The 72089-nt window shown below is 41.4% G+C and overlaps 1 protein-coding gene across 2 annotated transcripts; it reads right to left on the bottom strand.

Moving 5' to 3' along the window:
* Nucleotides 1-30783: 30783 nt before the first annotated feature.
* Nucleotides 30784-56648, bottom strand: LOC101353897 (quinone oxidoreductase-like protein 2). 2 transcript variants are annotated; one of them, XM_023728066.1, is made up of 10 exons: nucleotides 56512-56648; nucleotides 56311-56419; nucleotides 53964-54060; nucleotides 52620-52678; nucleotides 51831-51896; nucleotides 51080-51189; nucleotides 50139-50220; nucleotides 44085-44266; nucleotides 41812-41890; nucleotides 30784-31224 (listed from the first exon to the last, which is right to left on the bottom strand). In XM_023728066.1, the coding sequence occupies exons 1-10, from the start codon at nucleotides 56559-56561 to the stop codon at nucleotides 31156-31158; spliced, it is 903 nt and encodes a 300-aa protein (XP_023583834.1). In that variant the 5' UTR covers nucleotides 56562-56648; the 3' UTR covers nucleotides 30784-31155. The 2 variants fall into 2 exon arrangements, with proteins under 2 accessions (XP_023583834.1, XP_004373005.1); XM_004372948.2 differs by having other exon boundaries at nucleotides 41812-42040.
* Nucleotides 56649-72089: the final 15441 nt, after the last annotated feature.

The raw sequence follows: 72089 nt of genomic DNA on the forward strand, positions 1-72089 counted from the left end.
TAAGGCTGCCTCAGTTTGCATCTCAGCTCCACTATTTGTTGGCTGTGTGAATTTGGGCAAGTTTTTCTGTAAAATGTGGATAACAGAACCTTTTCTTCATCAATGAAATGGAGTAACAGTACCTACTCACAAAGTTATTATAAGGGTGAATGAGATTAAAAACCTATGCAGTACTTGGCATGCAGTAAATGCTCAATAAATGTTATTAACATTTTCCTGGAAATATTGTAAAATATCTAGGAGGTATTCTACACCAGCTATCAGTAAGAAATTAATTGACTCTTCATTAATGATGTGAAATCCACATCTTCTCCTTGACACTTATCCAGTGTCCTCACTGAGCCATGAGACCAGGGGAAAATGGAGAAACTGTGTCACTCAACTACACAGGAAGTAAAAGAATGAGCTAAGGTGTGAACAGCACACTTAGAAACTTCGAGAAAGTGCAGCCCACTCTCAGTGCTTCATACATTGAATATACTCATAGTCCCAGAGACAATGCACGATAAACATCCATTTTATTTTATAAGAAATTTAAAATAGTATTTTAACTTAAAACAAATACAAATATTATGGAATGAAATTCAGATTTGCATTAATTTAAAAAATGAAGTATGAGACTTCCAAAAAAATTCATACTTGCCCCCGAAAACGATAAAATACCTAGGAATAAATCTAACCAGAGATGTATAAGACTTATACAAGGAAAACTATAAAACACCACCGCAAGAAACCAAAAGAGACCTACGTAAATGGAAAAACATATCATGCTCATGGACTGGAAGACTTAACACTGTAAAAATGTCAATACTACCCAAAGCAATCTATAGATATAATGCAATCCCAACCAAAATTCAAACAACATTCTTTAACAAAATGGAAAAACTAATCTCTAACTTTATATGGGAAGGAAAGAGGCCCTGAATAACTAAAGCGTTACTGAAGAAGAACAAAGTAAGAGGTCTCACACTGCCTGATCTCAAAACTTACTATGCAGCCATGGTAATCAAAACAGCCTGGTACTGGTACAATGACAGACACATAGACCAATGGAACAGAACTGAGAACCCAGAAGTAAATTCATCCAGCAATGAACAGCTCGTCTTTGACAAAGGGCTGAAGTCCATTCAATGGGGAAGAGATCATCTCTTTAACAAAAGGTGCTGGCAAAACTAGATATTCACTTGCAGAAAAATGTAACAGGATCCATACTTCACATCATTCACAAAAAACAATTCAAAATAGATCAAAGACCTAAATGTCAAGCCTAAAACTATAAAGTTCGTGGAACATAAGCTAGGAGTCCTAATTTATGGATAAATACACTATTAAACATAACTAAAAATTCACAAACAACAGAAGATAAACTAGATAACTGGGACATCCTAAAAATTAAATACTTATGCTCATCAAATGACTTTACCAAAAGAGTAAAAAGAGAATCTATGGACTGGGAAAAAAATTTTGGCAATGACATATGTGACAAGGGTCTAATCTCTAAAATATACAGAACACTTCAATATCTCAACAACAAAAAGACAAACGACCAAAAAATGGGCAAAGAACATGAACAGACACTTCACCAAAGAGGACATTCAGGTGGCTAAGAAATACATGAAGAGATCCGTGCAATCATTAGCCATTAGAGAGATGCAAATCAAAACCACAATGAGATGCCATCTCACCCCTAGAAAAATGGCACTGATAAAAAAACAGAAAACAACAGATGCTGGTGAAGTTGTGAGAAAATTGGAACTCTTATACACTGCTGGTAGGGTTGTTAAACGGTACAACCATTATGGAAAATGGTATGGCACTTCCTCAAAAGGCTAGAAATAGAAATATCATATGATCCAGCAATCCCACTCCTAAGTACATATCCTAGAAATAAGAACAATGACACGAATAGACATATGCACATCCATGTTCATTGCAGCATTATTCACAATAGCAAAAAGATGGAAACAACCTAAGTGTCCATCAATGGATGAATGGATAAGCAAAATGTGGTACATACATACAATGGATACTAAGCAACCATGAAGAATAATGATGAGTCCGTGAAACATCTTATAACATGGATGAATCTGGAGGACATTATGCTGAGTAAAATAAGTCAATCACAAAAGGACAAACATTGCCCTTTTTTTTATAAAATATTTATAATTTTTATAAAATATCATATGATTTACAAAAAGTCAAGAACAGGTTTACACACAGAAAGCAAAGTTCTTTGACAGTTACCAGAGGTGGAAGGGGGAAGGAGGGAGAATCACTCACTAGATAGTAGACACATGTTAACTCTGGTGAAAGTAAGGCAATATACAATATGGGGGAAGTCGGCACAATGTGACCAAGGTAAATGAAGACACTTAGAGGTACGCAAGAATAAAGAACAACTACAGTAAATGCTATAATATATACAATTGTGCAACAACAGTAATAACAACCAAAAATTTATGAGTGGTTACATAGGTAGGTATGTTTCCTATATAGGTAAGGCAGGGCATACAGAAGTATATGCACACACATATACAGGGACAGTTGTGGGTATTTGTATATACGTATATTTAGGTGCTGCATATAAATTCATATAGACAATAGAGCACGTAGGGGCACAGTTATGGAAATTTCTTAGACATATCCAAATACTAGTGGGACTGAGTTACTGGGCTTCAAGGCTAAGGACCATAGTCTCAGGGAACATCTAGGTCAATTGGCATAACGCAGTTCATAAAGATAATGTTCTACATCCTAGTTAGGTGAGTAGCATCTGGGGTCTTAAAAGCTTGCAAGTAGCCATTTAAGATACAACTACTGGTCTCTTGCCCGAAGTAAAAGAGAGTGAAGGAAACCAACGACTTGAGGAAGCAATTAGTCCACAGGCCTAATGGCCCATAGGAACCACAGCCTCCTCTGGCCTGAGACCAGAAGAACTAGATAGTGTCTGACTACCACTACCAACTGCTCTGACCGGGGACACAATAGAAGGTCCTGGTTAGAATGGGAGAAAAATGTAGAACAAAACTCAAATTCATAAAAAAGACCAGACTTACTGGACTGATAGAGACTGGAGGAATCCTCGAGGTTATCACCCTAAGACACCCTTTTAACCTGGAACTGAAGCCACTCCCAGAGATCACCTTTCTGCCAAATAATAGATTGGCCTGTAAAATAAACAATAACACCCATGAGGAATATGCTCCTTAAAACAATCAACTATAAGAGACCAAACGGGCACCATTTGCCCAAAAGTAAAGATGAGAAGGCAAGGAGGGGCAGGGAAAACTGGAGCAATGGAAATGGAGAAGGTAGGGTGGAAATAAGGAGAGTGCTGACATATTGTAGGGATAGCAACTAATGTCACAGAACAATTGTGTATAAACTGTTGAATGGGAAATTAATTTGCTGTGTAAACTTTCATCTAAAACCATTAAAATGTTTAAAAAAATAACTTACCTTAGTAAAGCATGCCTCCTTTGAGCATTGTGCTCTTTAAAGAATTATCTATGTGAATAGTAAAAAGGTGGAAACAACCTAGGTGCCCATCAACAGACAAATGGATAAACAAATTATGGTACACACACACAATGGAATACTATGCAACAATAAAGAACAACGAAAAATCCACGAAACACATCACAACATGGATGAATCTGGAAGGATTATGCTGAGTGAAATCAGTCAGTCACAAAAGGACAAATATTGTATGAGACCACTATTATAAGAACTCAAGAAAAGGTTTAAACACAGAAGAAAACATTCTTTGATGGTTATGAGGGTGGGGAGTGAAGGAGAGGGGAATTCACTAAACTAGATAGTAGACAAGAATCATCTTAGGTAAAGGGAAAGACAATACACAATACAGGGGAAGTCAGCACAATTGGACTAAACCAAAAGCTAAGAAGTTTCCTAAACACAACCAAACACTTTGAGGGACAGAGTAGCTGGGACTGGGGTGCAGAACTCAAATTCACATAAAAAGACCAGACTTAATGGTCTGACTGAGACTAGAGGAACCCAGGAGACATGGCTGCCAGACTCTCTGCTAACCCAGAACTAAAACCATTCCCGAAGCCCACTCTTCAGACAAAGATTAGAATGGACCATAAAACATAGAATAATACTCGTGAAGAGTGTGCTTCTTAGTTCAAGCGGATACACGAGACCAAAAGGGCAGCTCCTGCCCAGAGGCAGGATGAGAAGGCAAGAAGGGACAGGAGCTGGTTGGATGGACACAGGAAACCTGGGGTGGAAAAGGGGAGTGTGCTGTTACATTGTAGGGATTGCAACTAGTGTCACATAACAATATGTGTATAAATTTTTGTATGAGAAATTAACTTGAGCTGTAAACTTTTACCTAAGGCACAATTTAAAAAAAAAAAGTGAGGATGGCAAAAAAAAAAGAATTATCTATGTGAGATCAAATTGACAATGGCAACTCAAAAGTTTGAATGGGACACTTAGGGGGCAATGAGTTTAGATTATGGTGGTAGAATAATTTGGAAAAGAACAGCGAGAATGGTAGCACAACTTGAAAAATACAGCCAGGGTCACTGAATTGTACATGTAGAAATAGTTGAAATAGTGTATCTTTCATTGGGTATATGTCTACCAAAATTTTTTTAAAAAAACATTGTTCTCTGGTATCTAGAATAGGCAAATTCACAAAGACAGAAAGTAGACCAGAGGTTACCAGGGGCTGGGGACTGAGAGGAATTAACACTTAATGGATGCACAGTTTCCGCTTGGGGCGAGGAAAGAGTTCTGGAAATAGTGGTGAAAGTTGTACAATATGGTGAATGTAATTAACACCACTGAATTGTATACTTAAAAATGGTTAGGATGGTGTCTTATTTATCTAGTGCTGCTATACCACAAGTGGATGGCTTTAACAAAGAGAAATTTATTTCTCACAGTTTAGGAGGGTAGAAGTCCGAATTCAGTGTGTCAGCTCCAGGGGAAGGCTTTCTCTCTCTGTTGGCTCCGGGGGGAGGTCCTTGTCATCAATCTTCCCCAGTAGAGGAGCTTCTCAGCACAAAGAACCCCAGTGCAAAGGACACGCTATGCTCCCAGTGCTTCTTTATTAATGGTATGAGGTCCCCCATATCTCTCTGCTCACCTCTCTCTTTCATATCTCAAAAGAGATTGATTTAAAACACAATCAAATCTTGTAGATTGAGTCCTGCCTCATTAACATAACTGCTGATAATCCCACCTCATTAACCTCATATAGGATTTACAACATTTAGGAAAATCACGTCAGATGACAAAATGGTGGACAATCACACAATACTGGGAATCATGGCCCAGCCAAGTTGACACACATTTTTGGGGGATACAATTCAATCCATGACAGATGGCAAATTGTATATTATACATATTTCATCACAATTTAAAAAAAAAATTCATACTTGCAATGGGACAGATACACACACACACACACACACACACACACACATTTCCTGTACCCCCAGGAGTAACTCTCTGCCATTTGCTGTAAAGTTGAACAGACACATTCTGAACAAGAGCAGACATTCAGACACACAGTCACTGAACCAGAAAGAACCTCTGGAACATGTCCATCCCTGCAGGCAAGGCAGTGACTAAGCCAGTGAAACCCAGGCCAAGGCCCTTGCTCGCATACAGCTCTTTCATTTACGAACCACAGCACGTCAAGCTCTCTCTGCTGCTAGATAAAACCAGTACCAGTTGCCACAGAGTTGATTCTGACTCATGACAACACACGTGTGTCAGAGTAGAACTGTGCTCCATAGGGTTTTCAACAGCTGATTTTTCAGAAGTAGATCGGCAGGACTTTCTTCCAAGATGCCTGTGGATGGACTTGAACTTTCAACCTTTTACTTAGCAGCCAAGTGCCTAAAACATTTTCACAACTCTGCTGCTGGATGCAAAACCAAACCCGTTGCCATAAAGCCAATTCTGACTCACAGCGATCCTATAGGACAGAGTAGAACTGCCCCATAGGGTTTCCAAGGCTGCAAATCTTTACGGAAGCAGACTGCCACATCTAACTACTGTGCTCCTTTTAAAAATCACTTATATGGCACCAAACAATCAACAATTACTTTAAAACAAAGATGAGGATTAATGGAAATGGAATAACCAGAATGGAAATAACAAGAATGTTCACGTATTGTGAAGAATGTAACCAATGTCACTGAACAACCTGTGTAGAAATAGTTGAATGAGAACCTAAACTGAAGTGTAAAACTTCACTGAAAACACAGTATTTTTTTAAATGCAAGTATTTAAAAATCCATTCCATGTGAATACAATGATTACAACCTTCAAAGTTATCAGTCAATATAAATAGGTTTGCTCAGTCTGTTACAAATACATAATCATGAAAACAAGAACTCAAAGATCAATTTCTGTATTTTCTCCTTGTCCCATCTGTCAGACAATCAAGGTTTATACCACTTTGCTAGTCTACTCCTCTGCCCACTGTTCCATGTACAGAAATAGCCCACATGGGTGCATAGCATGAAGGCATACACGTGTTTTAGTGCCATTCGCATCCCTCGTTCTCTCAGTCTGGAATAAGAGACTGCAGCTCTCCAGCAGTGTTATTCTAATGCTCAATTTAGCACACCAGGACAATTTCCATAGGAGCCACTTATGATGTCAAAAAAAACAAAGTTCAAACTTCAGTTTCTGGAGGACACTGAAGGACATGACAAGATGATGGAGAGCTTTCTTAAGCATAAATACCTGCAGCCATCACAAAGGAGATAGCCAAATTTCATTGTTTTCTGGGAGCATCCTGGAAGTGAATGTTATAGATTCTCTTCATGCTGAGTAAATACTTACTGCCCTTCCTGACACTGCTTCTCTGAGGTAGTTACTGTACAAGCTGGCTAAGAAGATTTTTTTTATACTAAGGATGCAACACTTTGTATGACCATGGCAGTATGACACTATGACACCATGTCCTAGTGCTGGTCCAGATGTCATTCGTTGAATGAACCTGACTGGGGAATCACCTCATGCCTGGGAGAATGAAATTTTTTTTTACTTTGTTCATTCAACAAATAATATTTTAGATAAATATTTATTTATTCATTGTAATAAAAAGTTTGTTCTCCTGTATGAGCTGACTCTCCAAGGCTCCTCTAATGCAGCTGCTAAACCCCAAGACTAAGAAGAAGTAATTCAAAACAGTCCCTGCTCCTATTTAATAAACAAGAAATGGGTGGGAAACTGAGTACTTCACTCATCATGTACTTATTGAGTGCCTACTGTGTGTCAAGCATCATGTTAGGTATTAAGCGCAGGCCACACTAAGTGAATGAGATGAACTTGTTGCTTATCCTCATGGAGTTTACAGTCCATTGAGGAACACAAACAAGATAACAGGTGATTCCAATGATGAGTTCTAGGCCAGGGTGACAGCAGGAAGATGAAATACACAGCAACAACGCCAGACCTAGTCAGGGAAGGCTTCCCAGAAGAAGAGATGTCTCAACTGAGATCTGAAGGATTAGAGTGTGTTTGCCTGGAAAGAGGGGAAAGAGAACAAGAGAGAATGTGTTCCTGGAAGAAGGAAGAATATGAGTAAAGGCTCTGAGTCAAGGGAAGGTGGTGCATTCACCCAGCTATAGTGGGTTTGATATTCAGTGTGGTTTGAGCCTAGAATGCAAAGAGAAGTGATGACAGTTGAGACTAAAGATGCTGTCCTACCTGCCTCATCTAGCCAAACAGAGCAAACTGTGGCCCTAGCGCTCCCCAGTACCTAGGTTGTATGCACACACTTATGACAGACATCTGCTATTTCTCCCCACCCAGCATCCTCTCTTCTGGCTTCGGGTAACATAGCATCAATTTTTCCTTAATGAACTTTCCAGCCTCCTCTCAATTTTTGTAGCATGTATGCGGCTGACCTCTCCCTTGCCCTAAGGGTAGGCACCAGATTCATACCTGGACAATAAGAGTCTCCCATCTCTCTGGCCACAGTGATTAGCTCAGGGATGAGTATGTGTCCAAGGAAGTGCAAGGAGTGTGTGCCCAGAACTGATGCTTGAACTACTGGGAAAGAAGCATGCTTCCTATTGGGTTGACTGAGATGGTAAATGTCAGCCTGAGCTGCAGGTGGCCATCTGTCCACCATTCATTCATTCAACAAACATTTATTAAATAACTATCATGTGCCAATGCTGTTGCAGACATTGAGGATGCAGAAATAAAAGACATAATTCTGTTTCTTAGGTATTGATCATGAACTGAAGAGGCAAATAAAAGTAAATTAATCACTTTAAAACATAATAAGAGTTAGGTCCAAAGTTATATAGATTATTATATACACAGGGAAGGGCAGCCAACTCAGGGAAGGTTTACTGGGAGAAAAAGCCCTCACTGAACCTTGTTGGATAATTAGGACTTAATTGTGTGAATCGGGGAAAGAAGTTGCCTCCAGATGAAGAATCAGTATCAGTATGTACAAAGACATGGAGGGGAGGATCAGCTAGATGAGTTCCGTTGAGCCACCATATTCAATCAGGCCAGAGAGTAATGCCCCGTCAGGAAATGGGAGAGAGGAGTCCAGACAGCCAAGCGAGGACTGAATCATGGAGGCCTTGGATGTATGCTGAAGACTATGAGGGGCTAATGGAAGATTCAAAGCAGGTGAGTGACATCATCAAGTCAGAATTTTAGGAAATCACACAAGTTATAAAGAATGGTTTGGAGAGTTCCAGACTGCAGACAGATTGAGTTTTAGGAAGTGGTTGCCCTAATCCTCCTTAAAAGTCAATGAAAGCTAAACCAAAGCATTGTTGTTGTTTTTACGTGCCATCAAGTCAATTCTGACTTACAGCGACCCATGTGACAGAGGAAAACTGCTCCACAGAGACGCAGTCTGCTTCTGTAAAGATTTACAGCCTTGGAAACCCTATGAGGCAGTTCTACTCTGTCCTACACGGTTGCTATGAATCAGAATTGACTTAATGGCAATGAGATTTTTGGGGGTTTTAATCTTTATGGAAGCAAATCGTCAGGTATTTTCTCCCACGGAGCCAGTGGTGATTCGAACCTCCAACCTTTCGGTTAGCAGCCAAGCACTTAACCATTACGCCACCAGGGCTCCTTAACCAAAGCGTTGGTAGAGGGAAAAGGTGAACATAGCATGGGTGTCAGATTCAAGAGACAGCAAGGAGGTAGAATAAACAAGATTTAAAGGCTAACTGGATTCACATGGCTCTGGATTGGTCGCTGTAGATGGTAATACCCCTGAGGGAGATTAAAATGCATTTTACTGACAGAAGCAGGTTCTAAGGCAAGGTCAGTTCAGGTTGGGCCACAGTAACTTGAGTCACCTACGGGATGACATAGTGAAGGTCTGTCAGACAGTGAATATGAATCAGGAGCTCCTGAGAGAAGTCTGAGGAAACAGCTTTGTGGTGAGTACTGTTCATTTGTTTATATACTGCTTCTTTACTTAAGTTTGTATATGCTTTGACTTCTGTGTTATTAGCATTCAAGTCATAATTAGAATCATGGGTATGAATGGGATTGTCAAAGAAAGGCACAGACTTCAAAATGAGATGATAATAGTTTAAAAGACAGAAAGAGAAGCCCATGAAGACTGAGAAGGCAGAGCCAGAACAGTTTCAAGGAAGCCGAGGGAGGAGAGGGTTTTAAGAAAGGGGAAGAGATAAAGAGCACAAAGTAAGAGGTCAAGTTATGTATGAACTTGAAAATGTCCACTGGGCTCCATAGAGTTAACGGAATGGTCAGGAAAGGGATACAACAGTAAGGAGGGCTCATGAGTATTTGCTAATTGGCTGGTTGGTTGGTATAAAGTGGGAGAGACTTGAACATGTTTTTAAGCTATAGGGAAAGCCAATGTAGAGGAGAAATTGAAGACACAGGTGGAATAGAGGAAATGAGTGATGGATATGGTCCCTGAGGAAGCTGATGGGGTTGGAGTTCACAGCCCGAGAAGGGATTAGCCAGGGGTCAGGAAGTAGACCTCTGCCATTGAGAAGGCAGGGAGGCAGGAAGGGATATATGAATGCCCATGCAGATAAATCTGTGAACTAGGCTAGACAAGGTCAATGAAAGAAATATACATACTAATTATATTGAAGAAATTGATTTTATCTATCAGCGTATTAAAACCCATTAATGAGACTCCCACAGTTTCCAAAGTCAAAAATGCCTGAACTGATGGTGATGAGTTTCAGGAAGCTGAGGACCACGGTGCAGTTACCAACGGCGGGTATTTTCTATTTGAAACCACAGCCTGGTTTATTTTGGACTTGGTTTAATTTCTTCAAGCTTTTGGCCTATGGGGCACACCTATTTCAAACAATGTCATTTTCCTTAGTGTCAGGCTTTCGTGTTTTTGCCCCACAAGAGGCAGCAGCACCTGGGAAGGTATTTGTTCCAATCAATAACCATCTGAAAACAGAAACTCAGATATTGTGTGGTGGTGGTGGAACCACCACCTTTAAAACATTTTTCTTGGAAGCAACCTTTCCTCTTACCAATACCATATGGTAGATGGGCCCATCTAGAAGGATCCTTCAAGTTTCTATTACAAAAGGTCACAATCTGATGTGGCCTGGTTGGTGACATGTCAGATCCATTTCACAAATAAAGTACCCCTTCCCAAACTGGATGTGGAGCAAATTCCAGGCTGTGTGCAAAGCTGTTCAGCAAGGGGAAAACTCACACTAGGTGAGGAATCAAATATGACTGAAGAGGTAATGCATTCCAACCCATTCATTTTACAGCACACAAGCTGATGCTCAAAGTGTCATGTGGTTAATTGGGATCAATGTCAGGACCTGAATCCGGGTCTCCTAACTCCCAGCCCTGTGCTCCTTCCTCCTCTTATAACCTCTGCTTTTCTGCTGGGCAGCACACTACACAGAGGCAGGGGCCTCTTCTGTCTTGTTCACTTATGTCTTCCCAGCATAGAGGTGACAATCAAAAATATCTGTTAGTCAATAAGTCGACCACACTCTGGGTGAATTGGTGTTGGTCATTTGAGAGGTTTCACACAGAGCCGAACATCAGAGTAAAAGTCTCAAGAGAAAGTAAAAAAAAAAAAAAAAAAAAAATCACCAACCCATAAACAAGTGGTCTATAGACTCTGAGAACACCAGAAATTCTGGAAATGACTTCCAGGGTGGAAACCTTGGGCACAGCAGCCCCAGAGCCACCTCTTGTTAAAGGGATCCATGCCAGGGTTTCATTTGTCATGGGGGTGGCAGGCGTCACGCCCCTTTGTCATCTCTATAACTTGAGAACAGAAGTTTCCATATTGCCTCTAAATCAGCTTTAACCAACTTGAATCCTCCCTAAAATATTTAACAGGCTCTCTCCCCTCTCCGAAACACTGTAACTACTAAGCCTCCTTTCATCTTTCCACACTGAAACCTGCCCAAAATTTCTATAAAAGTTGAAATCACATATTCTTTTGCACATTAGCCATGCATTCCATTTCACAGGGTAGCTGAACGAACACTTCAAGGAGTTGGGGTTCAAAAGTGGCATCACTCACATTGGAAGTTAGTTTTTTTTGTTTTGTTTTTTTTACAAGACCCTCTGAGGTTCTTCGCGTTGCTGAAAACCATGTGCTGGCTTAATGTCGTTCTACTCTGGTTAACACCAAATGCTTCTTAAATGAATCTGCTAGAAGGGTCTCTAGCAGAAATTCTATTCCCTCTTAGCATTCTTCAGTTTGTGTTTGGGTTAATTGGTTAGTGGCAAAAATAAGTACTTACATCTTTTGCTCCTAAATCAGGAGTTGGCAGTGGCAGTGGCACTGCTGCTGTTGCTGCTGCTGCTGCTGTATCCCATCATGACAGCCTGCTGTTACTCACAGCTGGCAGACACTGTAAACTGTTATGCCACGTCAGCTGCCCAGAACCTTTCTGCTTTAGCAACAGTTTCCCCACGGAATGATTCAGTGTATAGAACCTGAGGCTGGAAACATGATCTGACCACCATATTGAGAAGGTCTAAATAAAAAAGGCCACCAACAGAGATTACAGGAACAAACCACACATACCCCTCTGTGTGTCTAAGTGAGAATTCCAAGGAAGATCTTAATATTACATTGGCTTTATACAATCATAATAGCAGGTTAATAACTGACAGAAAAAGTATCCAGATTAGAAATTGAAAAAGTAAAACTTAAGGGCTCATAGCCAGCATTACAGATTATTTAGTTCATTTTAAAATTATGAGTTTGGAGTGGCAAAAAACTGAAAAAGTGCTCATGAACAGGGTAATGATTGAAAAAAAGTAAATACTCATGAATAAATGGCTTAATGGGACATTTATGTCATGGAATATTAGGATATCTAATAAATAAATTAGAGCTATACCAGTTGGCTTAGAGAAGTTTCAATGACACATTATTGAATGAAAAAAAGTATAATATCCCATTTTTAAAAAGAAAAAATATATATGTGTGTACATATATATAACTATTTCATTATATATGAGTATTTATGTATCTATATGAATAAAAGTATAAAAAAAGATGATATATAACTGGCTGTCAATAATACTTTTTTTATTTAAGAGAGAGGTATGCAGGGGCAATGGGTAGGGGTGGAAGTAACTTTTTTTAAAGCCTTCACAATAAGTAGCATTTATTACATGTCATTCCTATAAAATTGTGTATATGGGAGTGGTGTGTGTGTTTAAAGAGAAGCATGTATAAGTTTATAGAAATGTTAGTTATCGTAAGGTGGTGGGATTCCAAGGGACTTATTTTCTCTATATTTTTACTTATAGTTCCATTTTTTTCAAGGAAAATTTTTTATTTAAGTAATCAGAAGAAATAATAAACCTGTTTTTTAATATAAAAAACACTGACAATTGGTAGCTTGCCTGAACTCTTATGTTTCTGAGCCCCTTTGCTGAATGTTAAGTATATTTGGGCTTTTTCTTCTCTCTGTTCTAAAAACACTCAAGAATTCTAAAGATGTTCTCGAGCTTATCCGAAACAGACAAGCCATGACAAAGAGAAATGTAAAACACTCTTCCAGCCCAGACCTCCCTCGACCCTCCTCTGAGAACGATGTCAGCGGTGGGCACATCTTCATGCCTTCGGTGATGTGGAGGGGCCTCACAGCACATACACACGCACAGAGGAGTTACTGACTGTGCCTTTCGATCCTTACCGCCCTAGATAATATCTCTAGGCGTGATTCAGAAATCACTGGGGAATATGCTGATTGAAGGAAGAAAAGAGGAGTTGGAATTCACCAACCAATCCCTCCGTTTCAGCAACAGAGCCAGAAATTGGGAAATAAGCTCTTACCAATCAGTTACCAAATAACCAACAAATCTGACATAATTAGAACCCAGGAGAGGTCACTATGTATTTACTAGCCACTTTTTCTGAATTAAAAGTGAAGTCAGGTATATGAATGTACCTGGATGTTAAGTTATCTTCATTATATGGACAACAGGACAGAGCTTTTAAAACTGAGGCAATCGTAGAAAATTCAAGATGTCCAGTCACTATAAGGGCTGTGTATCAAGTAAATACATGTATGAACCAGAAGACAAACATCGTATGTATCTATTCGTTATCCAGAAGGAGTGGGGGGAGCTCTCAATTTTAAATCAATGGGGAAAAGGCCTGATTTAGGTAAAATCTCTGATTTATAGAACTGTTTTAAAAATAACTTTTAAAAAAGAAACATTGTTATTTTACTCCCAACTATGTAAATAAACCAAACAAAAAAAAAAAAACCCATTGTTGTCAAGTCGATTCCGACTCATCGCAACCCTATAGTATAGAAAAGAATTGCCCCATAGGGTTTCCAAGGCTGTAATCTTTACGGGTTAGCAGCCAAGCATCTAGGGTCTCTAATTCAACTTGTGATTTTAGACAGAAATAACTGAAGATCTAGAGAGGTTAAACAACTTGAACAGGGTCACACAGCAGAACTCAGGGCTGCTGGCTCTCAGAGATCATCCCACAACACCCAAAAAACCTGTTGCCATCCGAGTCGATTCCGACTCCTAGCGACCCTACAGGACAGAGCAGATCTGCCCCATAAGGTTTCCAAGTCCCACAACACAGTGCTAGAAATATTAAGAACAGCTCCTGGGTTCAGAACTGCTGAACCCAGTTTTTCATAACTAGAGAAGTTATTTACAGTTACCATATTCTTGCTTTGTATACAAAGAGCACCCTCTTAGACTTATGCAAAGAATAGTTAAATATGATCTGCTTTTGCCAACGTGTCAGACAATTAGTTTTACTCTCCTTAGCTTGTTGATAATCACTCAACTAGATGAAATGTTGTTGTTGTTGTCAGATGCCCTCAAGTTGACTTCAACTTATAGGGATCCCATGTGACAGAGTATACCTGCCCTTAGGGGTTCCTAGGCTGTAATCTTTGCAGCAGCAGATAGCCAGGACTTTGTCCCTCAGAGCCACTGGGTGGGTTTGAACTGCCAGCCTTTCAGTTAGCAGCCGAGCTCTTAACTGTTGCACTAGCAGGGCTCCTTAGATGAAATGAAGGATACAAACAGACATCCATAAAAGATGAATGCAAGTAAGGGCCAAATGTGAGAGGTCAGGAGAAGTAGATGAATCCAAATTAATTTCAGTATTTTTAGGGGGCCATGGGAGAGAAAAAAGCCAATGAAACAAAGGGATAGGAAGGAATATTAAAAAGATAAAGCTTGTTATCTGTGAACATTGCACATACATGTTCTAAGAACACTCTGCTGTTCAGGCTATGACTGATGGTATTATTACATGTGGCTTGTGACCCTCATCCTAAAACAACAAAGCAGTCTCATTTTCTACACATTTCTCTTACTTTAAAAGAGACACATTTGGCCTCAAAAAGTTAAACACAGAATTACCATATGACCCAGCAATCCCACTCCTAAGTATATATCCAAGAGACTTGAAAGCAGGGACTCAAACAGATACTTGTACACCAATGTTCACTGCAGCATTATTCAGAATAGCCAAAAGGTGGAAACAACTCAAGTGTCCATCAATAAACGAATGGATAAACAAAATGTGGGTATATATATAACAACGGAATATTATTCAGCCACAAAGACATATAAAGTTGATACATGCTACAACATGAATGAACCTTGGAAACACTATGCTAAGTGAAATAAGTCAGACACAAAAGGAAAATATTCTATGATCTCACTTACATGAAATCTCTAGAATAGGCAAATGCATAGAGACAAAAGTTTATTTGTGGTTACCAAGTTGAGGGGAGGGGGAATGGGGAGCTATTACTTAAAGAGGTGTGAGTTTTTGTTTGGGGTGATATAAAACTTTTGGAAGTAGATAGTGATGATGGCTGCAGAACGTGGTGAATGTAATTAGCGTCACTGAATGATAGACTTAGAAGTGGTTAAAATGGCAAGCTTTTTGTTATACTGTATATAGTTTACCACAATAAAGTGTTTTAAAAAAGACACATTTGGAAAATGTGCAAAAAGCATACATCCACGTATTCATAAATCTGCATTTTCTTTGGCTCAGTCATCTAAGATAAATTGAGGAAGTTAGTAGACTTGTGTGCATGTAACTAAACAATTAAATGAAAAGTAGAAAACGCAGTGACTGGCACACTTCCAAATACAGACTTTTTGAGTCCCATAGGCACATCCTTACCCATATCATCAGCAGACTGGAAGTATTAGCTCAGACTCTGCTGAACCAAAACCTATGGCAGAAAATAATAACTATAAATGTTTCTTCTTGAAAGAATTTTAAGCTCCACTCCTTAACCTGAATTACTTATTTATAGCAGACCAGAAATTTCATGTTAACCCACCATGTTAACCTGGGTCCAGTGATCAGGAAACATCTTGAACTCCTCAGGAGTTGCTACGTGAAAGCAGAAAGTCCATTTTTGAGTAGAGGCACTGTATCACAGTGGTTACATGCATGGGCTCTGAAGCCACACTGCCAGGCTTGGGTCCTGGTTCTGCCACTTTCTAGTCCCATGATATTGGGTAAATCACTGAATCTCTATGGGCTTCAGTTGCCTTATCTGTAAAATAGGGTTCATAGTAACTACTTCAAGGGTTGTTGTGAAGAGTAATTGTATCATTACAGATAAAGCACTTAGGAAAGTGTCACAGGCTCTGGTTTATACCACTAATCTAATAATAATAATAACTACTACTATTATTATTATTTAAAATGTGTTGAGTGCTTACAACATGCCAGGCTTTGTGCTAAGTGCTCTTCATATATAATTTTATGTAATCCACACATTTAAGTAGCTCTTGTCATCTATCCCCTTTTTAAAAAAAGAGAAAAGTGAAGCTCAGATAGGCAAATAACTTGCTCAAAGTCCCACAGCTAGCAAGCATAGAACCGGATTTTGAATCCAGGTCTAGTATGGATCAAGAGCTTTCATTTTAGTCACTGTTTATAGTGTCTCCCAAGTCAATAATTCAGAAATTCACAACATAGATTCATTTCTTTGTTTACTTATTCACGCATTCGTTCATTCACTCACTGAGAGCTTCCTCTGGGCCACACACTGTACTTGGTGTTGGGGACCTAGAGATAACTTGAACTAGGCAGACTAGAAGGAAACTGCCTTCATGGAGCCCATATAATAGTGAGGGAGACAACAAAATAAATCCATCATGTAATGTCAAATGGTGGTAAGCACTATAAAGAAAATAAGAGTTAGGACAGAGGGTGTAGGGGTGGGAATGGGAAGCTATTTTAGGTAGAGGAGTCAGGAAATACTTCTAGCAGGTGAGATGAATCCAGCAAGAGGGTGTTCCATGGCAAGATCTGTGAGAAAATTGTGTTAGTCAGAGTGAACTGTAAGTACAAATGCCCTGGGGCAGAAACAATCTTGGTCCATTGGAGGCGTGAGAACACCAGAGATACCAGGGGGAGTTTTGGAGGTTTGGAGAAGAAAGAAATTGCCTGTCAGAGAATGGGAAAGTGAATTAATTAAGGAAATGGGGCAGTGATGCCAGGAAGCATCCCTTAAGCTTTGTGTACATAAAATTAAGACCAGTAAATCAGCTGTGTATTCTTATTCAGTCACATTCTGAGATTTGGTGCTTGGAGACAGACATGAAATAGGTGAGTACAGTTTTATCAGTCCAGGGGTTTGCCATGTGAAGGCAACAGAAGGAGAGAGAGAGGCAGGGGAGTTGAGCATGGATCAGCGAGGCCAGATACTACGGGGATTACCTATGCCAGTAGTTCTCGAACCTAGCCATGTGCTAGAATGACCTGGGGAGCTCTTAAATCATACGTATGCCTGCAGCCCACTCCCAAAGATTCTGGTTCAACTGGTTGGGGTGGGAGGAGTGATGCCTGGGCCTTTTAAAGTTTCCCAAGTGAGTTTAAAGTGCAGCCAAGGTCGGGACTGACTGATTTAAGTGGATGATGCAACCGCCAGGAGTGATGACAGGAGAGCCAGCAGGGGCTCACGTCTGCACTGAGTGAGGAGGTGTGGCCACAGGTCAGGCTGGTAGGTGACTACAGTAAGAAGCTTTGGTGGGGGGTTCATGGATATTCAGAGGTCTTGTGCTTCAAAGCTTGACGTGGGGTGGGGGAGAGAAACAATGTCTAGGAATGGCCATGAGGAACAAAAAGGACACCTACCCTATCATCAGGCCGTGGTACATTTAAGGGGTATCTCCATATCCTCCAGAGAAAGTCAGATATCAGAGCAAAAGGTGAGGGGCACACTGAGAGAAGAGGTAGAGGGTATAGGGGAAGGGCTTGGGGGTGAGGAGGATGTGAGGTGAGGTCAAACAAGAAGACATGCCGAGCTGTGAAGGGACGTAGGGCTTGGGCGTCTAGTACTTAAGTAATCACAAGGTAAGTGTTATGGATTCAGTGGTGTCTCCCCAGAATATGTGCTGCAATCCTAACCTCTATACCTGTGAAATAATCCTATCTGGAAGTCATGTCTTCTTTATGTTTATCTATGGGAGCCCTGGTGGCACAGTGGTTAAGAGCTATGGCTGCTAACCAAAAGGTCGGCAGTTTGAATCCACTGGCTCCTCCTTGGAAACCCTCTGGAGCAGTTCTACTCTGTCCTATTGGGTCACTAGGAGTCAGAATTGACTTGACGGCAACGGGTTTTGTGGGGGTTTTATGTTAACGAGGCCCTATCAGTGTAGGATGTGTCCTAATCCCAATCACTTCTGAGTTATAAAGAGCAGCAGAGACACAGACATAGGAGCACGAACAGGGAAAGGCAGACACTGTCTGAAGATGACAGAGGCAGATGAGTCTATAAGCCCAGAAACTCCAAGGACTGCCAGCTACTAAAAGCTGAAATAGACAAAGAAGGACCGCCTCCTAGAGCCACACTCTGAATTCGAACTTCTAGCCTCTTAAAAGGAGCCCTGGGGGCACAACAGAAACCCCGGTGGCATAGTAGTTAAGAGCTATAGCTGCTCATCAAAAGGTCAGCAGTTCAAATCCACCAGGTGCTCCTGGGGCAGTTCTACTCTGACCTATAAGGTCTCTATGAGTTGGAATTGACTCCACGGCAAGGGGGGTGGCACAATGGTTAACCGCTAACCAAAAGGTCTGCAGTTTGAACCCACCGGAGGCTCCACAAGAGAAAAAACCTAATATTCTGCTCCCGTAAAGATTACAGCCTAGAAAACCCTATGGGGAAGTTTTACTCTGTCATATAGGGTCACTATGAGTTGGGATCAACTTGACAGCACACAACAACAGCCTTCTAAACTGTAAGAAAATAAATTTCTGTTCTTTAAAGCCACCCACTTGTGGTATTTCTGTTACAGAAGCGCTAGGTAACTAAGACAATAAAGTGTGATGGAATTAGTACCGAGATCTTCCAGGGGAAGAATGGTTAATCAATTCTAATTAAAACTTCCCTTCAGTGTTTTATTTAGACTCCTAGGCAGTTTGTGGAGGTGAGGCTGGAGGTGATGTGGCAGCCAGAAATGACGTTCTTATCCAAAGAACACACGCTCTTTGGGTCACTGTTAAATCCACTGAGGTCCTGGCATGGCCAGTAGAGGGCATCCCTGGGCTTCCTTCATGGAGCTCTGTGTCTCGGCAGGGGAAAGGTGGTCTCACCCAGCACACACAAAGCTCTGTGTTCCTTCCTCAGCCCTGCCTGAGTGAGAAAACAAAGCTGATTCGGGGAAAACCCATCCACACAGACAGATAAACAAGTCAAACAAACTTTCTGTTCATGACAGGTCAGCAGTATCTCTGAATACAAGCATAGCACACATTTGATGAGAAGCCACACATTGACAAGATAATGAAAGCCAAAAAGATTTCCTGCTACTTCACCATTACAGGCAAGCAGTGAAACTGAAGCAATAAAGACAAAGAAAATAACCTATTTGTGCTACTGAACCCAAATTCAGTTAAATGGAGTAATATACTCCATCAATCAATTCTCAAGGATTAAGTGCCTAGCATTGCAACACTGATACAAAAGAAATAAATGCACAGCACCATCCTGCAAAGAACTTTACTCAACTAATGCGGATGTGGAAAAACTACTAAAGACCAAAAAACAAAAAACAGTTGCCATCAAGTCTACCCTGACTCACGGTGACCCCATGTGTGTCAGAATACAACTGTGCTCCATAGGGTTTTCAATAGCTGATTTTTTGGAAGTAGACTGCCAGGCCTTTCTTCTGAGGCACTTCTAGGTGGACTCGAACCTCCAACCTTTGGGTTAGCAGGTGAGCACATTAACCACTTGAACCACCCAGGAATTCCCTATTAAAGATAAGATATGGTTAATTGATAAGTTGTTTGGTGTTGACAGACTCTATGATACAAAAATCTAAATATAGGAGAAATTAATGATACAAGAATTACTCAAATTAGCCTTTTGGAGTTTGCTAATTATTTCTTGGGGGCCTATTCTGCGCATTCCAGTCAGTCGGCTGGATCCTTAACCCTCAACCTTCACTCCACGAAATTATCAGCATCCCTATTTTACAGATGAAGAAACTGAGGTTCACAGACAAGAAGCAACTTGTCCATGGTCAGATAGCTTGTAAGTTTCCAAGTCAGGATTTGAACCTAAGTCCTTTGGCTTCTCCTACAATGCGCCAAAGGGTGAGTAAGGTTTGAATAAGTAAGGAAAAACAAGGAGAGCAATTTACATGTGGGAAATAGGATTAATATTTCATTATTACATTTAGATGATCAGCTCCTGAGAGCCGGCCTGTATCCCCAGATGAGAAGCTGCTGTCAATCCTCCAGCTCTTAAAATATCTGGGTCAGTGAGAAGAGGATCACATGGTCTCCTTGTGGTTATTTTTAACTTAAAAAAATAACTTTTAAAGCAAAGGAGAGGATAAAAATGAAAAAAATAAATCAGAAATTTTACAAGCTGAAGTCAAAAGGGAACTGTTCAATGGAAACAGCTAGATATTGACCCGACTCGGAAGCTGCAGGGAGGGGTCCCTAGTTGGGTCACAGTGGTTCCTGACTCCATTGGAACTGAGAAGGGTGGCCTGGAATCACTCATCAGAAGGTGGACCTGAGAAATGAGCAGAAACATGAGGCAGGAGACATGCTGAGACTGGTCCCACAGCTGCCTTCCGAAAGAGGCCGCCCTTGATCTTTCGCTACAGAAAAAAGTGGGGGAAGAAATTCAGTGGACCTGATCCAGCTTATACCTCTGGCTTTTGCAATTTTCAGGGCAAAAGGAAAGGAAGGGGAATTTTTTAAGCAATTGCCCCATGCTATATGAAAGTGATAGCAATTGGCACGAGAGTGCTGTTCTTACGAGAAAGATATTCTGAGTACCACTTTATATTTTTTGAGACAAATTGGTGTTACAAATAATACAACGCCCCTGCACAACTTTTCCATCAACTCAAAGATACCGGGGATGAGGAAGCTGTAAGAGCCAGAATATATGCCTCCTGGGATCTCAAAGTGAGAGCTTCCTGCAATGCATCCCACTGTGTCACATGTCAAAAGCCGCACATAGGAATAGAAGGTTTCCCCTCAAGTCTCAGCTAAGGCCAGCATTTTCCTGCACTGGGTTCTATGCAGGAGAAAAAGTATCAGATATGGGTCCCTATCTAAGGAATTTCCTACTTGGTTGCATCTCTAACCCAGGGCCTCAGTCACAGCAAGTGCTCACTAAATGTTGAACAACATTGAAGGATAAGACTAACATATACGATGCAACAAGACAATAATGTAAATGGCTGTCTGAGGGTGGAATTGTGTGCCATGGGAAAGCAGGATCAATACAAGCTGGTTTCACTGAAGAAATGAGCATTCAATTGGGACTTGATACAGATACTACTTGCTCAGAAAGAAATGACAGTTTCCTGGTGCAGAGAGATTTGTTCCTTCAGCTGTGTGTGCACCACAGACACAACAGTGAGCAAAGCACATCCCAGTCCCCGCTTCTGCAGAGCTTGTAGTCCAGCAGTCAGTCTTCTTAGAGTACAGGATATTGGTGGGTCATACAAAAGCTGACATTTATTTAGGGCCTACAATGTGCCAGGTACTATGCTAAGTGTGTCACAAATCTAACCTTATTTGATCCTCACTGCAACTCTGTAATAAGATGTTTACCATTAGCACCATTTTGTGGATTGGAAACTGATCCCACACTGCTAATTTGCAGTAAAGCCAAGATTCAAATCCAGGGCTGCTTGGCTCACAGGCCATTCTCCGTCCACTACACAACGTGGGAAATTAGATCAGATGAGGCTGTAACGTACAGTGCTTGAAAGCCAGGTACAACAGTTTATACTTGCTATGGAGGAAACAAAGTTTTTGGTATTGGTTCTCTCTTCCTGCTGTTACTACACCCCATCTGCCAAAGTCAGGTGCCCAAGAGATGCACATGGAATTCAGCGGACCCTCCAGGCAAGACATACTGTCTCTCTCTAGATCTTCATCAGCTTTCCTGCCATTGTGAACTGCAATGGCCATCTTCAAAGGAAGTCGTGGTCCTACTCTTTCTCTCTCCCTTAAAGCCTAAACCTATGGGAAGTCATAAGAAAGAGTCCCCGTGGTTTTTCTCATCTAAACTCTGTACTGGCCTTTTTTAGTTTTCCTAAGATCCACAGGAACGCTCAAAGTCTCCCAGAGATCAAAACACACCAGCCTTTTAGGTGGCATCATACCATACAATACATCCAAAGGAGAAGAGAGATGCTTACAAAATTCTCCCAACAGCTTTTTACAATTCCTTTGGTTCTCTCACCAGATCTTCCCAAGGAATGAGAACAGGATGAGAGAAGAGGTGTCTGCATTCTCCTCTACCTCCCTAGAGGATGAGACATTGATCCGTGTCCTCTTTCATTTCAAAGTTTGCAAGTACTGATCCCTTAGAAGGCCAGGGTAAGGAAGGGCAAGATGAAGGTCAACCCAGCTGGAGGGCACAGAACTGGAAATGCTACAATAAAAGTGGAAATTATTTACCAGCTACAGAACGCTTCCAAAAACATCACTTCATTTGAATCTTTCAGAACAGCCCTGTTAGGGTAGGTAGGTTGATAGACAAGTAGATAGGCAGATAAATAGGCAAATAGATAGGGGGGGAGGTAGATGGGGGGTGGGGAGGTGGGTGGGTGGATGGATGGATGGACAGACAGACAGACACAGACAGATAGATAGCTGCCATAAAATCGACTCCTACTCATGGCGACCTTACAAAAAACAGAACAAAATGTTGCCTGGTCCTGCATCATCCTCACAATCAACTGCAAGTTCCAGTCCACTGTTGTGGCTGTTGTGCCAATTCATCTCACCAACGGTCTCCCTTGCCTTCGCTGGCCCTCTGCTTCGCCAAACATTATTATTTCCTCCAGTGATTGATCCCTCCTTAAGATGGGTTCAAAGCAAGCAAGTCAGACCACATTCTGTTATGATCCATAAGGTCTTCATTGGCTAATTTTCAGAAGTAGATCACCAGACCTTTCTTCCTAGTCTGTATTAGTCTGGAACTCAGTTGAACCCTGTCCACCATGGGTAAACCTGCTGGTATTTGAAAAACCAGTGGCATAGCTTCCAGCATCACAGCAACACACAAGCCACCACAGTACAACAAACTGACAGATGGTGGCCTATGAGGTTAGGCAAGTTTTAATGTTGTATAACCTTCTCTTTCTTTACAAGATAAGGAAACTGAGGGACACAGGAGAGAAAGTGACTCCCTAAGGTCATACAGGTAAGACTAGTAGCCAGCTCCTCTGAGCCCAAATTCTGGACTCTCTCCTCTCCTGCACATCCACCCAGGAATCCTGATGGAACAAGGACACCGTATAGGAAGGAAAGCTTAGCGGTTACTCTCTACGGTGTCAGACTCTACTGAAGTAGTTTTACCCAAATAGTTTTAATTTCATTTTACGACCCCCTATGAGTCTATCCTCCAATAACATAAACCTTTCTATTATAATATTTGCTTTTGATCCTAGCAAACCCTGAGAGTAGTAAGTTCTACATGGTCACTATGCCTATGTAAAAGAAGTGCTATTTTTACTTTGCCTGAAAGCTATTTTTTTTTAAATGATAAAGTTAATCCCTAGTTCCTATGTTCTGGGACTTTACAAGTTCATATTTTCATGCTATGATTTTCATTATTTTATAAATTTCAATCACACCCCCCTCTTAGCCTGTCTTTCCAGAATGAAGAGCCGTAATTCTTTCATCGTTCCTCACAAAGAACTCTCTCTGCTCTCTTGATCAATTTAGGTGTCCTTCTCTAGACCTTGTCTGGCTCTGGTATGTCTTTGAGGTACATCAGACCATCGGCGCCTATTACTTTGCCTATTGTTCTGTATAAAAGAGCACAATGACTTCAGCTAAAATAAAATACAAAAATATTTGAGGGACATTTTCAAAAGTCAAACAATTCTCTTGCTCCAAGTCAGCAAAGTATACGCTGTATGCTGAAAAAAAATACATACATTTTTGTTTTAACTCTGAAATGAACTTGAACACACTGGTCCTAGGCAACCTTGTAATCTACTATAAAAATGACAAGTCGCAAAGCACTTTCCCATACATTATCTCATTTAACCCTCACATGAACCATGCAAGGCAGGAAAAAACCATACTATTATCCTCATTTTTCACATGAGAAAAGTAAAAGATGAGTCTGGCCCAAGGTCAACAGCTGGAATTAGAACCCAGTCTCTTGCCCTCCACTAAAAGGATGGTGTTGCACCCACTAGGCTACACAGCCTTCCTTATAACCACTTGTCATTTATTTTAAATCACCAAGCTACCCCTCTCTGCATCTCCTTCAGCACTTCACAGCACAGTCACAAAATTGCCTATAGTTCTACTGAAAGGAAAGAGGTCTGAGGCTAGTCTAGACCCTCTTCCTTTCTTACCCTACAATCTCTCCCTGGATAATCTCAGCCACACCACAGGTATCAATATCACCTTCATGCAGATGACTCCCAAAGTTGTATTTCTAGCCCACATCTCTTTTCTAAGCCCCAAAACAGGTATATAAACTGCATACTTGACATCTCTTAAATGTCTCAACATGTATCAAACTTAGTCTTCTGCCTCTCCTAGTCCCCATGCTCCACTGGTAAAACCCAGTTCTCTTCTGATGCTTCTCAACTATCCACTCAGAAACCTACATTTCCCTCTCCATCCCCTGGCGCCCATATCCAGTCTAACACCAAATCCTTTCACTTTTTATCTCCTGCATAACCCTCTACTCTGTCCATTTCTCTTTCCCCACCACCTCCACCTTAGTCCAACCTACCATTATCTCTCATTTGAACTTCAATGGACTCCTCAGTGGTCTACCCGCACTAATCAAGCTCATCTCCAATCACTTCTCCCACTGTAAACCAAAAACCCAAACCCACTGCCGTCAAGTCAATTCTGACCCATAGTGACGCTGTAGGACAGAACATAACTGCCCCATAGGGTTTCCAAGGCTGAAATCTTTACAGAAGCAGACTGCCACATCTTTCTCCCCTGAAGCAGCTGGTGGGTTCAAATGACCAACCTTTCGGTTAGCAGCCGAGTGTTTTAACCACTGTGCCACCAGAGCTCCTTCTCCCGTTATAGCTGGGATTTTTCCAAAATGTCATTATAGTTGTGATGACTCTCCTTGTCCCTGTTTAGCGCATTTAAATGGCACCCTGCTACTTTTTAAAGGCAAAACTCTGTAACTGGCCTACAAGTCCAGGCATAATCTAGCCCCACCCCAGCCTCACCTCCCAACACTCACCTCCATTCCTAGAGCTCCAGCCCCACTAGCCTTCCTTTCAGCCCCTTTTACTCGTCACACAACCCTAGAATGTTGTCTTCTCTGCCTATTTAAATTCCTAGCCATCTTCAGAAGGAGGCTCAAGGGTCTTTCCTCGGGGAAACCTTTCCTGACTCCCTTGAGTCAGATTCCATTATATCTTCTCCGCCACTGGTTTAGCATGGCTGTGGGTATCTGATTAATGTCTGTCTCCCCCACTAGATTTGTAAGCTCCAACGGGCTAAGGAACATGCTTACCTTTACTCAACATCATATCCTCTGTGCTATGCTTGGTATGCAGAAGCACATCAATAAATATTTACTAAAGAAATAAATAAGTCCACCAATAAGGAAATGGTTACATATGATATATATCCTCACTGTGGAATACTACGCAACTGTTACAAAGAATGAGATAACTATATTAACTAATATGAAATGATGTCCATGATACACTATTGATTAAAAATGGTACGTTACAGAATAGTATGCATACTATGATCAGTTACGTTTAAAACCTATAAAGTTTAAAAAAAAAAAAACAAACCTGTATGTGTTATATGTGTGCGTGCTATTAAAAAGGTCTGTAAGACTAACACCAAACTGTTTACCTAGAGAATGGGAATGAGACAGGAACAGGGAAAATGTAGAATAACAATTTATAACCATAAACTTCTGGGTGGCCGGACTTTTTTTTCAATGACTATGTGGTATATATATGATTAACAATTTGTTGTTGTCAAGGCATGCCATCGAGTCAATTCCAACTCATAGTGACCCTATAGAATAGAGAAGAACTGCCCCATAGGGTTTCCTAGGTTGTAGTCCTTACAGGAGTAGTTCACCAGCTCTCTTCTCTCGCAGAGCCACTAGTAGGTTCAAACTGCCAACCTTTCAGTTAGCAGCCGAGTGCTTCACCATTGTGCCACCAGGGCTCCTTATTTTAGCAATATCATCTTTAAAATAATGAGGCAATTCACTAAGGTTTAGAAACTGGCCATTTCCAACTACTGTAAAGAAGAAAAAAAAAAAAAAACCACTTTATATATGCTCCTGAACAATGATTAAGTTCCAGGAACCAGCATATTTCTAATTCAGATCTGCCACCTATCAATAAGCTGTGATGAAGAGCAAAATGGAAGGGGACAGTCCAACATGCTAGAGTTTGTTTGTCTGACTGGTTGTTTAATTAGGTCTTCCCCTCACATGACTTTTATAAATAAAGATTTTGAAAAATCATTGCTTTTGATTCACTCATATGCTCTTAGGAAGAAAAATAAAGAAAGAAGAACCATGAATTATTTCTTAGTTTACACAGTGTTTTCTAAATCCACACAGATTACAGAGGCAGCAGCAGAAACAAATACAGTGATGATGTGTAGACAAGATTATTCCATGGCTAATAGCTCAAAACCTCACTTTGATTGTTGAGAGAAGTGTGTGCAGGAGACGTAGGTGTGTGAAAGTGATTTCTCCGTCAGCCAGCCTACAAGGGGGGGGCTGGAAAAAGTCTGTGACTATAGAATAAACGCTGTCACTCGGAGCTGCATTGATTCTTCTTCTTCTTTTTATTTTTTTCAGACTAATGGCTCAGATGGTGGAATAACCAAACAATGACTAAAATACGAGCCAAATGCTTTCAAATCAAATCATTCCAATAGAGCAGAAATACAGGCAAGCAGACAGCCGGTCATTAGGGGCTCTAACCAATATTTGTTAAACCAGAAGAAACTCTCTCTCCATAATGACTGCCTCCTTCAGTCTAGGTCATTTTGACATTAGTGAGCCAGGGACAATCAATCTTTATAACTTGTGACACTGTCTTAGTCATCTAGTGCTGCTGTAACAAAAATACCACAAGTGGATGGCTTTAACAAAGAGAAATTTCTTCTCTCAGTCTAGTAGACTACAAGCCCAAATTCAGGGCATCAGCTCCAGGGGAAGGTTTTGTCCGTCAGCTCCGGAGGAAGGTCCTTGTCGTCAATCTCCCCCTGGACTGGGAGCTTCTCCGTGCAGAAATCCCAGGTCCAAAGGACGTGCTCTGCTCCCGGCACTGCTTTCTTGGTGGTATGAGGTTCCCATGTCTCTCTGCTTGCTTCTCTCTTTTATGTCTTGGAAGAGACTGGCTTAAGACACTGTCTGATCTTGTAGATCTCACCAATATAAATGTCACTAATCCATCTTATTACATCATAGTGATAGGATTTACAATACATAGGGAAATCACATCAGATGACAAAACGGTAGACAATCATATAATACTGGGAATCATGACCTAGCCAAGTTGATAGATATTTTGGGGGGATACAATTCAATCCATGACAGACACCTACTGATCAGCTATGAATGGTGGGAAAAGTAGCTCCAGGCTGGGCTCCTGCACTTTTCCCAACCCTGAGTTTGTCTTCCTTCTCCCCCAGGGTCTATCCAGCATGTCTCCAATTATCCCAAAGGGGTCAGGAAATTCTAAAATTAGTCTCAAAGTTGAGTTTCTTGGTATTTTTGGAAAACCAACTTTCATTTAAATACAAAAATGACTTGAACTAAGAAGTAAGGTTGGGGGAAGGCAGGTGAAAAGAGGTGTGTCATTAAATGGAACCACAGGGTATAGAGCTCCCAAAGGCTGGACCTGCCAACCAAAGGCACCAAAAAGGCAGCAGTTACGTGCTTGGGCCATCGTGGAAGCACCACTAGGGCCCACAACAGACACATGGGTGATTTCTCTACCATCTTTCCCCTCCCCACTCCTCCTGTGAACTTCTCAGTTTCAAATTCATTCCCCAGATGTTCACTCCCTATTTTACAATTCTATTCTTCAAAAGAATCTTGGTGAAAAGCCCCTGAGAAGATAGGTGTCTTTAAATGGCCTGAGGTACTTATCAGAGCAAAGCCTCTTACCACATTTATTGGAACAGGGATTCATCAAGAGTAAGCAGATGTACCTATACCCCGTTCTGTCAAGTGTCTGTTTTTACCTCTCCCACCCCATTTCATGCAGTAGGAGCAGAGGAGTGTAACACTTAACCAGTCAGTTGTCATCAAGTTAATTATGACTCATGGCAACCCCATGCGTCAGAGTAGAACTGCAATCCATAGGGTTTTCAGTGGCTGATTTTTTGGAAGTAGATCACCAGGTCTTTCTTCCGAGGTGACTCTGGATAGACTCAAACCTCCAACCTTTGTGTTAGCAGGCAAGTACATTAGCCTTACAATTCTTAGCACCCAGCAAACATGTAGGACTTCTCCCCACAAACAAGCACATGGGCAGAGGCTCAAGCTTCCTTCCACCTAAGCTAGGCACTCTGCACACACTCTCTCCTCTCTTCCCTGAATGGATTCACAGATATGAGGGTAACACAGTCTGAACTTAATTCCACAGCTCAAGGCTTACAATTAATTCAAATTCAATTCAATTTATTGAGCATTTACAATTGAGTAATACACTGGGAAAGGAGAGGAGAAAGAAGTGAAAGTAGCTAGCATTTGCTAATCACTTACCACGTGTTTTACACAATCATTACATGTATTGTTCTCAACAACCTTGTGAGGCAGATATTCTAATATCCACTTTACAGTTGAGAAATTGAAGGCTCAGAGGCCAAGTCTTACAGTCAGGAAGACTTATGTTTGACAGAGATGAGGGAGTAGAGAGAATGGCATGGGCAAAGGGAGGGGGCAGAAAAGTACAGTACATGCTTAGGGACCAGTGGAGTTGTGGAATGTAAGGGTGGAAAGTAGAGAGGGGCAAGATCATGGTCATAATTAAATGCTAGCTCAAGGAGTCTGAATTCCACCATGCAGGCAATGTTGAGCCACTTGTAGGTTTTCTGAGACAACATACAGTTGTAGTCATGCTTCAGGAAGGTCACCATGTCAATAATATATAACATGAGTGGAGAGGGTGTGGGTAGCTTGAAGGTAGGAAAGCCAGTTAGGAGGTCACTGGAAATAGCAGATGAGAGATAACCAGTCAGAATGGAAAAGAGGATATGCAAGTGAGAGACATCTTAGAGGTGGGACTGAATGAAACTGGCAATCAATGCGTTATGAATAGGGTGACCACACAACCTCGTTTGCCTAGGACACCTGTTTTCCTGGTGCTTTCTTTTTTTATTGTTGTGCTTTCAGTGAGTTTACAATTCAAGTTAGTCTCTCATACAAAAATTTACACCTACATTGTTATGTGACCCTAGTTGCTCTCCCTATACTGTGACAGCACACTCCTCCTTTCCACCCCAGATTTCCCATGTCCATTCAGCCAGGTCCTGACCCTCTCTGCCTTTTCATCTCACCTCTGGACAGGGCTGCCCATTTAGTCTTTTGTATCTACTTGAGCTAAGAAGCATACTCTTCATGAGTATCATTTTATGTCCCATAGTCCGGTCTCATCTTTGTCTGAAGAGTTGGCCTCAGGAATGGTTTTAGTTTTGGGCTAACAGAGAGTCCAGGGGCCATGTCTTCTGGGGTTCCTCCAGTCTCAATCAAATCACTAAGTCTGGTCTTTTTACTAGAATTTGAGTTCTGCACCACACTTGTCTCCTGATCCGTCAGGGACTCTCTGTTGTGTTCCCTGTCAGGGTGGTCACTGGTGGTAGCCGGACACCATCTAGTTCTTCTGGTCTCAGGATGATGAAGTCTCTGGTCTACGTGGCCCTTTCTGTCTCTTGGGCCAACGCTTTCATTCTGTCTATGGTGTTCTTCATTCTCCTTTACTCCAGGTGGGTTGGGACCAATTGATGCATCTTAGATGGCCGCTCACTAGCTTTTAAGACCCCAGATGCCACTCACTAAAGTGGGATGCAGAGCATTTTCTTAATAAACTTTGTTATGCCAGTTGACCTAGATGTCCCCTAAAAGCACAGTCCCCAGACCCTCGCCCCTGCTACTCTGTCCCTCAAAGTGTTTGTTTGTATTCAGGAAACTTCTTAGCTTTGGTTTAGTTCAGTTGTGTTGACTTCCCCTGCAGTGTGTGTTGTCCTTTCCTTCACCTAAGATAATTCTTGTCTACTATCTAGTTAGTGAATACCCCTCTCACTCCCTCCCCACCCTCATAACCATCAAAGAATGTTTTCTTCTGTGTTTAAACCTTTTCTTGAATTCTTATAATAGTGGTCTTATACAATATTTGTCCTTTTGTGCCTGACTAAATTCACTCAGCATAATGCCTTCCAGATTCCTCCACGTTATGTTTCAGGTTCATCATTGTTCTTTATCATTGCATAGTATTCCACTGTGTGAATATACCATAATTTGTTTATCCATTCATCTGTTGATGGGCACCTAGGTTGTTTCCATCTTTTTGCTATCATGAATAGTGTGATGGCTCTTATTTCTCTAGGATATATTCCAAGGAGCAGGATAGCTGGATCATATGGTACTTCTATTTCTAGCTTTTTAAGGAAGTGCCAAATCAATTTCCAAAGTGGTTGTACCATTTTACTTTCCCACCAACAGTGCATAAGTGTTCCAGTCTCTCCACAACCTCTTCAGCATTTACTATTTTGTGTTTTTTGGATTAATGTTAGCTTTGTTGGGGTGAGATGGTATCTCATTGTAGTTTTGATTTGCATTTCTCTAATGGCTAATGATCATGAGCATTTCCTCATGTGTCTCTTAACCGCCTTAATGTCTTCTTTGGCAAAGTGCCTGTTCATATCCTTTGCCCATTTTTTAATTGGGTTATTTGTCTTTCTGCTGTTGAGGTTCCTGGTGTAATTCTTAATATCACCATCTCTCTCTAAAAAGGTTTCAAGTTTGTACATTAAACTATGATCACACTAATTATGAGCAATAACAAAACAGAATCAAGGGTGACTCTAAGATTTTAAAGCTGGATTAGTAAGGAAGGTGGTGGTACCGTTAGGAACTCAGGAGGAAATCAGGTTCCTTGGAAAAAGGGCGAGTTTGGATTTGGACAAGCTGAGTTTGCTGCTGAGGTGAGGATTTATTTCAGAGACAGAAGCACCTTGCCAGTGGATTTGCGCCGTGTCACGTGAAGGAAGGCATCATTGACCTAATTAAAATTTAAAAAAAAACAAGAAGATAAAAAAAATTGTGGCCAGACTTACATGTGTGTTTACAAAGAATTATATATAGCTAACTATGCAATTCTAACTAAGTAATCATTACAAACTCAAAGGAAAACAATAATAATTAAGGATAACCTAGCCTCAGTTCTTCTCTCTGCTTAAACTTATAACCTTCAGTTTTGTCAGATAAAAGCCAATAAATAAAGAGCCCTCAGGTCTATCTATATTGTGCTATAAATTTTAAAAGAACGTACTCTCTGCCAGAGAATTAATGCTTGAATTTTTTTTCTTTTTATTAAAATGGTCCTACTTCCTATGTAACTGAAATTGTAATCTATCTCAAATCCTTTTATAGAAGTAAAAGTTTACAAAACATAAATAACAAGGCAAAGAAGAATGGAAGAAAGTAGACAAAAGTGCCATTATTTGTAGACAATATAATAATCTAGACACACACAAAACAAACTAATCAAAGCACCAGACAAAAAAGAAAAAAGGTAGAAGATAGTGAGATACAAGATAAGCTTACAAAAATAACTAGTGTTTCTCTACATTTAAAATAATCAACTAGGAATATAACAGAAATAAACCACTATTCTCAAAGCCAACTAGAACCATAAAATACTTATAATTAACATAACTAAAAATAATCCAGAAGACTTTATGGAGAAAAAAATGTAAACTCTATTAAAAGACATGAAAGAGCTGAATAAGTGGTGATATATCCCTGTTCACAGGTGATATAACTTAACATTGTAAAAATATCAATTCTCCCTCCAAATTAGTCTATCAATTCAATGACATTCCAAAGCAAATTTCATCCACATTTCTCAGGAACCAAACAAATTTATTCTAAATTTTATCTAAAAGGCTAAAGATCCAAATAGTTAAGTCAAGTTTGAAAAAGAAGAGCAAAGATGGAATAGTTACCCTTCCAGAGATTAAAACACACTTTAAAGCTATAATAATAAAAGCAGATATGTAAACCAATGAAATAGAAAAGACAGCATGCTCATATACACACTGGAACTTGAAATAAGATGAAGGTGGCACCACAAATTAATGGAGAAACAATGGACTATTTGGTGCTGGGAAAACCGGTTGAGTATAAGGAGAAAAATAAAAACCTTTCACCTAATGTTTACCCAACACAAAGGTGACTTCAAATAGGTTAAATCCCTAAGACTGAAATAAAACTATAAAACTAATAAAGGAATATGTAAAAGATCATTGTGACCCAGAGATGAAGAATGGCTTCTTAAACAAGCTCCAAATAGCACTAACTATAAGATGAAATATTGATTTATTTGATTACATTAGATCTAGAAAAGGTGACAAACACTTGACAGACTCAGAAGGAAACTTCTGCAAAGTCTAAAACTAGCATCTAGAGCCTTGCTACTAAAAGGGTGGCTCAAGACCATCAGCTTCTGCATCATCTGGGAGCTTACTAGAAATGGACAATCTCAAGCCTCATTTCACCCCTACTGAATCAGAATCTGCATTTTAGCCAGGTGTTCTGGATGCACAGATTTGAGAAGCACAGTTTGAGAAGCACAGATTACACAAGAACCTCTTGCAGATTAGTAAGAAAAAGACAGGAAGCCCCTAGAAAACTGGGCAAAGGGCTTAAATAGCACTTCAAAAAACTGGAAAACTGAATGGCTAGAAAATCTATAGAGACACTCAAATTCATTAGAAATCAGGGAGATGCAAATTAAAATAATGGCATGCCACTTTACACCTATTAATTTGGCAAAAATTCGAAAGCTGGACAATGCTACATATTGGCAGGCAAATAAACAGTAATTTTCATGCACTGCTTTGTTGTTGTTGTTGGTTGTCCAGTTGGCTCCAATTCATGATGACCTTATGTATAACAGAAAGAAAAATGGCACAGTCCTGCACCGTCTTCATGATACTTGAGTCTGCTGCTGTGGCTCTTATTGACAGCTTCCCTCATTTTCACTGACAATCTACTTTATCAAACATTATGTCTTTTTCTAGCGACTGGTCCTTCCTAATGATGTGTCCAACATAAGTGAGCCAAAGTCTCACCAACCTCTCTTCTAAGGAGCATTCTGGTTGTATTTCTTCTAAAACTGATTCGTTTGTTCTTCTGGAAATCCATGGTAAATTCAATACTCCTCGCCAACATAACACAGTTCAAACGTATCCATTCTTCTTCTATCTTCCTTTATCACTGTCTAGCTTTCAAATACATAGGAGGTGACTGAAAAGACCATAACTTGGGTCAGGTGCGCCTTAGTCATCAAAGTGACACCTTTACTTTTTAAAACTTTGAAGAGGTCTTTTGCAGCAGATTTGCCCAATGTAGTGGGGGCATAAACTGGTCAAATCATTCTGGAGAGCAACTGGCACTCAAATTAAGGATGCATAGAGCCTTTGATCCAATAATCCTACTCCTGCTAAAAGTCCCCAAATATAGAAATACAAGTCCCTAAAGTTACATAAATGAAACTGTTTATTGTAGTACTAATTATGGTGTCAGCGAATCTTAGTCAACCTCTGAAGTTTTTCACTAGGAGGTAGATTTGTAAACTATAGTGGGTGGACATGATGGACTATGGTACAGCAGTGAGAAGCAATGAACTGGATACACACACAACACCCAACCAAAAACCAAACCTACTGTCGTCGAGTCATTTCTGACTCATAACGATCCCACAGGACAGAGTAAAACTGCCCCATAGGGTTTCCAAGGCTGTAATCTTTACAGAAGCAGACTGTCACATCTTTCTCCTGTAGAGCCACTGGTGGGGTCAAACTGCTGACCTTTCAGTTAGCAACCGAGTGCTTAACCACTGCACCACCAGGGCTCCTTACACACAACACAGATGATCTTAAAAAGAAGGCGCTGGGTGAAAAATAAAGAAACACAATAAGGTCTATTGTGCCATACCCATTTATCAACTTAAAAATATATTAGTACAGCTGGACAAACCCCTGAAACTACTGCCCTGAGATAATCTTTAAACCTTAAACCAAAAATATTCCCTGACATCTTCCTAAAACCAAATAATAATTTAGCTTAACTAGTAAAGAATGTCTGCCTTGAGAATTGTGCTCTTTTAAGAACTATCTATATGGGATCAAAATGACAACAGCAACTCAAAAGATTAGATAGGAAACTTAGGGGGCAGTGAGTTTACGTTAACAGGGGAGGAACAACTCAGAAAAGGAGAATGAGAATGGTTATACAACATGAAGTATGTAATCAAGGTCACCGAACTGTACATGTAGAAACTATTGATGGGTGTATGTTCTGCCGTGTATACTCTCAACAACAAATAAATAAATTTATATATACATATATTAGTATACTAAGTAACTGTTTTATAAGGAAATATAATCCTCAGGATATTACAGTCACATTATAGTGACTGACTGAGGAGAGGAAAAATAATGGGAGTGGAGAACAGCAGTGGGAAGTAAGGATAAAGGGGATAAGTAAACAGAGACATCCATACAGACATAAAAGCAAAAGATGGGCCTTGCATGGTCCAACAATGAAAATGTGCTTTGAAGTGAGGACTATGATTAACCAACCCTCTCCACCTGAGATCCCCAAAGAACGCATAAGAAAAATAAATACAGAGGAGTAAGCAGAGAAACAAATCAAGTGTGGCAATCTCTCTGCAAATCCCTGGTTTCAAAAACATCTGTCTTTCAGGGCTTTGTGCCTTACAGAGACCCTTCCAATCTAAGCAAACTCAGGCTCACTCAGAGGAGACGAAAGAAGTTCAAGACAGGTGTTTGATGCACTCACGCCCCTGCCACTCACTCAAAGCTGCGGCACCTCTCCAGGTGACTCACAGCTGCATCCCTCTCCCTGTCAGTGAGAGGTCACTTATTCCCAGAGAAATGTCATAGCTCAACAATAAAAAGACTTAGGAAAATAAGTACTATCCGAGATGGCGATACCTTTTTCACTTGGCATCTTTATCTCCTGCAAATCAAGGTTAACAAAAAAAGAAAGTTGCCCCTCCAAATGCTAAACCTATTTTTAACCGTTTTGGGTATAATTTTTTATTAAAATGTATCGCATATTTCCTTGACTTCTTTAAAATATTGGGGGGAAATCCATGACTTGGGAATCCCATCATTTTGACCATCCATTATTTTACCTTTTTGCTTCCCGTCTGTTTTTTCAGACATTCTGTCACTTCTCTCCATGCTGACTTGCCACGTCTGTTATCATTAACTGATTCTAAAAATATCCCACCTCTGCTCCTTTCTACCTGTGGTTTCTATCTGGGCTTGGAAACCAGACAACCAGTGAATGTTTAATAAGATTCATAAGGCTCTGAATAAGAAACTAACAAGAAAAGTGTACAGCTTTAAACCAGGGATTGTTTTTTAGACCAGGGTCTTTTTTTAAGACCAGGGTCTTTTGATAGCTAATTCTGATACTTAAAACACTTTCCTCCTTCTGTATTTTAAAGGCTGTTTTATGAGAGGGAGGCTGCTCAATACTAATGCCTAGATAGATACACAGGCTGTTCCCAGCATCTTTGTTCTTTGCCTTGGGGTTCTCTACAGGGATGAAGTCATAATTAAATTTGTCTCTGGAGACATGCAACCTAGAGTTTGGGGCAGGGTGAGAATATTGCTTTTGTTTTCAGATGTGAAGGTTCTGCTGTTGGAATTTTTAATTAGCTCATCAAGCAAGAATAATCAGACTAACTTATAGTTCCCTAAACATGTCATGCTGATTCATGCTTCCCATTAGAAACGGGCCCCTCCTCCTATCATAACACTGCCCTGAGACCTTCCCAACTAACAAGGGCAGAACTAGGTCATGCTTTTTTTACTGACTGGCATAAGCAGGTACTCAGTGAATGTTTGATGAATCAAATAAATTCATGAATTAATAAATCTATGTGCGACTGAGTGGGATTGTTTTTAGAAAGTAAAAACTTCTAGTTTGTGATACATTGCTGTAGCTGAATATTATTCATCATTTCATTGTTGTGAGATGCAAGTAGATCTGAATCTTCTTTTAAAAGTTAGTGAATGCATTTCACCAAAGAGGACATACAGATGGCAAACAAGCACAATGAAAGATACTCAAGATCATTAGTTACTAAGGAAATACAAATTAAACCCACAATCAGATACTACTACATACCTATCGGAATACCTGAAATTAAAGAAAACAACTGATAAATACTAAGTGCTGGCAGATGCAGAGCAATTGGAACTCTCATGCATTGTTGATGGGAATGCAACCTGGTATAACCACTTTGGAAAATTAGTTTGGCAGTTTCTTGAAAGTTAAACATACACTTAGCATATGCCCCAGAAATCTCAGTCCTAAGATAAATAAAAACATAGGTCCAAACAAAAACCAGTACATGAATGTTTATAAAGGATTCATTCATAATCATCAAAAACTAAAAACAATCAAATGTTCATCAACTGGTGAGTGAATAAATAAATTGTGGTATATTCATATAATGAAATACTATTTGGCAATAAGAAGGAAGCAACTACTGGCATGCAACAACACGGTTGAGTCTCAGAAGCATTATGTTAACAAAAATAAGCCAGACTCAAAAAGCTATATACTGCATGTCATTTACATCACATTCTGAAAAAGGCAAAACAATAAGGACAAAACAGACTGGTGACTGCTAGGGGCTGGTGGGTGGGAGATGAGGATTGACTATAAAGAAACACAAGGGAACTTTCTGGAGTGATGGAGATATCCTGTATCTTGACTGTTGTGGGATGGTTACATGACTGTATATGTCAAAACTCAGAGAACTGTATATCTAAAAAGGATGACAGTTACTGTCTATGTTACACCTCAATAAACCTGACTTTACAAAAAAAAAAAAAAAACCAGTTAATGTATTACTAAACACAAAAAAAAAACAAATAAAATTTCTAAGTTAAGTGAACTTAGCCTGGGTTCGTTAAAAAACAGAGCCTAATCAACACTTATGTCCTAATGCTCAGTGACGGTTGCTGTCCCAGAGAAAGAAGAGTGAGGGGAAAAGTGAAGCAAATCAGGGAAGGAGAGAGCGGAACTACGAGGTGGTAGATAACTGATGCTGAACTGGTCACAGTTTCAGGGGGCATACAGCTGGTTCTTGTTCAACCACTGCCTGTCAAAACAGTCCATCAGGAAGAGAAAGGATGAGCAATTTCTCTTGTCTTTCATTTGTCAAAGCCTTCCCCATGGGGTGAACTCCTCACACTTCAGGACTGTGGTGCCCAGCCCCTCCAGACAGTTCTGAGGAAGCCAGAGGCTCCGACAGGTCCCTGATGAGCACGATGGAGGCCTGGCCTAAGCTCAGCCCTCCCCCTCAGGAATGCGTGAGATCATCCACAGTGTTAGACATGCCACAGCCACAGTGGTCTGTGACTGCAGGACATGCACCGTCACTAGAGAAGCATGACAAGTGGCCAAGGCTTAGGGCAGGTAGAGACAGCAAACATGGGGAAGCCCATAAACCAGATGTAGAACCATGGGCTAAAGTTAACATATTGTCTAAACTAAAAGTGGAGTTTAATTTCTAAGACTAGGCCACAGATACAGTCAGGAAAATGCAAGCAAAAATTTCTATCCATTAGATCTGTTCACGTTGTGATCTCGCCTGATCTTTTATAGTAAACAAGTTCAGATCTGTGAGGTTTAAGTACTGCATCCGGTCAAGACGTATGTGGGCAGCTCCACACAGAAAACAGACTCTGCAGAACTGAAAAACACCATGCTCTGAACAGATCATGGCACCAGTGCATGATCCTCCTACCAGGGCGCAGTTACGACCCTTATGAAAATAATAAGTTCTAATTAAAATTCAAAACCTGAAAATTGCCTCTTTAATCCTGCACTCTGAAATGCCAAATCAAGTGTTAGAGTTCAGGGGAACTGAAAAGTCTCAACTCTGTATTTTATAAATGGCTGTATATTATGCTTTAAAATTTTTACTGTGTTTACCATGTGCCTTTACATGGACTATCTTATTCAATCTTCATAAGCACCCTGTGAGGGAGGCTATATTGTTGCCCCCATTACAGATGAAGAAGCAAGGCACGAAGATGTAAATATTTTGCCCATAGCCAGGTAAGTGGTGAGGCCAGGATCTGAACACTTGGTAGTCTGACCCCAGAATCCTATCCTCTTAATCATCATATCATCTTCTCAATCAGTCATTCAACAGGTAAGTGAGTGTGTGCTGAAGCGTGGCACACTGCTAGGTACTGGAGATACAGAGGTCCAGACAGTACATAGCCCCTGCCTACATGGAGCTTACGGTCTATGGGAAAGACAGGCATCAAAGTTATTAAAAGTAAAAAAAACAAACAATTGCTATGGAGTTGACCCTCACTCATGGCCAACACTCTGTACGTCACAGAAGAACTATGCTCCATAGGATTTTCAATGGCTGATTTTTTGGAAGTAGATCATGGTCCCTCTGGGCGGACTTGAGCCTCTAACTTTAGTTAGCAGCCAAGTGTGTTAACCATTTATACTACCCAGGCACAGGCTGCTGTGGAAGTTCACACCCTATGCCTACTAAAAAAAGCTATGATGTAAAGCATCTTGTTATATTAATATCAACTACCAAGGCCAAATCTATAAGGAATTTGTCTTTACCTGAGTTCACGCATTCAGGAGAAAATACAAGCTAGGTAATCCGTATCTTTAGTACTATATATAAAGTACAGTAGTCATTTTCCAAATCCAAACAGGTTCTGATGAAGATTTTTCTAATACGTCAACTAATTTACATGAGAAATATTACAAAGACTTTAAAGTTAAGTGGAATTAATCATACACTCATTTAGCCATCTTCATTTTAAAAGAACAAAATATATAAATTCTGGTACTGCTTAGGAAATACAAGATTCCTGCTCTTTTTAACACTAAGATAGTTATTCCGCCTAGATAATTCCATCATGGATGGATAAATTTCATACTATAGAATAAGGTTTCTAAGAAGCAACTTCCTGGTTTGTTTGAGGAGAGAGTTTGGTGTAGCTATAGGGAGCCTAGATTCTGGGGTCAGACCAGCGTAGACTAGACCCCAGCTCTGTCACTGACTACTGGGCAGGTTTCTTATCTTCTGTTGTTGTTGGGTGCCATCGAGTTGATCCAACTCATATCGACCCCATGGGACAGAGTAGAACTGCCCTATAGGGTATCCTAGGCTGTGATCTTTATGGAAACAGATTACCAGATCTTTCTCCCACAGAGCCACTGGGTGGGTTCGAACTGCCAATCTTTCTTAGCCTCTACCAATCCTGATTTCTTTATCTATAAAATGTGATAAAAGTAGTTCCTACCTCAAAGGGTTGGTGTGAACATTAACGGAAAAAAACGCATATAAAGTGTTTAGCACAGTTTTTGACCCATAATAAGCACCTAATGTATCTGAGCTGCCATTATTATTATTCCCCTAGTAGTTTACACACTGAAAGAAATAGAGAAGAAAAAGTAAATGAGATAGTGTGTGAATGAGATGCTTGAGACGTCTTAGGGAGCATGGCCTCAGAGAGCCACCCGATAACACCAGGTCAGCAGTGGGAAGAACTATAAAAATCCTGGTGAAGAGCCCTCACTGGAAGGGAGAAGAACGAATGGAAGCTGACAGGAAGTTTACAGTAATTATATATTTAATTCATGTTTAAGAGGAGAGGGAACTTCAACGTGAGTAACTGAAACAATAATCCGCCTCTGGCTTTGTTTCATGCCTGAGCAACACCTAAAAAACGTCAATGGAGAGAAGAAACAGGTCAAACTAACACTTGTTTCCATCCCCGTGCTGCCTAATTATTCTTATCCTCTGTCAACAGGTAGACATGAGCCTCAGGTAAAGGAAACATCTAGAAGCCACTTGATAAAAGCCAAAAAACAGAAGCAGACTCAGAGATTATGTAGACTGGTGGTTTTCAAATTTTTAAGCCACAAAACCCTTTCGGAACAGAAATCCTAAAAGTATGCACATAAAAGTAAAAACGTACAGCTGCTCAGGCCCAAGCAGAGATGGAGTCCCAGAGCCCAGGCAGCTCAAGCCTACACCTGCACACCCCACATCCCTGCCGTGGCTCCTGAAGCCCAATCTGAAAGCCACGGATACAGTCCTGCCCCTTGCTTTTAGAGAGGTGGAAACTGAAGGTCAGAACCAGTGAGGGGCTTCCATACAGTCACAGGGCTAGAGGGGCAAAGCTGCAACTGGAATCCAACCTGTTGTCTTTTGGCCAGTCAAGTTTTCCACTTACTATGTGTTATGGATTGAACTATATCCACTAAAATACGTGCTGAAATCCTAACCCCTATACCTGTGGATGTAATCGTATTTGGTATTAATTTTTTGTTATGTTAAAAGGCCATATCAGTGTCGGGTGTGTCTTAAACCTAATGACTTCTGAGATACAAAAAGAGTAGATTAGACCCAGAGAGATGTAAGCACAAATAAAGACAGATACCACTTGGATATGGCCAAGGTACTGAGAACAGAACTTGAAAAAGACAAAGATTTTCCCCCAGAGCACACACAGAGAGAGAGTCTTCCCCTAGAGCTGGTACCCTAAATTCAGACTTTTAGCCTCCTAAACTGTGAGAAAATAAATTTCTGTTCTACCCATCTGTGAAATTTCTGTTATAGCAGCACTAGCTAACTAACTGAGACACCATGGAATGCTTCCTTCCTGACGTGTTAAAAAGATAAGAAGAAAGTAAACTATGTTTGAAAAGAATGTGCCTCATCACAGGAAAAAAACAAACCATAAACATGGAAGGCCAGGAAGCAATGAAGTCTGGCACTGACAGCTGGGACTCCTCTAATGTGCATTTGAACAAAGCCTCTCTTCCATCTATGGCTGACTAGAGTTACCAAAACAGTTTTTAAACATTAAAATAAATTAAGCCAAAAAAGGAAAGCCCCACAGTGAATGCCTAACAGATTGGCATTTACAACGACATTGCACATGCATGCACACGACTACACTTTGAAGGACGTTTAAGGCACATTAATGGGACTGTGGGGGAATGAAAAGAGAGAGTGAAGAGCCAACAAAATTAACTACAGTGACTAATGGATGAATTATAGTCTTATGATGCTGGGCAAGATTTCATATTCTGTTCAACAGAACCTCAGCTTAGATCAACTGCTTGTACTTTAAAGTGTCTGTATTTACAAATCAAAGGTCAAGTTAAGCGTTTCCTTCTCAGGCTTGTATGTGGTGGAGTTCAGGGTTCACATCAACACGTGTAAATTATTTTCTAAAGTATCATAAATTCCTTCTGTTTGAGAGGCAGTGATGTACAGAGTCCTCAAAATTCAGCTCCTTGAGGGCCTTTGCAGATTCAGTTTCACAGGTGACTAACTCGGCCTGGACATACACCCATACAACCCAGAAGACTGGGAGAAATCCTATACCCTATAGCCTGTGAAGCTCCACTATTCTGTATTGCATTTTCATCTTCTCATTCCATAAAAGGAGAATTTCTAATATTCAGAGATAAGCTATCCAGTAGCTTAATACAGATTACTTCCTGGCCTCATCTACATCTACAATCCTTAAGAGCATCTTACCTCCTCCAGCTTAAACTCCGCTCCAATGTAAGGCTGGATGCGCCCTTGCTGGCAGTACCGAAGCACCGAGGACAGGATACTGGAGAAGAGGGAGAAGTTCTTGTTTTTGTACTGGCCCCAGGACATCCCCGTGGCAGAGATACTCTTCAGGAGTAGAACGTTGGCTGGCACAGAAGCAATGGTTCCTCCAGCAAACCCCACCACCACAATCCTGCCCTCCCAGGCCAGGCTGAGGAGAAAGAGGAAAAGTAATTATAAAAAACAATGCACAAGAGATGACTAGATAAACAAAATATGGTACAAGCATATAATGGAATATTAGTCAGCCATGAAGAAAAATGAAGTCCAAATACATGCTACAACACAATGAACCTTGAGAACATTATGCTGAGGGAAATAAGTCAGTCACAAAGGAACAAATATTGTATGATCCCACTTACATGAAATAACAAGAATAGGCAAGTGTATAGAGACCTAAGTTCATTAGTGGTTACCAGGGTTGGCTGGAAGGGAGAGAGAAAAGGAGATTTATTGCTTAGGGGACACTCAGCTTCAGTTAAAGGTGACAGAAACATTTGGAAATGGATAATGGAAATGATTAAACAATAAGATAAACACAATTAATGTCACTGAACTGTACATGCAAAAAATGCTGAAATGGCAAATGTTTTGTTACATATATATTCACCACAATTAAAATTTTAAAAATGCAATGTACATTAAACCCACAGCTGTAAACTCCCCTTGACCTTACAAACTGGCAGGTGTGAACCATCCTTTAGCACTTCGGGTTCATGAGTAGGAAAATATAAAAATAAGCCATAAGGAAAGCATGAGGGAACAAAGCAACTAGCCAGTTTTACAGGGGGACCCACTTTACAATCAAGGCTGTGTATTTAACCACCTAAGACACTTTGTGGAAGGAAACTGGGTGTAAACAAGTGTCACTCCATTTGCCATACTTTAAGACAACTCAGTTTGAAGATTCTGAACTTAGGAAGCAGGAATAAGAATTAAACATTTTAATGTCAGACTTCTTTAAGTTATGAGCTTCTCTAGAGTATTCTGGATAATTTAACAAATTCACAACTTTTCTAGATCTCATTATGAGAAGTACCATACAGAGTGTGCTAAGCAGAAGTGCCTCAGAAGAAAGGCCTGGTGACTGTCTTCTAAAATATCACTGCCATTGAAAACCCTATGGAGCACAGTTCTACTCTGACACAAATGGGGTCACTATGAGTCAGAGTAAACTCCACAGCAACTGGTTTGGTTTTTGGTTTCTTAAGCAATGAGTTATGAAAATAAATTTAACAGACATTTTTGACATAAAACATTTGCTTGTTTGGTTGCTTTTTGCTCTTTTTCTTTAGAAGGGAAATAAGAAACTGTTGTCAAAACACGATTATCCAGAAACCCAAGGGAAGGCGAGAGAACGGTGAGTTTCACCAGCTCTCTGTCCCAGCTCTCCATTTAGCCTATACACTCCTCCCTCTGTTTCTTCAGTTAAGCACAGTGTCGGCACAGTGCAATGGTCATCAAACGTGTATACTGCCTGCCTCTTAGTAAAGGGGCTACAGAGCCAACTGGATCCCTTCTGTGGGTAAGCTGCCCTCTCTGCTTCTGTTTCTTCAACTTCAAACTGAGATAAACCACAAACAAAATGGTGCCTGCCAGGGTACCCTCAGAACTAAAACTAATATTATCAGAGCCTTCCGGAGTCCAGGACTGAAAACAGAAATGAGAACTGGTGTGAGACAACAGTCCCACTAAGTCTCTGGTGATTTTTCTTCAATAAAACCAATCAAGGAAACACCTACACTGCTGACTGTTTCAGAAACCAGTTAAGATCAGCAGAGCCTGCACCATGGTGCACATGGTGCCTGGGGAAAGGGCAATGGCCATCCCGTTAATTCTAACATCTGAACGGTGAGCTCCAGAATTCTCCACATCCGTGTATATAGTTAGTGGGGGCTGCCAGAGCTGAATTTAGCACATGTATAATTTCTGAGTATTTGAATATCTGTAGTCGTTTTTTGGATATTTTCCAGTTGGGTATCTTGTTTTTGCTATATTTAAATTAAGCTTTTCCTGATTTTCCCTCTGCTTCTGTTCCTTTTCACTCACCCACTCAGCTGTTCTCGTGGATGCCAATGCCTACAGGAGAAGCAGCAAAGGCAAGACAGAAGCAAGACCAGGAGGAGGACAGAGATTCTGACAGGTTTTGGTGGAGCTCCAGCCCTAGCCCACACCAAACAGACCACTTCATGTACCTGCGGAGAGCCTCCAGGAAGACATCTCCTCCCACGGTGTCGATGACCACGTTCACCCCACCACTGCCCACCAGCTTCCTCACTGCCTCCTTCAGGCTGCCCTGACTGTAGTTCACGCTGGACTGCGCACCCCTCTGCATTGCCAGCTTGCACTTCTGCTCATTTCCGGCTGCAGCTATTACCTGCATAAAGAACACAATGCTTCTGATGGTCCAGGACATACCAAGAGGGCTCATGTAACCCAACTCAGTCTCCAGTCAAGGAGTGCTACTTGAGGAAACCAATGTGATCAGGCTGCCCTGGCATCAGCCTTGATCCCACACATCAGGCCCCACGCATAACACCATCTTACTGACCCCTCCATGCCCAACTGGCCATGGTGTCCACATTCCTAAGAATCCTAGAACCCTAGTAAGTCAAGCTAGGAGATGGTTCAGGAGATGCTCACAAACTCTTCTCCAAATACAAATTAAAACCACCATTTGTTGAGCACCTACTATGAGTCAAGCAGTAAGGATACAAGCTAGATACCAAGCTTAGAGTCAAGAAAGCAAGATGCCATACATACAATGGAATACTACTCAGCCAGTAGGCGAAATGAAGTCTTAAAACATGCTACAACATGGATAGAGCTGGAAGACATGCTAAGTGAAATAAGCCAATCACAAAAGGACAAATATTGTATAACTGCACTTACATAAATAGGCAAGAAAAGGCAAATGTATAGAGAACAAGTTTATTAGCAGTTACCAGGAATGGGGGAGAGGGGAAAAGGGAGGTAACCATGATGAAAACATCACATTGATTAAGAGCAGGGTTGCACAGCCAAATATTCCAACTGCTGTCAATGAGCTGTACACCTGTAAAAAGTTCAACTGGCAAAAGTTGTGTGACAGACATATTTACAACAACAAAAACAGAGAGAGACAGTAGCTGCTGAGGCTGCTTATGTACGACCAAAATCCTCATGGGATTTGGTTTCTTGGTTTGGAGGCTTAGGGTTATGGTTTCATAGGACATCCCAGTTAACTGATCTAATAACTTGTTTAGGGCTTCCATTCTACCTTCTAGTTCACTGAGTAGTGTCTGGGGTCTTAAAAGCTTGCCAGCAGCCATCCAAGGCACAACAATTGGTCTCTACTCACCTGCAGCAACAGAAGAAGAAGGAGAATCAGGAATAGGAGGTTATGGAACGTGTGGTTAACTGCCTCCATGAACAACTGCCTCCTTTGCCATCAGAACAGGATTCTATAGAAGAATCCTGATCAAAAGAGGAGAAATGCAAAACAGAATTTCAAATTCTCATGGACTCCAGACTTCCTGGAGCCATGAAAGTTGGATGAACCCCTGAAACTATTGTCCTGAGATAATCTTTAAACCTTAAACCAAAAATATCCCCTGAAGTCTTCTTAAAACCAAACAATAGTTTAGCTTAACTCGTAAAAAATATGTCTGTCTTGAGCGCTATGCTCTTTTCAGAATTATCTATATGGGATCCAACTGACAACAGTGACTTGAAAGATTAGACAGGAACCTTAGGGGGCAGTGAATTTATGTTCATGGGGCAGGAACAACTCAGAAAAGGAGGGTGAGAACGGTTACACAACTCGAAGAATGTAATCGATGTCACTGAATTGTACGCGCGGAAACTGCTCGATTGGTGTATGTTCTGCTGTGTGTATTTCCAACAACAACAACAAAATAAATTAAAAAAGAAGAAAGCAAGATACAGCAGTGTGGCGGGGGAAGCAGAGAGGGCCCCAGAAGCATAAAAGAGAGGGACCCAACCTAGATCTAGGACAGGAAAGATCAGGAAAGGCTTCCCAGATAGTAAAACAGGATACAACAGAAAGACATTGAAGTAGGACAGACATGAATTCAAATCCTGGCCCTGTCACTTATTAGCTGAGTTACCTTATGCAAATTACTTAATAATAACTATCCTGCATTGAATTGTGCCCCCAAAAAAGATATGCTGAAGTCCTAACTCCCGGTACCTGTGAACGTGACCTTATGTGGTAAAAAGGCCTTAGTAGATGTAATTAGTTAATGTGAAGTCATACTGGAGTGGGGCAGGATTTCCAGTATGACCAGTGTCCTTATGAAAGAGGAGAAGAGATACAGAGATGCAAACAAAGAAAGAAGACGACCATGGGAAGACAGATGCAGAGACTGGCGTGGTGCATCTATGAGCAAAGGAACGCCAACCGTTGCCAGGAACCACCAGAAGCTGCAAGAGGTAAGGGAGGAGCTTCCCCTAGAGCCCTCAGAAAGAATATGGCTCTGCAGACACCTTGATAACTATGAGAGGAGAAATTTCTATTGTTTTAAGCTGCCTAGTTGGTGGTACTTTGTTACAACAGCCCTAGAAAACCATTATGATAACTGACACGTATATAGTGCTTACTCTGTGCCAGGCACTATACTAAGTGTTTTACGTACATTCATAACTCATTTAATCATAATAACCCAATGAAAAAGACACTATTATCATCCCCACTATATAGATGAAGAAAGTGAGGCAACTGAGGTTAAGTAACTTGTCCAAGGTCACACAGCTAATGAGAGGCAGAGCTGGGATCCAAACCCAGGTAATCCATCTCCAGAGTACACGTTTTTAACCTCTATACTGCCTCTCAGCTTCTCTAGGCTTGAGTTCCCTGATCTGTAAAATAAGACTTAAGAGGTAAATGGAATACTGTACATAAAGCATTTGGAAAACAAAGTGTTAGCTAAATTGAAGCAATTATTACACATATGCAATCATTTATTGTATTTAACCTTCATGAGAGCATTATGGGGGAGGTATAATTACTCCCATTCTATAGATAGAGACACAGACTCAAAAGAAGTTAAATAATTAACCCAGGCTCATCCAGATAGTATGTTGTAGAACATTATTAGTTCAAACCCAGTGCTGCCTGACTCCAAAACCCATGCTGTTTCACTCCATCACCCTGGGGGAAAGCCATATCTGCAGGCTGGCACAGACAGCACAGGTGGCTGTGGGCTATACTGTGGGGCAGCCTGGGGCTTGGAAGTCTCCAGAGAAATTCTGAACGCTAACAAACTGCCTAAAACGAAAAAACCAAACCAGTTGCCATCGAGTGAATTCCAAAACTCAGGGCATCCCCATGTGAGTCAGAGTAGGGTTTTCAATGGCTGTGGGACCTTTGGAAGTAGATTGCCAGGTCTTTCTTCCAAGGTACCTTTGGGTGGACTCTAACTACCAACCTTTCAGTTAGTGGCTGAGCACTTAATCATTTGTGCCAACTAAGCAGCCTAAAGCACTGTTGTTGTGTCGTCCAGTCGATTTTTAACTCATAGCAACCCCACGTGACACAGTAGAACTGCTTCATAGGGTTTCCAAAGAGAGGCTGGTGGGTTCGAACCGCCAACCTTTCAGTTAGCAGCCCAGTGCTTTAACCACTGCGCCACCAGGGCTCCCAAGAACATCAGTGCCCTTAAAAGATTCCGCACTCATCCGTAACTATTTGAAACTGAAAGCTACCCTCAAATAATTCACTGGTTGAATTCTCAAATAGCTGCAGTTCACTGAGAAGGCTATTAGCACACAGTGCCACAGTGGGCAGATGCCAGACTAGGGTCAGGCACCTCATTCCCATCCCAGGATTCCGACTAGGTCCCAGGGAGACCTAAGGCAAACCATTTTCTCTCTCGGTGCCTCACTTTCTTTATCTGTGAAATAGGGATAATAAACACTTACTTTACCCACCTCTCGGGAGTGCTGTGAGGATCAAGTCTAAGATAATTGCTGTGGAAGCACTTTGAAAGCAATATGAAATCTGTAGATGGAAGGTGTTATCAAAATGACCTGTTCCAAGTAGGTGGCATGGTAACATTACTTTGATTTTTTTTTTTCTTTTGTTTAAAACCGTTTTTGTTGCTAGAGAAATACAGCTTGGATTAATTTCAAAATCTGAATTTTATCTCTTCTTATCTTCTTACAATTATTTAAAACAAAGAAGGGTACAATTTATATCTTCCTAGAAATGTTAGTCAATGGTTCTAGACAATGAGACTAATTATGGTCTCCCCTATAAGAGAGGGGCTAAAAGTCCTTCCTTTTAACATGAAATGTGTTAATATTCCATGAGGAGCCACCTTCAGAATTCTCATGTCTTTCCCAAAAGGAACTTAATGTGAGAAATGAGGGATGCCACCTAAAGAAATTCCAGACTGATCCAATTATCTCCAACCTTATTGATACCCCAACAGAATGTTCCACAGGAACCTCAGGCTCAACACACCCAAAACTGAACTCAGCATTGCTTCCTGTGTTCTCAACCGCTTGAGAACTGGCAAATCCACCAGTTAACCTAGATTGCTCTTTCACACTCAATGCGTAATAATAATAAAAATCCATTGCCATCGAGTTGGTTCCAACTCATGGTGACCCCATTTGCATCAGAATAAAACTGCCCCGTAGGGTTTTCAATGTCTGTGATCTTACAGAAGTAGTTCCACAGCACATCTGGGTGGATTCAAACCACCAACCTTTTGGGCAGTAGCTGAGCACAAACCATTTGCATAAAAAGCATAATTTTTTTATTAAGAGATTCTTACCAACATGCTATGCCCTCTAATAGGCACACCGCACATGTAATCTCAATATCCCCACAACCCTATAAGGAAAGTGTTACTTTACAATGAGAAAACTGATGCTATTAAGCTGAGGCAGAGCTAGATTTTGAACCTAGGCTAACTCCAAAGTCCTTGTTCCTTTAAGTATATTAGGATATTCTCCAAGCACCAAATTCTGTATTTTCTTCCACCTTAGTATGTCTCAATCCATCACCTCCACTGCTTTGTTTCAGGTATCATCATCTCTGACCAGGACTGCTCCAAGAATCTGCCCTACTGTCCCCAGACTACCCCAATCTTGCCCCTATCCCTCATCCCCACTCAAAGCGAAGTGTGCAAAATGCAAAGATGATCATGGCACTTCCCTGCTTAAAATCTTCAATTGCTTCTTATAGCTTCCAATAAATGTTCAAACTCTTCAGGTCTACACAAGGCCCTTCATCACCTCTCTGGAATCACTATCCACCATTCCTCTCACAGGTCCTTCGCTCCAGATATGCTATTCACAATTCCCTGAATGCATCATGCTAGTTCACATTTTTCTGTCTTCTAATATGTCTTCCCACCACTAAAAATGATCTTTACCTCCATTCTTCTGCTATTTTACTGCTACCAATCCTTTCAAAGTCAGCTTAAATGTCTACCTTCTTCAAGAAGTCCTTTCTTTGACATCCACAGCCTGACATCCACAGCCTGACACCCACAGCCTGACACCCACAGCCTACTCCTGCAGAGACATGGGTCTTTCTTTCATTCATTCAAGAAAGCGTTATTGAGTGCCTACCATGTTGCAGGCACCGTGTTAGGTGGCAGGACCACAACAATGAGCCAAAAAGGCACTTCCCCTGCCTTCATGGGGACTAGTAGGAGGGAGACATCAATCCAATAATGACATAAGCAGAGGAGTAAGCACAGACTGAGATGTATGCTATGAAAGAGAAATATAAGGTGCTATGAGATTGATTTTAAACATGAAGCACAGGGAGAGACAGTTCAGAACATTACAGGTACAGGGAACAGCATCTGCTATGCCTATGAAGTGAGTTGGATCTTGCCAGATTCTAGTAACTGGAAGAATGAGCGTTCTACTTTCTAGGTTCCCCTCACTAGTCTGTAGGCAAATACAGTGAAACCTGTGAGAGCCAGAACTCAATGGGACTGTCTTGTTTTTCTGGGTCTCACAAGTTTTCCGCCTTCAACAAGGTGCAGTCTTACCACTTTTCTATCTTCTCTATTAGTGGAATATATATGAGTTTTTCTTCTCTGACAGGTTTCTGCCTACACAGGTCCCAGCTTTAGCAGGTTTTACTGTAGATGGCAAGACCATACTCTAGATTACTTTATGTCCCCCGTGCCTGTACCTGTTTTTGAATAAATGAATGACTATATCCCATGTTTGAAAACTGGGGGGGTGTGGTTTTTTAAATGGAGAATTTAGCATGCAAATACCTTGGCCTGAAGAACATTTGTTGCCACGTCTATCATTGCAAGGCCTGTGGCTCCAGCTGCTGCTGTCACTAAGACGGTTTCCCTGTGCCAGAGAAAGACGACTGTCACTTCAAAAGCCTTCACAAATCATCCCGTAATGTGATTTCATGAACATTTCAGAGCTAGCACACTCTAAAGCGAGAACTCTACAGTCACTTCACTCAACCCTTCACGTACATCTGTTCTTCAGCATTAGGGCTGGGTTACGTACGAGACTTCTAGATCAGTGCTAATTTGGTCCAGTTTTTTAAGACTTCCCAGGAAAAGTCATTCCTTAAGCTAAGCAGCCTTTCCCTTGTGTTAGTGTAACTGTTCCTTTGAACTACCACTCCAATTTCTGCCTCAGAAATTCTGTCCTAAAACCATTCTCGTAGTAAACACTGCTGGATTTTAGAAGGTGGTGGCCACTGCTCAACTAAACCCATCTCTCTGGAGCAATCCTGAGGCTCACTAAGAACAAGAGGCAGTATGTATGCTTCAGGAAAAGTGGAAAATTCCAGCCCCTCTGAGTTTGAAATACTCAAGTCGGGCATATCCATCTAAGCCTCACAGAGAAACAAATACCATAGGCCTCCCATTAAAACCAGAGCAAAGTGACTTTTATCAAAGCAACTTTCTAAACTTTAAGGTCTTCTATGAGGTGATCTCCAGAGTGGTCAGGTTTAAGAGAGATTATTTTCCAAAATCATGTGGGCAAAGTTCACAATCTACTATTCCCTCCCAGACAAAAGGATGGCCCCACAGTGACCAGAACCCAGACTTGGATCAATACCTCTATTTGGCCTTTCCTCAGCCAAACTAAACATGACCTGAAGGACAGAAAAGAGAACAAGGTCCTGGCAGGTACTTCTGGTATCAGAGAAGGATACCGGCTAGCCCTCTTTCGTTTACACAACCCTCACCCAGGCTGGGTACGAGCCCGATGCTCCAGGGCTAAAACAGCAGTCCCATAAGATATAGGCAGGACAGCAGCTTCTCGGAGGGCGACCCCTTCTGGAATCTTCCACAGTGACTATAAAAAGAGATAACAGTGACTTACGGATTAGGCGCATGTATCTGGTCATAAAGGTAAACAGTATGACTTGACTGAGTGACTGATTTGCAAAGGGAAACACATGCTAGTAACCAAGCCCAGTGGAAAATTCTCCTCCAAGAGGAGTGGAGAATGGTACAAAAAAGTGTCTCAATAAAGCTGTGAAAAAAAATTGTGTACTGTAACCCACTGGGGGGCACCATTCACACCCTGCACACCCCTACCAGGCCACCTAGGCTGGCTGCCTTCCCAGGGCTCTCTCTTTCACACGCTTCATGTTGGGGAGAAGCCCATTACATTCAGTTCAATGCCCTAAACCAGTTTTTCTACCGAAACTACCTACGGTCCAATATGGAAAACAGCCAATTGCTCCAGGACTCAGAAAACAAAATGCTTTCTTCATTAAGCCACTCCACACAAACAAAGCTCTGTGCAAGGCTGTCACACCTATATACAGAAAGGTTTTGGCATCTGAAAGAAAGAAGTGCTTGGCTGAGAAACAAGATATGACCAAACTAATAGAAAAAAGGAGGGGGGAAGGGAAGGGATAGGTAGAAACTCAAGAAAGAAAAGAAAGGAGAAAATAATCTCCAAATATTGATAATGAGAGGTAGGGATACCTTCTGGTCAGTGATGCATTCTTCAGCCATACCATTAAAGCCACACACACCAATAACCCGATCCCCCTAAAGGGAAAACAGCATTAAGCATTTGTTCAAAAGCCATTCACCTCTTTCTGAATTAATAAAGAAAACAAACAAACAACAACAACAAAACCCACACCTCTGATTCCTGAAGGTTTACCTTAATTATCTATTCAGAATTAATGTTTAGTAAATAAACCAGCCATTCTCTCAATACCCTACCAGACTGCCAAGGCAATCTGAGCACATCTTGGACAATGATGGGATAGATGAAGGAAAAGGATGATATATGAATTAGAATCCCAATGTTCATTTCTTTCACAAGACGTTGAAACTTGCACATTGCCAATGTTCTCAGTAACTAAAGATGGAGGCGCTGCCCTTTATTCGTAATAAAAACTTTAATGAAGCCAGGAACTTCCATCTCTTCCTTCCCCCAATTCAGAATTAGTTTATTCCCCCTCCCTCTTGGTTTCCCTTTGCTGTCTACTGGCAAAGGCCAGGAGAAGCAACACCCTGCTTCTTATGCTTAGCACATTTCTGCTTAGCACATTTCTGATAGCTATACACATGGAAACCCTAGTGGCATAGTGGTTAAGAGCTATGGCTGCTAACTAAAAGGTCATCAGTTTGAATCCATCAGGCGCTCCTTGGAAACTCTATGGGGCAGTTCTGCTCTGTCCTATAGGGTCGCTATGAGTCAGAATCGACTCACGGGCAATGGGTTTATACACACATCGATTCCCTAGGTTTCAACTAATTTACCTCTTTCACTGTGCTGACATCTGTGCCTGTCTCCAATACTATCCCAGAAAACTCCATTCCTAAAACAAATTGTTTAAAGATTAGGTCATCTGCAAAGCAAATGGAGATGAGAAAATCCTGATCAACATGCCATTCTATTAACTTTCTGGAGCCAAGAAGGTAGGTGTCCACCCACCCTACCCCCCAGGGCAAAGGGGTCAGCATGTTACACCCAAAGCCCAGGAATGTGAAAGATTTTGTGATCCCATTTTTATTGTGATGCAGTGGAAAGTTCAAGAATGTGCAAAAGCACAGAGGTTAACAGGTGCACATGTACTTATGACCCTGATCACTGGGGACTCTGGCTCACCCGGCACCCCAATTACAACATTCATCATATTGTATTTATCTGCTTCCAGGTCTCCTCTGTTGGACTATGAGGCCTTCAAGGGCATGAACTATATTTATTCATATAGTACTTGGTTCAGTTGGATGAATTGGTATTGCCTGTCCTTTCCTCTTCTACCTCCAAAATTTGTGAATTTAATGATCATGCACTTCCCACATAAGCTGCCAGGGGGATAATTCCACTGAGTCTGACATCTTCCACCCTATCCAGCACGTCAACAAATACAAACAGAGGGAAATGATTCCAACTGCTGAGGTACAACCAAACAGCCTAAGGCCAAAACACAGCAGCTATTATGCAATCACTGTATCGTTAATACTACATATGTGTACTGAATGTACGGGTACTGTACACATGGTAAACCGTAAGTAAATTTAACCACAGAAAGTAAATTTCAACCAAAAAAAAAAAAATCAGTCATTTGTGCACATATTCATAATCTAAAAGTAATAAGATTCGGCCTAATGAAAATCAGGCATTGAGCTCCAAAGAAATGGAAAAGAAACTCTTTTTCTTCTTTCTAATCATTTGCTATTAGGTGTCTTTGGAAATGCTTCTGAAGACTAAAGTTTTAGCTGCAAACAGATGTTCTGATCCTTCAGGGAAGAAACAAAGTTGCAGGCACCATCAAGGAAGGAAAGGGAATGACTGGGGTCACTGATGATTTTGGTAAGCAGAATTCTAGTGAACATGACATGTGAAAATTCATTCATTTACCCATTTTTAAAGTATTTATACTGAACATTTACTATGAGCTGGGCCAGACAGATGTAACGTTCAGAAAGACAGACACAGAACCTGCCCTCAGGGACTCACAATCTAGGGATTCTCATTATCAGTGAGGCTGATATAGCTCACTAAACAGCACCGATGGCAGAGCCTGGGATGGAGTGCATGGTTCTGGAAATGCTCTGTATCTGCCTTCCCTGAAGCAGTCACTTGGTCCCGATACTCACCAGGTGTGAAGGGAAGATGGGGCTCTTCCTGATACTGACCACGGCAGACCAATATATCAGCAAAGTTAACTCCACAGAAATGGACATTAACTCTGACCTACAAAGAAAATAGAGCAACAAAGTAGAGCAGTACACAATCGTGGAGATGGAGTTCATTCAATTTTACCAAACTACTGTTTATACTAAATGCCAACTCTTTGCCAGTGGACAATCATGAGGTAAAACAGAAAAGATTCCTGCCTTCATGGAGCTAATAGTAGGGAAGACAGACATTAATCAAATAATTATGAAAATATATGTGTTAAATTACAACTCCAACATAAAGTGTTAAAGATAGAAATATATGGTGCTATGAAAGCACATAATGAGATTCGACCTTATAGAGAGGTCAAGAAAAACATCCCTGGGAAAGTAACACTTGCACTAAGGATAGCTAAGAGTTAACTATTCAAAGAGAGGGGAAAGCGTTCCAGACTGAAGCAATGGCATGTGCAAAGGCCCTGTGGTAAAGACAAAAGAAAAACCAGTCAGCCTAGAGCACAAAGAGGAGGAGGAGATGAGGCTAGAGGGAGAGACAGGAACCACATCATACTTGGGCTTGTAGGCCTAACTTAGGATCTTAGTCTTCATACTCAGACGAGCAGGAAGTCATTAAAGGCCGCTTAAGCAGAAGAGTAACATGGTCAGATGTTTTGGGAATCAGGAATCCTGGAGGCTCGTCCTAAATCCCCGCTGCTATGTTTCTCTATAGTGCCAGATCTGAGGCAGACCTGCAGCAATGCAGTCAGCAGTTTTCTAAACCTTGTAGGCCAGTGGTTCTCAAACTGTGGGCCCCAGACCACCAGCAAAAGTATCGCCTGAGAACTTGTCAGAAATGCAAATTCTAAGGCCCCCATCCCAGGCCTACTGAATCAGAAACTCTGGAGACAGTGCCCGGCAATCTGTTTTGACAATCTGATTCTGTTTTACAAGCCCAATCTGTTTTAGCAAAGCCCAGGTGATTCTGATGCATGCTAGAGAATCACTGTAGTAGACCAACCCATCCCAACAGGAGCTGGAATTACAGGAGGAAATGAAGTGTTAGAGGCAGAATTGATGGCATGTATTTGTTTGTGTGTGTTTAAATGTCCAGTATTGTAAAGAGGTGGTCATATTGGTAAGAAGGCATTTTTATCTGCAAAATTCATTCATTCAACAATTTATTAAGTATCTGCTATGTGTCTGACACCATTCCAGACTGTGGGGATTTGATAATGAGTAAAGCTAACATAGTCCCAGCTCTCATGAGCTTACAATGTGGTATTGGGACAAAGAACAGAAAAGCCCAGCCCTCACTCAGCCTCACACACTCTATGTGTGACACATTAGTTGTGGACAAGCACACAGCACACATACATTCCCAAGTCACTCCACCTTGAGTCAAGAAAGGATGAAGATCCGTCAGTATGTAAATCCCAGGAAGCAGACTGACTGCCATCATGGGCTCACCCAAATAACACTTCAGGGCTGCAGCCACATTTCTTCCTGCTCACCAGTGGTCTCCAATACTGAGGCTGACTACTTGCTTCACCTTTTCAGAGGTTCCCCTTCTCCACACCAGATAACACTGTGTCCCCAGAGTGGTCAACAGACATGGCCAAAGTAACTGGAACTGCCCACAACTCTAAACTAACCCCACCCCAAATCACTGCAGTATACTACAGGAGGGCACAAGGCACATATACACATGGAAATGCAGGGTGTACGATAATTAAATTGAATTATGTGGTCATTCAATTAACAAACGTTTATTGATCACCTACTATGTGCTAGGCACTAGTACTAGGGAACAAAAAGACTGCAAGGTTTTGGCCTGACTTCAATTGGGGACATTCTTTGGGTTTGCGAATGCAGTGAAGAATCAATCAACACCGAATTATTAGTGGTTACTAATAATGTTAGTGTAAATGTAGTGGGAAGGGGGCAGATAATTAGAAGCTGACACTGGAGAGGAACAAAGCAGAAGATGGAGTCCACTTATCTGTTAAGTTAGTAACTTGAAGGTAGTTATGCAAAGTAGTGTGCAAATCTGAATTCTCTGTTTCTAAGGCAACAGCTCTGGGACATTCGGAGAGAGGCCTGTATTTGTGTATTGGGGAACGCCCTTCCTTTAGCACTTCTGGCCTTTTTGTGAACTTTGAAAGGGTCCTACTTGCCCGGTACTAAGTTGCGCTCCAGTCTCCGGGTCGCCGTCTAGCTGAGCAACTGAGAACGTGATTCAGGATGGAAGCCCGCGGCATCTAAGTTCGGGGGGGCGGGATAGTAAAAGGGGCGCCAAGGGTTTCCGGGGGTAGGCCAGTCACCCTACCTCGTGAGGACAGACAGGGCGGTGGTCGACTTTCTCAATGGCCAGGGGCTGCTTCAACTCGGCGCAAAACGCGGCGCGGTACTGCCGGCTGCAGCCCTGCCAGGCTCTCCTGCAACACCAAACAAGGGCTGGGTTACTCGGGCCGTCCCCCGGGCACCCGGGGGCTGCCTTTTGGAGCTCAGAAAAGAGTCAGAATTGCACCTGCAGAGCCATGCCCGAGCGAAGAACCGTCCCCATGCCACCACCGCCATAAGCCCTCGAAGTAAGTCACGAGAGGGGAGTACGAGCGCGGCGGGAAAAGCCACACAGCAGCAACCACGACACCACTGTTCCCGAGGAGAGCGGAAGAGTCCGAGAGGCGCCCAGAATATATGCGCCCGGCCGGCGGCCCCGCGCAACAGCCGCGCGCCAAGCTAGGCGGGGCGACGGCGCCCGGGATGGCGGCACTGTAGGGGCGGCGCCGCTCGCAGTACGCATTGTTACCCCAGCGGGAGCCTGGGCGAAATACCAGGACCGCGGGGCCTCCGAGTTGCCTAGTCCCAGGCTTCCCTCGAGATGCAGTCTGCTGGAGGGAAAACTAGTAAAAAAGGAAACAGATAACTGAGGTTTAACCTTCGTTGGCGTTTTGTTTTGTTTTGTTTAGCAAATTTGGGAGACTTTTAAAACCGACATTTAAATAACAATTCTTGGGTCATCTGCCCGTGTGAAATCCTAAACGCATATAAGTAAAGGCTTTAATGTCTGTGTATTCACTTTGCTAGAGTTCACTTCTTGTTATTAATTTTCTTACAGGGCCTTTTACACTAAAACTATTAGTAACCGCTAATAATTAGGTGTTGAATGATTCTACACTACATTAGCAAATCCGAAGAATATTTCCAATTGAAGTCAGGCCAAAACCTTGCAGTCTTTTTGTTCCCCAGTACTACATGCCTGGCATATAGTAGGTGATCAGTAAATGTTTGTTGATTGAATGACCACATAATTCCTATGTGAATGGCCATACTCTGGAAGAATGTAATATAATCTGTGAAGTATTATAAAACTGGATAGATCTCTGTTGCAACAGTAATCAAATAGCTATATATTAGCAGTATAAGAGAAACACTGGAGAATGTTTCATTTGGCAGGTAGCTTTTAAAGACAGTATGATGTAGAAAGACCTCTGGTCAAAGTACAGTATCTCAGGTTCAAGTCCCAGCTCTACCACCTACTTGTGTTGCCTTGGCATTAAAATTTGATAGCTCTGGGCCTCAGTTTCCTCCTTTGTAAAGTGAAAGCATTGGGATGATCCTAATTTCTGTGTTTCTATTTTTTGACGAAAAAATATTCCAAAGATAGCAAATGACTTGGAAGTCACAGTCAGGAGTGGAATAAAGGGAAAATAACCCATTTAAAAAAAAAAAAAAAAACCATTGCCAAAGAGTCGATTCCAACTCATAGTGACCCTACAGGACAGAGAAGAACTGCCCCATAGGGTTTCTAAGGAACGGCTGGTGGATTCAAACTGCCAACCTTTTAGTTAGCAGCTGAACTCTTTAACCACTGTGCCGCCAGGGCTCCAAAAGGAAAATGGAGACAGAAAATGAGGTAAGAATGAAGTTCTGAGATTATAGCCTAAAGGCTTTGATGGGCAAGGGATCCAAGATCCAAGAACCAAGTCCCCATCATGGATATGTAGTAGAGGTCAATGTGATTTTAATATAACTCACAGGGAACTGAGAAGTCGTTTTAGGCCACCCCTAGGGAAAACTCAGGCCAAAGAGGAGACAGGCCTAGAAGGTGAGCAGGTGAGAAGGTGAGAAAACTTCAAGTCTTTCCAATGAGACATGAAAGCACTTTGTAAGCTGTTAGTTATTAGGCACATAAAATCCAACTAGGGATAATGGAGAAGTATTAATATTAGCATCAACAAAATGAACATTCTGTTTGGCAAATAATAGTGAGCAACAAGAAATCTCAAGGTTATGAAGCATGGAGCCAGTATTGATTGCTCTGAGGATGAAATGAATTGTTGCATGGGAAGTGTTTTGTAAAATATTAAGTATTTATACAACATATAAGGTAAGCGATTTTTAATGGAGCTCCTCAGAAGCAGCAATCATTTCTTAATCTCCTTTATGTTTGTTGTACTTTGCACAATGCCTGACACTTTTAGGCATGTAATACATGTTTATCTAATGAATTGTTGAATGAGCATTCAGTTATCCAGTATCAATTTTCCAGGTAATTCAAAATATCTTTACACATCAAAACTTTACTTTTTAATTAAGCATTTTTATGGAAAGCGTTTCTACTGTGGTTGTCATAATAGCCTTGTCATTCTCAGGGAATATGAAAATCAGTGAGTTTGGGGAAATCTGTCAATACTGCATTGCATATTTATAACAATGTCTGAAGGAAAAAATAGAAGTCTCTGAGAAGAATCTTGGAGGGAGCTAAAAGTATCTTAAGTAATTGAAGGTGATTTTAAACACTTACATGCAAAATAACTTCCACGTTACCAAACAGCTTTAAAGGTAAGTGACAAGCCGTTTAATAGTAGTTGCTATAGTAGCAAAAAAAATATTTAGCCTATCCATCGAAGTACTGCCACCATACCTCACTTTCTAGTTTGTTGGGTTTTTTTTTTTTTTTTTTTTTTCCTGGTTATTTGGTTTTATTTGGGACTAGGGTAGGAAGAAGGGACAGAAAGAATAAAACTAGAGTACTGGGGGAGACTAAGACAAGGAGCGAATTCTGATCAGTCCTCTGGTAAGAAAAGGGAAGAATCAATAGCTGTCCTGCAAACCAGCTTGAGGGCTCATTAGGAGGTAAAAGAAAAACAGATGACTCTTCCTTCTGGTACAACTCACATGAAGAGGTAATATTTAACATCCAGAAGCTGCTAGAGGGTTGAGGGTGGAGAAACAAGCCAAAACTAAACACACAACAGCTATGTTTTCACAGAATAACAGACAATATATAAACAATATAAGCACCATACAGGACTATACTGAAAATGTGAAAGTATCCCCCACAGTTACAATGCTTTATCCAAGAGATTGTCAGCTCCTTCAGAATAGAAACTGTGTCTCAGTAGCCATTGTATCCCCAGAGTTTACCACAGCGTCTAGAACATAGCAGGTACTCAGTAAGCATTTTTGCTGTTGTTAGTTCCCATCCAGTCAGCTCAGACTCATGGCAGGCGACCCCATTCAACAGAACGAAATGCTGCCCAATCCTACGACATCTTCACGATTATTGGTATGCTCAAGTTCATTGTTGTGGCCAGTGTATTTTGAGTGCCTTCCAACAAGGAGGATTCCCTGGGTGACGCAAGTGATTAAGCGCTGTACTACTAGCTGAAAGGTTGGCAGTTTGAACCCACCCAGAGGCACCTCGGAATACAGACCTGGTGATCTGCTTCTGAAAGGTCACAGCCTTGAAAACTCTACAGAGTACAGTGCTACTCTGACACACACGGGGTCGCCATGAGTCGGAATCGACTTGAAGACAACTAACAACAACAGCCAACCCAGCGGGATCACCTTCCAGCTCTGTATTAGACGATGTGCTCTTTTGATCCGTAAGATCACATTGACCAATTTTTGGAAGTAGATCACCAGAGCTTTTTTCCTAGTCTGTCTTAGTCTGGAAGCTCCACTGAAATCTGTCCACCAGGGATGACCCTGTTGGAATTTGAAATACCAGTGGCATAGTTTCCAGCATCATACCAACACACAAGCCACCACAGTATGACAAACTGACAGGTGGTAGCAAAAACGTTGTTGTTGTTGTGTACCATCTCGAGTTGATTCCGACTCATAGTGGCCCTATAGGACTGAGTAGAACTGCCCCATAGGGTTTTCCAGGTTATAATCTTTACAGGGCCAGATCACCAGATCTTTTCTCCCACAGAGGCACTGGTGGGTTTGAACTTCTGTCCTTTCAGTGAGCAGCTGAGTACTTAACCATTGTGCCACCAGGGCCCCTTCAGCAGTGAACATTAAAACCAAAACCAAACCCATTGCCATCAAGTCGATTCTGACTCATAGCGACCCTATAGTACAGAGTAGAACGGCCCCATAGGGTTTCCAAGGCTGTACTCTTTATGGAAGCAGACTACCACATCTTTCTCCTGTGGAGCAGATGATGGGTTCGAACCACCGACCTTGTGGCTAGCAGCCAGACACTTAACCACTGCACCACCAGGGCTCTTTGTAGTAAGCATTAGGCAGGTAGAAATCAAAGAGCCCAACAAATTGTACAGGGAGAGCTGCCAGTGCACCACAACTTTTCAAAACCACAAATCCAAAACTATGAGGGGTTCTTGCACCCACTTTCCTGTCTTAGTATACAGGTACTAGGCATAATCTGGTCTTTTTTCTGACTAGTTCAGTATTGCCATTATAGTTATAAGTTGTTATCTTCTACTACAATGATGTCCAGGATTCCTGAGGCATGTAGGAGTATCTTGCCTTTTCATTGAATTTCCCTAGATTGCTCTCTTGGTTGTTGCAGGTGGGATTATCTTTTATTGACCTCAGACAGATGCTTCAACCATTGATATATTTAACTCATATTGACCTTGTACTCTAGTCCAAGAACTGTGTAAAATTTGCTATGTAGGCTATTTGCCCATGGAATCATAGAATTCCAGAGCTGGGATGGATCTTCAAGATAATCAAACAAATGGCCTCATTTTCCAGTGAGAAAAAAGCAGGCTCAGAGAAAGACTTGCCCAGGGTTACACTGCTGGTTAGTGACATGGTACCATTAGGATCTAGCTTTCCTGATTTCCTGTTCTCTGTTCTTTCCACCATGCTCTTTAGAGTTCATTCCTCAACAGTATACACAATAATAATATTTTACATTTCATAACACTTCATAGGTCTCAAATCACTTTCACCCAAATTGCCTCATCTTGCTAATGATGTGAATACTAATAATTAATATTACAACTAGCACTTATTGCTAACTCTTAAAGAACCAGAGTCACTAAGTGCTTTTGCCATTATTTCATTAATCCTCACAACAGCTCTATGACTAAGACACATACCTTTATTATCACTCTTTTACAGATCAGGAATTTAGGCTTAAGGTTAAGTAACTTGCCCAAGGCCACATATCTAGGAAGTAGAGCAGGTTAGAATTATCCTAATTGCCTGGTCCCAGAGCCCCACAAAGGCATCCGGCCAGCCACTGTGCCCTCCCTCACAAACACCCTTCAGAGCAGACAAAGAAAGTATTGTACATATATTTTAAAGCCATGCTTTGCTTGTAGTTATAAGCTTTATTTTATAGAAATTTTCCAGTAGTTCAAGGCCAGAAAATAGATGAATTCCCTGAAGGAGAACACACAGAGAAAGCAGCCTCCAGGGATGCCTTGCAGTTATGAAATGAGAGCAGAAAGAGGAGCCAATACATAATTAGGAGTTACTCTCCCTATTCCATACAGCCATAAACTTGAAAATGTATTGATTTCATTTAAATTGAACATATATTGTGTAAGATTAAAACTATGCTTATGAAAAGTAGGAGTTTTCACATACGCCTGCACATACAGGCATATGGTTTTAACGGAACGATGTGTTGACTGGGTTGCCTGGTTACCAGTCGTCCCTTAAGCAGGTACCAGCAGGCTTTTGAGCTAAATTCCTGGCACCCAGATGGACCAGTTTGAAAGCAGTAGTGACCCGGGCAATGGCTGCTGTGGGCCCTGAGACTAACCGCCAGTATTTAATGCAGGGAATCTTTTTCCACCACAAACCATCATTACAGAACCAGTCTACAAATTCCAAGCGTTCTGGCAACCTTAGGAAGCCTTTCCAGTCCCCACCTCCCCTAGAAAGAACAAATTCTTCCCTTCCATATGTTCCCCCAAAGAACTTTGTACAACCATTATTAGCTCACTAAACTCATTATTTGAGTGGTATTTATCTGTTTATACCCCCAACTAAGCTGTGAGTATCTTTGGATTGCCCTGATGATAGTATAGTGAAGTGAAAAGAATTTGGGCCTTGGAATCAGATGTACCTAGGCTTAATTCCTGGCTTAGATACTCATTGTGACCTTGGGAAAGTTATTTAACTTCTCTGAGTCTCAGTTTTCTCATCTTTAAAACAGGCATAAAAATAGCTACCTCAGGTAGTTGTTTTAAGAGTTTAAAAAGGTAAGTGAGTACATGATGCACCTATTTAACAGTATATATAAATAGCAGCTCTTATTATGAAGACATAGTACCTGTCCTGGAGCCTCTCACCGTCTAGTGGGGAGAGGCACACATAAATGGGCATTTACAATTTGTATAGGGGGCATTGGCGGTTCAGTGGCAGAATTCTAGCCTTCTGTGTGGGAGACCCAGGTTTGATTCCCAGCAATACATCTCAGGCACAGCCACGACCCATCTGTCAGTGGAGATTTGTGCGTTGCTATGTTGTTGAACAGGTTTCTGCAGAACTTCCAGACTAAGACAGACTAGAAAGAAATGCATGGTAATCTACTTCCAAAAATCAACCAGTAAAAACTCTACAGATCTCAATGGTCCAATTCGCAATAGATGATGGAGATGGCACAGAACCAGGAAGCATTTCATTCCATTGTGCATGGGGTCACCATGAGTCAGGGGCCAAACTGATGATAGCTAACAACAATAACAACAGCAATGTGTGTGAAGAATTCTAAAGACGGCAAAGGGGGGCTGGCACAGCACAGAGGAAGGCAACCTCTCCCAGCCAGAGAGCACCATTTCAGAAAAGCCTCCCAGGGGAAGGATAATGAAGAATTAGACACAGAGAGCAGTTGAATGTGTCCCAGGCAAAGGAAGCACATAACAGAAAACATGACATGGTCAAAGAACTGTACGTGATTTGTTAAGGCTGAAGAATAAGGTTTGACTTGGAGAATGATGAGGAATGAGGTCAGAAAGTTAGGCAATGTAGAAAAAGCATAGGTTTTAGAGTCAGTCAGAAGGAATTCCAACTTCCCCACTTTCCAGCCATAAATCCTCAACCAAGTGACTTTTCTCTGAGTCAGTTTTCCCATTTGTGCCTGATGTAGAGCATATATTTTTAAAATAATAGCAAATGCTATATATCTCTGTTTATCTAGGATATGCTTGGTAGCTGTCCCATGAGTATCCACTCATTTTGATAGAGTCAATGCAAGGATGAATGAATGAGTGAATTCATTCCCTTTACACAAATGTATTAAACTCCTTCTGTGTGCTAGATAGAAGCCCTGGTGGTACAGTGGCTAAGCGTTCGGCTGCTAACCAAAAGGTCAGCAGTTTGAATCCACCAGCTGGGCCTTGGAAACCCTGTGGGCACTTCTACTCTGTCCTGTAGGGTCACTATTAGTCAGAATCGACTCAAGGCAACAGATTTGGGTTTTTTTTGTTTTTTTTTTTTTTTTTTTTGGTTTTATGTGCTAGATACTCTTCTAGGCACTAGGGATGCAGCAATAAACACAACAGACAAAAATCCTTGCCCAGTGGGACTTGAAGTTCATGAATCGAAATGGAGAAAGGAGCCACTGGTGCCCATGAGGGGTGTCATGGATTGAATTGTGTCCCCCCAAAATATCTGTCAACTTGGCTAGGTCATGATTCCCAGTATTGTATGGTTGTGTAATTTGATGTGATTTCCTTATGTGTTGTAAACTCTATCACTATGATGAGGTTATACTGAGGACATCTACAAGATTGGATAGTGTCTTAAGCCAACCTCTTTTGAGATATAAAAGAGAGAAGCGAGCAGAGACACATGGGAACCTTATACCACCAAAAAAGCAGCACCGGGAGCAGAGCACATCCTTTGGACCTGAGGTTTCTGCACTGAGATGCTCCCAGACCAAGGGAAGACTGATGCATCACAGGGACCTTTCCCCAGAGCCGACAGAGACAGAAAGGCTTCTCCCGGAGCTAATGCCTTGAATTTGGACTTGTAGCCTATTGGACTGTGACAGAATAAACTTCTCTTTGTTAAAAGCCATCCACTTGTGGTATTTCTGTTGGAGCAGCACTAGATGACTAAGACAAGGAGACAGCCTACTTCATAGCTGAGGTGGCTCCAGGGTTCTCTAACAAAACGCTAATAAACTGACCAAGCAAAGCTCCCGCAGGATCTGGATGTTAATCTCACTTCCTAACAACAGTGAGGAGGCTCTTGTCCCCCTCCCTTGATCACTTCTCACTTATCAACTCTCAGCTTCCTGTTGTGATCCAGGGGAACTGGTGAGTTGTGTTGTTTGGCAGGAAGAAATGTCAAGTGGGGCTCAGTTCATTCTTGGACTCGTGTCTAAAGTGGTGACCAGAGGAAGTAGGAAAGCAGCACACACAAAAAGTCTATGGAGAGGGGATTTACCTATCTCAGCAGCCAAGTGATAAGTGAGCTCAGATGTCTTGTGATGTATGGAGGTTTTATTTCCCAGCAGGATAATCATACATCACATGTGCATACCGCTTTACAAAAACGGTTAACCAGGGGGATCTCATTTAATCCTCAGAAGGACTCTATGAGGTAGTAATTAACCCCATGTAATCCTATCGGTCTCCTCAAAGTTAACTCCTTTCCTCCACTGCCTCCTTCCCTGTGGTGTATAACTATGTCCAAGTTTTAATCATAAACAAAAGCAACAAAAATCTTCCTTCACCCCTCATCCCTCTCTAGACAACACCCTATTCATCTCTTCACAGCCAAGTCCACTGAACGTTAAGAATATACTCATTATGCAGCTACGGTGGTCAAAACAGCCTGGTACCGGTACAATGACAGACACATTGACCAGTGGAACAGAATTGAGAACCCAGATGTAAATCCATCCACCTACAGTCACCTGATCTTTGACAAGGGTCCAAAGTCCATTAAATGGGGAAAAGACAGTCTTTTTAACAATTACTGCTGGCAAAACTGGATGTCCATTGAAAAAAAAATGAAACAGGACCCAGAACTCACACCATACACAAAAACTAATTCAAAATGATTGAAAGACCTACATATAAAGCCAAAAACTATAAAGATCATAGAAGAAAAAATAGGATCAATGCTAGAGGCCCTAATACACGGCATTAACAGGATACAAACCATAACTAAAAATACTCAAACTCCAGAAGATAAGCTAGATAACTAGGATTTTCTAAAAATTAAACACTTCTGCTCATCAAAAGACTTCACCAAAAGAGTAAAAAGAGAACCTATAGACTGGGAAAAATATTTTGGCTATTACAAATCCAACAAAGGTCTAATCTCTAAAATCTACAGGAAAATTCAACACCTCTACAACAAAAAGACAAATAATCCAATTCAAAAATGGGCAAAGGAAACGAACAGACATTTCACCAAAGAAGACATTCAAGTGGCTAATAGACACATGAGGAAATGCTCGTGATCACTTGCCATTAGAGAAATGCAAATCAAAACTACAGTGAGATACCATCTTATGCCAGCATTACTGGCACAAATCAAAAAAAACAGAAAACAGCAAATGTTGGAGACGCTGTGGGGAGATTGGAACTCTTGTGCACTGCTGGTGGGAATGCAAAACGGTACAACCATTTTGGAAAATGATATGGCACTTCCTTAGAAAGCTAGAAATAGAAATACCATATGATCCAACAATCCCACTCCTAGGAATATATCCTAGAGAAATAAGAGCTGTCACATGAATAGACATATGCACACCCGTGTTCATTGCAGCATTGTTCACAATAGCAAAAAGATGGAAACAACCTAGATGCCAATCAACAGAAAAATGGATATACAAACTGTGCTACATAAAGACAACGGAGTACTACACAATGATAAAGAACAATGATGAATCTGCAAACATCTCACAACATGGATAAATCTGGATGGCATTATGCTGAGTGAAATAAGTCAATCACGAAAGAACAAATGTTGTATGAGACCACTACTATAAAAATTCATGAAAAGGTTTATACACAAAAAGAAACAATCTTTGATGATTACAAGGGAGGGGAAGGGTGGGGGTGGAAAAACACTAAATAGACAATAGATAAGTGGTAGCTTTGGTGAAGGGTAAGACAGTACACAATACTGGGGAAGCCAGCACAACTTGTCCAAGGCAAGGTCATAGAAGCTCCATTGGCACATCTAAATTCCCTGAGGAACTGAATTGCTGGGTGGAGGGCTGTGGGGACCATGGTCTTGGGGAACATGGTCTTGGGGAACATCTAGCTCCATTGGCATAACATAGTTTATAAAGAAAATGTTCTACATTCTACTTTGGTAAGTAGAGTGTGGGGTCTTAAAAGCCTGTGAGCAGCAATCTAAGATACTCCACTGGTCTCGCCTCTTCAGGAGCAAGGGAGAATGAAGAAAACTAAAGATACAAGGGAAAGATTAGTCCAAAGGACTAAGGGACCACAACTACCGCAGCCTCCACCAGACTGAGTCCAGTACAACTAGGTGGTGCCCAGCTGCCACCACTGACTACTCTGACAGAGATCATAATAGAGGGTCCTGGACAGAGCTGGAGAAAAATGTAGAACAAAATTCTAACTCCCAAAAAAAGACCAGACTTACTGGCCTGACAGACTGGAGAAACTCTGAGAGTATGGCCCCTGGAAACCCTTTTAGCTCAGTAATGAAGTCACTCCTCAGGTTCACACTTCATACAAAGTTTGGACAGGCCCATAAAACCAAACGAGACTAAAGGGACACATCAGCTCAGGGGCAAGGACTAGAAGACAGGAGGGACAGGAAAGCTGGTAATAGGGAACCCAAGGTCGAGAAGGGAGAGTGTTGACATGTTGTGGGGTTGTTAACCAATATCATAAAACAATATGTGTACTAACTGTTTAATGAGAAGCTAGTTTGTTCTGTAAACCTTCATCTAAAGTACAATAAAAAAAAAGTTAAGAAAAAAAAAAGAATATACTCGTTAGCTCTGATGCTGTCCTTCCATTCACTCATCCCACTGTGATCTTCCCACAAACGCCACTAAATTGTTCTTGCTAACATCACCAGGGACTTCCCATTTGCCCAGTCCAACAGATGCTTGTCCATCCCCATCGTAATTGGCCTCTCATAGCGTTTAAAGACCTTCTCTGCTGGTTCTCCTCCTACTTCTCAGCCAATTCCTTTTCAGTCTTCTCAGATTCTTTTCCTCTGACATCCCTTTAATGTTGTCAACCCTGGGTCTTTCTACCACTGTACTCTCTTTCTCTCTAGGTGTATGCTCTCTTTTTTTCTTCGAAATCTTGCTCAGGCTCCTAATTTGTGAAACCTTCCGTAACAATAGTCTCACCACCTCTCACCTCCACCCCCTTGCGTTCTCGCTCTTCTCCCTCATTTCAAAAACCTACACAGTCCCCCTCCTCTTGCTCTCATAGCAACTATTTCATACCTTCAGTAAAGCACATATTGTGAGGTAACTGTGTCTATCTTCTCCAGCAGAATATGAAAAACTTTAGGATGAAGAAAGTGACCTCTGTTTTTACATTCTCAGTGCCTGGTACGGTGCCTGGAACATGGCAGAAACTGAGATTTAGAGGCATTTTGCAAATTCTCAAGAATCAAGTGATAAAGTGATAAAGGTAGGTCTAGTCTTCTGACATCAAAGACATATTTTCTCTACCTCAACACAGAAAAGAGCAATGTGGCCCATATTTAATTACAAATGCCTCCACCCCAGAGAATTATATAAATCAAGGGACAAGGTGGCGGAAAGGATTTCCTTTTCCCCACAAACATTGCCCTGGCTGCCAGGTGTGGAAGGATTGTTTGGTATTTGTAGCCTTCCTTTGTACACTGCAGGATAACAGCAGCAACAGAAGAAGAAAAACACCTCCCATCTCTTCCTTCCAGTCGACAATCACTACCATCACTTCCTTTCAAGCCAGGAGGCAGGAAGCCTATCCTAGTTCACGAAACTACTGATTTACCTCAGGTTTCCTCACTGAGGAGAGGGGTAGGCAGTGATTTAAAAAGAAGTTTCGTAGCTGGGTCAGCTCTGAATATCTCTACTATCCCGAAATACTCTTGAGGAAAACTTCCCAAGGTGGTCAACAGTACGTCTTGAAGGAAGGAAACTTCACCGTTCATGAGGAATAAACAAGCTTTCTAGGGAGAGGCTCTGAAATCAGACAGAGTGTGCATTCGCCAATTCCAAGCTCAAGTTCCACCCAAATACACACAATCAAAGGCTTTACCAAGGCCATCATTACATGTACCAGGATACCCTGCTGTTTGGGTAACATTTTAGTCCTGCAGTGAAGCAAGATAAATGTCATCAGAGCGGTGAGGAAAGACCGACCATTTCGGCAGGGCTTTTTTCAACCTGATGATTCACTTAGCCTTGTCATTTATAATGCTGCAGTCTGGGAGGGAAAGGAGGAAATGAAGAGGAAAAGAGTGGGCTGTGTTGTGCAAGTAATTTGTTTCCCCATTTCAGTCAGCTTTTCAATGAGCTTTCTCATTAAGGGCTCTGTGAATTTGTGCTTAAAGTTTTCCGGACAAGCAAATGAGCGGGACTGAAATCAGATGGCGTCAGGCCAGCCTCTCATGTTTTGTTTTAAAGATATAGTAATCTGGGGAGTGGGTGTGAAAGACAACATTGTTATTCGTGAGAAGAGAGATTTGGTTAAGTCTTTTGTCCAAGAAAATTTGAAAATTAATGATGCGGTTTTAGCCAATCCCCAAGAAAATACTAATGTTCATCAATTATTAGTATATTAGATGCATCTGTGATAACATTTCTCTATTCCACTAGTTCCCACAGAGAGAGGTAATTGTCCTATGATATCCTAGCCCTCAGTTCATATTTCTGGTAGGACTGTCATCACACTGCATGAGAGATAATGTCCCCTCCAGACTTTGACCCCCCTGAGGTAGGTACTCAGCCTTCCCTATTCCACCTTTATATTCCCGGGCCCAACACAGTGTCCATAGTAGACAATAAATGTGGTTTTATTTTACCTTTCAACTGAATTCATTAAGTGCTATTAGTAAACGAAAAACTGTTACAGGAATTAGACTTGAACACCAGACTGCACATCAGAGTAATTTATCACCTTGCAACTCTCACCAAACATTGTAATGTGCTAACAGCCTCTAATTAAAGCAGCAGACTTCAGTTAAAATTATCAACAGGGAGGAAGAAAAGTACTGGGGAAGACTGAGGGATGCAATTTCTTTGTCACTGATGGGTATTTTGTGTTGGGTTTCTGAACATGACTTGGCCATTTTTATGATAGAGAAAAGGATGGGATTGTTGGAGGGCTTTTTTTTTTTTTTTTCCTAATGAGTTTGCATGAAGTACAAAATACAAACACACAAAAGCCTATGCCTGAATGAATTGTCCAGCAGTCCTTCCCTCTGCTTGTATGATATCAAGAATGCCTCACTTGCTATATTCCAGGAACTTGCAGAGATGATATACATGAAATCTCTGGCGCAGTGTTGGCCATGGAGTGTGTGCTCAATAGAAGTCAGGCAGCTCCCCTCCCCCGTTTCCAGGAAGGGCTCAAGAAAAGGATAGGGGCTGGGCTCCACTGGAGATCTGTAGAGATGGACATCAGGGAGGGTGACACAGTCCTCCCTGAAATGTTTTCTCAAGGCTCCAGAATGTTTACGTGGCATCATTTTCTTGTGTGTCCTGGACTGTATTTCATACCAGAGGTCTAGGTTTTCTCTGTTTCTCTGTCTCTGTCACTATCTCACTCAGAGACCCACAAGCCCATTACTTAAGTAGTCAGCAACAAGTCAGTGACCCAACCCATGAGCAGAAGATGAGTTTTGGGTGTCCTCAGACTACATATCCAGAAAGTTTTTTTTCTGATGAGCGTCATCTAGTCAGCATTTCACAAAATGTGATTGGAAAACTGTGTGTTTCAGATCTTTAGAGATGCTGATTAAAAGAATTCATCCAGCACCTCCATCAGACACAGGCCTAAGTCAAGGCTTCTGGGAGAGAGGTACTACATTTTTATCAGGCTCCCCAGGAGGGCTGGCATCATGCAGCATTAAGCAGCCGGCATCATGCTCAAGTTCAAGAGCCGCTGGCCCTGGCTTCTGACCTAGTGGTGCCTCGGATCACTAGAGGGCACCCTGGAACAACATTTTTTCCAGGCTTTGGACTTTCTGCTCATGCCAACCGACCAACCGGGGCTGTGGCTCCCACATAGTTCTGGGCTGTAGCTTCCAAGCCCATTCTGCAACCACAATTTCCTTTAAGAAACTTAGTCCAATTGCCACATCACCAGATATATCTAGCGTGCATTTCCACAATGGCACCATGATAAATTCAAATTCTAAGGAAAAATTAGTCTTTAAGTCATCTTATGTTTAATCATTAAGCACTTAGAAATTGTGTACCACAATATTAAGTATTAAAAGGATTGATAAAAGAAGACGTCCTTCCCTCTTTAAAGAAAAATGTAGGAAAGATAAGACATAAATATGAAATCATTAAAAAAGTATTTAGATAGAAGAGAATAAATTACTAACCCTGGCAGACAAGTGCCAGTATCTGCATAAACTTGGAGGTTCAGGAGTTGCCGCTGAGTTTTCTGGGATAACTGCAGGTCTGGATCCCTAGGAAGGAATTGTAGAAAAGGTAGAAAGGGAAGGGGGCCTTGAAATAAAGTGAAAAGGAGACAGCAGCTCAAGGCAGCCCAAATACAACATCTACAACACCTGTCTTTCTAATTCAGGGCTCTTCCTTGTGCTTCGAGGTGCTTAGCTAAGATAAATATGGCAAATGCTAACCTGGGAAGTGCTGTTGAACCTTTTATTGTCATATTGGCACAGTGCCCATTTATTAATAAATACTTACTGAGCACTGCTGTGTGCCAGGCACTGGCCAAGCACTGGGGATTCAACGATGACCAAGACAAATGCCCTAGGACAGGTCTCAGGAGCTTACAATCCAGTAGGGGAGATAGACAAACAAAGCAAGAGGTTTGTGGGAGCTCGTAGGAGGAAACCAAACCCAGAGCCAGGGTGGTGAAGGAAGGCTTCCCTGGGGTAGACATGTCCAATGGAAGAATTTAAAGGAGGAATTAGAAGCAGAGTATTCCAGACGAGAGAAAATAAGCATGTTTGAAGATTGAGGAAGAAGGAACTCAGAGCATATTTGAGAACTGAAAGAAATGCAGTCGGGCTGGCCGTATAGTGGTGGGAGGTTGTGCCAAACAGTGAGGGGGGTACAGGGTGAGCAGGGGCCAGCTCAAGAAGACCCTCGTAAATCCTAATGGGGTAATCTGGATATTACCCTAAGGGTGCTGAGGAGACACTGAAGGGTTATAAGCAGGGGGACAGCGTGATCAGATCTGCATTTAGGAGGATCTAACTGGGTCAAGTCAGTGCTACCTGGGCACATTAATAAACAAGTAAAGCCAAAGGAAGCAGTCTGTCCCTTTAATTTGACATTTCCGGTTTCTTTCTTCCATTTGCAATCCCTACCTTCCCAGGAAACCTTTTAAAAACAGATCTTTTTTAAGGTCTTCTCCATGTGCCTGATACCTGAGGAGGAAAGAACGCCCTAAAAAATGTGGCTGGACTGCCCTTCTCAGCATCCCCTGTGGGCCTGGCAAAAGGCCATCTCTGGCAACACGGAGAGGGAGGCAGAGCCACCCTGGACTGAGAGAAAGATGATCCATTCCAAACCACATGACCCAGGCTGGACACTCTTAGCACCACCACTGAACTGTTTAAAGGCAATTGCAGAGAGGAAAAACAAACTTGTGAATTGGTAGATAAAAAATATGCAAAATGTTCAAAAAGAAGCCTTATCTACCCAGGTAACTGTTGTTTTATTATTTTTATTACTGACTT

The sequence above is a fragment of the Trichechus manatus genome, unplaced genomic scaffold (genome assembly GCF_000243295.1).
Source record: "Trichechus manatus latirostris isolate Lorelei unplaced genomic scaffold, TriManLat1.0 scaffold00021, whole genome shotgun sequence".
NCBI lineage: Eukaryota > Metazoa > Chordata > Mammalia > Sirenia > Trichechidae > Trichechus > Trichechus manatus.

Excerpts from the sequence above, each read along its gene's own strand:
- LOC101353897 (XM_004372948.2), bottom strand. The coding sequence starts at position 56,561 with ATGGCGGTGGTGGCATGGGGACGGTTCTTCGCTCGGGCATGGCTCTGC. Across the intron at positions 51,190-51,830 it reads AATGCATCACTGACCAGAAG|TCACTGTGGAAGATTCCAGA; the intron begins GTATCCCTACCT and ends CTCTTTTTATAG. Across the intron at positions 44,267-50,138 it reads CAAATGTTCTTCAGGCCAAG|GTAATAGCTGCAGCCGGAAA; the intron begins GTATTTGCATGC and ends TTCTTTATGCAG.